This window comes from Centropristis striata, chromosome 13 (genome assembly GCF_030273125.1).
Source record: "Centropristis striata isolate RG_2023a ecotype Rhode Island chromosome 13, C.striata_1.0, whole genome shotgun sequence".
Classification (NCBI taxonomy): Eukaryota; Metazoa; Chordata; class Actinopteri; order Perciformes; family Serranidae; genus Centropristis; species Centropristis striata.
In genome coordinates, this window is record NC_081529.1 from 13,131,487 (window position 1) to 13,202,744 (window position 71,258).

The following is a 71,258-nucleotide window of genomic DNA, read 5'->3' on the forward strand; positions in this document are numbered from 1 at the left end:
AGATAGCAGTGTATGGGAGAGATGCAGGGTGACTGCCAGCAGCGACCTCAGCCCAGCCCCACACAGCTCAAACGTCAGTGCCATGTGTTATTCTTACACTTTACAGTTGGACTCGAGCATGGAAAGAATGTCATATCCATGTCATTCTATCTCTTCTCCTTCCCTTTTATTTCATGGTTTGGTTCATTGTTAAGATGCATTTAGTTTTTTACTCCAAGATGAATTCTTTCAAGTTCTGCCAGAATCAACAAACCTACCAGTAACATGGTCAGTCTTTTACAGATTCAAGATTATTCAGAGAGGTGTTCAGGTGAACAACAGCTCTTAAAGTCAGTGGGAAATGACGCCATTTCACTCTAATTCCTGTGCAGTTTATCTGCCTGGCCATGTTAATCATTCTAGGCTTTATCAACTAAATAAACTCCCTTTGAAGTAATTTTCAGTGGTAAAGTTTCTTGTTGACTGTGTCTAACATTGTTGCGATTAGTAAGAATTTTGCCAACAGCTGCAGTTCCTCTGAAAGGCACTGATGAAATGCAATTTAATATAAAGTAAAGTACAATTTGTAAAAATATGAAGCTTCTGCTTGGAAGGAATGTATCCTCACATGTTGGTGCAAATTATACAACACAAGATTTACCAAAAACATCTGTATTTGTGTTTAATCATTTCCTGCTCATTTGAAACTGTGTTTATGACCAGAACATACAAGATTGTGAAATGCTAAGAGCTCTTGTTTCCTGCTGTTTCTATGGTCTCTGTTCAGAATCAGATTTTTCCAATGTCTTATAACCTTCTAACTTCAGAAAGACCTATGTGGCTGCTGGCTATTGACTTGTCTTTAATAGCCTGCAGAGGGCCAAATAACACTCCAAAGTTAGGCACATTTTTGGCTAAACGAGAAGAGCCTTTTTCAATGAGTACCCACAAGTCTCTCCCTTACAGACATGCCAACTTTATGCTAATCTCATGCAGTTTGGGGCAAAAATCATGTAGGTTTTTGCATGAGGGCTATTTAAAAAAAATAGTGTATTTGAATATTTCTGCACACTGGGGTCCTTAAACGGTCTTGGAATGCATAAATTGGGTGCGACTTGAAAGCAGAAACAACTGTAGATGTTGCAATGAGTCCAATTGTATTCATGTGAGATGATGTTAGATCATTGAGATCATGTGAGATCACTGTGACTTCTAGGGCAAATCAAACTTGACTCTCCAACCACAAACTAGAGACAGCATTCAGGGGATGTTTAGCTTTCATATGTATATTAACAACTTCTGTCTAACAGAAACAGAAGTTAAACAGATAATATTTCAGCCTAACCTGGACAGCAAACTAAAGAATGGACAGTTTCTGACACAGAATAAAAATTATTTGTATAGAATCATTGAAAAACAAAGCACCAGAATAGTAAATGGTAAATGGACCTGCACTTGTAGAGCTTATATCGACATGTAGGCTGCGACAGTTGGGGATTGAACCACATCTTCAGTTGGGGGGCAACCCACTCTACCAACTGAGCCACAGCCACCCCCAGATTGATCAGAATGTGCTAATAGAGGACACAGAACAGATTTAAACCTGAAATTAACATGTCAACAGGACATTAAGAGGCTGATTAAACAGAAACCCTGAAACTAAGAAACAACAACTGTGATGAGGGCCTTTTCACTGAATTTACAGCAGACTGAGTTTTGCTAGGGTGTGGCTCGGTTGGTAGAGAAAAGCGCTATATAAATGCAGGTCCATTTACCATTACCATTTGTGAATGAAGCATAAAATCTCATAGGGATGCTATATTTGTACCAATTGTCCTTGTGACAGTTGACAGTTACCCAGGTACACCATTTAACAAAGTGACAAAATGTAAAACAGCTGCAAACAACTGTTTTTCACTATTGTTCAAGCATAATTTCCTAATGGTGGCACAGTTCAGTATTCCCCTGCCACATGTACAGTAGCAACCAAGCAGAGGTATTTCTGCTGCGCTCAGCCTTTTTTTCAACCGAGTATTTGTCATCCAGTATTGCATTTAGGAAAAAATGATATCCCTCATCTTTTTTCAACACATTTAGCCTCTGCCAAAATCAGCCCAGAGGAAAGGTTCATGGACGGGACAGAACTTGAATCTTTGTCAAGTCGCCAATGGGAGTATAACTGAAAACACATGTTTTGTAATTTCCAAGGAAGAAGTGAGGAATGAAGAGTTGGCAGAGGCTACTGCTGGTTGCCTTAAGCTGCAATAATAAACGGATCTTGTGAAATTCACTAGTATTTCCACATAATAACATACTTTATCCTCCCTGTTTTTTTCCTGCACAGGGTATGATCATTAAGAACATGTCCTTTAAGGTCGGGCAGACCATGACCCTTGTCGGAGTCCCCAAGCCTGATGCTACAGAGTAAGTTCAAATCACAACTAATAGAGAATGGTTGAGGCTATTTTTCTTCTTCTGCAGCTACTTTTCTACTTATTTCTGAACTCAACAAAAGGGCCGTTCTTGATATTCACACTAACTCAGAGTGGAATCTGTAATCAGTGACAGTCAGTGACTACATTGTAAATTTTAACAAGTTGAGTTTACTTAAAAATATTTCGGAAACCGATTACCCTAGGAAAAGTTAGTAAGCGAACTTAATTGTTTCAAGTTGTATGGATTGATTGTTTTTTTTAAATTAACATACGTTAGAGAGGTGAGCTCTGAACTCTCCTGTCACTTTAATTATGAAGAAGTCACATTGCAGACTTTATACCCACATGTAAGTGAAAACTCATAAGTGAAAAAAAATGTAATAGTCAGTTCACTAATGGTGCTCTCTGACTCATCCCTAAAACAACAACATGAACATAAATAACTAGACATTAACGTAACATGTGTAACAAACCTAACATGTCAATCTAACACTGAGATTGCTTCCAAACCCTTATTTACATGTAAAACACAGTGCTGCAAAGCATTCTGGGAAACTTGACAACAAGCTGACAGAACTCAAAAAGGGTTTGTCATTTAAATTTAATATATTTCACAAATACCAAGTAAATACTACTGAACGGAACAAGTATGGGGACATAAAGTAAGGACAACTCTAGGCGCGATGGGCAGTCCTTCCTCTTTCTTTGATTGGCAAAGTTAATTCAGTGAAGATGAACATTCTCCCTAAATTTCTTTATTTATTTCAATGTCTCCCCATTTTTATTACTCGTTCATTCTTTAAAACTATACAGCGACTTATTTCTGACTTTATCTGGGGGGGGTAAACCCCCATGCATTCGTAAAGAGTTCCTTGAGAGACCTAAGCGGCTTGGGGGCCTTTCTGCCCCTAATTTCCAGCTATACTACTGGGCGTCAAACTTGACCAACATGTCTTTCTGGCTTCTATCTTCTGACAGTTTAAACTGTCCGGCATGGGTCAATATTGAGGCCTCCCTCTGCCATCCATACTCTCTCTCCGCTCTCTTAGGGGCATCGCTCCCACTCTCAATTACGATCCCCAAACATAATGTTGTTTTGTGGCATTCTTTAAGAATTTTGAAACAATTCAAACTTTCATTTGGCCCCCAGAGCATCTCTCTCTTCTCCCTGCTCTCCTGCAATCCCCTATTCCCCCCCTCTAGCTACTCCCCTGTTTTCAAAATCTGGCATGCCAAGGGTATCAAAAAACGGAGGCACTTGTATATAGATGGTGTCTTCGCCAGTTTCACACAACTCCAAGCAAAATTCGATCTGCCACAGTCTTGGTTTTTTCAGTTTTTGCAGGTGAGAGATTTAGCAGCATTAGGAAGACATTCCCAGATTTTCCTTCTCTCACGCCTAAAACCCATCTAGATCATATTATAAACTTGCTTTTACACTCTGAAAGGGGGAGGCTGGCCAAGGTTTATGAATACATAATTTCAATTAATATGCCCTCTTTAACTATTATAAAACAGCACTGGGAAGAGGAGCTTGGTTTTTGCATCTTAGATGACTGTTGGGACGCAGCCTTGGATAGTGTACATTCCTCATCCATATGTGCATGTCATAATTTGATCCAGTTCAAGGTATTGCACCGTCTACATTACTGTAAGACCTCCCTGACAAAAATGTACCCACACATTGACCCCTTATGTGACAGATGCAAAATGCTTCCTGCGACTCTATATCATATGTTCTGGACTTGCCCTGAATTGGACCAATTCTGGTCATCTTTCTTTGATTTATTCTCTAAACTATTTAAAAAATATGTTACTCCCTGCCCCCTTATTGCCATTTTTGGTGTAACCTCAGAAAAAATATCTATGACTTCCTGTCAACACAAGGTTATGGCATTCTCCTCTTTATTAGCGCGGCGTTTGATCTTGTTGAATTGGAAGAATACTGCTCCACCCACCTACACACATCTCATCAGGAGTATTATGTGCAATCTTAAATTAGAAAAAATCAGGTTTACTGTTAATGGTGCTCTACAGAACTTTCACAAGACATGGGATGACTTTATTGGATTTGTAAAGCAACTTGATGGGCTTCATTTAGAGTGATAAACCTCCAGCTGATCCATTATTTCTGGTTGAGGACGACTGACTTCATGCGCAACTGGACCTTAACCCCCTGTGTCCCTCCCTCATCCCAACCCCTCCCTTCCCTCTTATGTTGTCTCTTTTTGTCTGTTTGTGTCTTATCTTCCTCTTATTCAATTTTTATTATTATTATTATTATGTATTTATGTATTTTTCTATTTTTTTCTGTTTTATAATTTTCTCTTATGTGGTTATCTTCATTCATTTATTTGTTTTTTTCTATTTGTTTTGTTTTTGTATATTTTGACTATAACTTTGGTGTTTTCATTCATTTTGTACTTGCCTAGTCTATGGATGTATTGGATAAACTGATGTGTGCTCTGACAGCTGATATAATTATGCATCCAAGGAAAATCCAATAAAAATAATTTTGAAAGAAAAAAAAGTAAGGACAACTAATTTTAAGGGATTAAAATCGAAAGACTAATATAAATTAAGTTGAACTCACTTTATAATTATAGTAAGTTCATTGTTTGCATTTACAGTGTACCTGTTAACTTCTCTTCAGTGAAGTTGGGGTGATGGAGATGATGCAACTGCTTTGGTTGTCTCTGTATTTTGTGCTCACTGTGTCCTCTTACATCCATCTGAAATATAAGCAGCCATATTAAAAATTAATGCATTATTTTGTTACTTTGTGCCACAGGTTTGCAGTGAATATTGGCCCAGATGAGCAGGAGATAACTATGCATTTCAACGCTCGTTTTAATGCCCACGGAGACGAGAATGCAGTGGTGTGCAACTCATATCAGGGAGGGACTTGGTGCGAGGAGGTACGAGACGGAGGCTTTCCCTTCCGCCAGGGAGAGGAGTTCAAGGTGAGAGGCTGTGTGTTTGCGCAGTGTGTGTGTGTGTGCCTTTTTTTGTCTACTAGTGACCTCTGCTGGAAAATGTGTGTCACTGTTCTTCTGATAACTTTAATCACTTTTATTCCAAGATATGCCCATGCAGATATCTGCGATAAATCCACGACAAATAAAGAATAAATTGTTATGTAGAAATTCTTAATTGGGTAAAAAGTGACTGAAGCAACAGGCAACAGTTTGTGAAGTTGGGTTGAGCATTGCTTGTGGCGTCCCCCAGGGGTCAGTGTTGGGTCTGCTGATGATAAAAAAAAAAAATTTCAGGGATACATCAAACCAACCTTTTGGAAGATATCGATTCAGAACTGAGCAAAATAAAAAAAAATATGGTTTGACAACATCAAATTACTATAAAATTAGAGCAAAACTAAAATAATACTATTTGGAAAATGTGTGTTTATGACATGGGTGCAGGTTCAGGTTGATGGGATATATATATATATGTGTGTGTATATTATATATATGTGTGTATATATATATATATATATATATATATATATATATATATATATATATATATATATATATATATATATATAACATGTGCAGAACTTCTAGTTCTGGACTGCTAAAGTTTTTTTTTTATTTTTACCTGTGCTCCAACGGATTTACGCTTTGCTTTAGGCATTCTGTTGCTGTTTCCTCTGTGTGGAGTCTACACACGGCCCTGCAGTCCTTTTTATGGGCCCTTTTATGGGCATTAATGGGCGGTAAGAAAGAATCTAAGAATCTTCTTAAGAATCTTCTTAGATTCTTTCTTAAGTCCTTCTTAAGAAGATTTTAAGAAGACCCTACGTCAGATTCATCAACGTGTTCTTAAGCCGCTGAATTGTTCGCAGCCATGTTCTTAAATTGATGAATGCCATCTCCTCGCATCTTGAGAGGGCGTGCCAGGTGAGTCTAATTAACATAGGATTAGCATAGCTAACCGCCCAGTAATGCCCATAAAAGGGCCCATAAAAAGGACTGCAGGGCCGTGTGTAGACGCCACACAGATGAAACAGCAACAGAATGCCTAAAGCAAAGCGTAAATCCGTTGGAGCACAGTTAAAAAGAAAAAAAAACTTTTCAGAACTAGAAGTTCTACTGCAGGAGATCACTCGGAGGAAGAAAATTAAATTTAGCAGCCTTACTGCAGGTTGCAACAACACAAACAATTTATTTTCTGGAATTATACCTTATATATATATATATATAACGTGTGCCCTGTAAGGCAGGAGTTTACCATAGTGTGTAAGCACAAAATATGTCTTTAGTATTGGACTGAGGGGTTGCAACCTTGGCTTGATTTTAGTTTTTTTTTTTTTTTTTTTATCACAGATGAAGTCCCTTGCAACAGAACTAGAACGGACAGAGCCCTCGGGCAGCAGCAATATATATGCCATTGTTTTGTAGGCCATGGATGGAGAAATGCCACCGATAAATAGGGTGGTATCAGTAATGGACGGCATGATTTCCAATTTACTTGATTCATGTTAAAGCGTTGGCACATTTAATTTAATTAAAATGAAAAATGTAAAAAAAAAAAATGAAATGAATAAATAAATACATAAATATGATGGAAATTTCACTGTAATGTATTTTATTGAACTTAACAAAAGAAGAAAACACAACCATGCCAACATGTCAGCACTGAAATGTGCTTAAGAGTACTCCTGAGTGTCCGTCGCATTTGTTCTTACCTAAGAAAAATCCTGGATCAGAAAAAAAATGAATGAATGCCACAATCTTCGTAAAATCTTCTTAAGTAGGACTTAAGAACAAATTTCTTCTTAAGAACGGTTCGTGAATGAGGCCCAATATTACTAAAATATATGGATCAGGTGGAATTTCAAACAGTAAAAGTAATGTTTTAAGCAAAAATTGATTTACTGCCAGCTTATGTACAAAGACTTTTCTGTGAATGAGAAAAGGGTTATAATTAGAGGGGAAAATTTAATTCAATAACTCACAGGGTGCGGACAACCATGAAAAGATTTTTTGTATTTCAATCTGTGGTGTTAAATTATGGAACAATTTAAAGATGGAACTAAAGCAATGTTCAAAAACATGATGCTAAAGAAGTGGTTTGACAATCCGCAGTTGTTTGCAGGGATTATTGCTATATATCTTTATTTTGCAGTTATTGTATATTTATATCCATAGAAATCTATATACGTAAATATATACAGCACTGTGCAAAAGTCTGAGGCAGATGTGAAAAAATGCCTAGAAGAATAGATGCTGGTTTGAAGGCAAAGAGTGGTCACACCAAATATTAATTTGATTTAGATTTTTCTTCTTGTCACTCACTTTGTTTATTGGGTTATAAAACTATTAACATTTCAAATTTTGAAAGCATTCTTATTTTATCTTATTAAATATACAGTCATGGAAAAAATATTAGACCATTGTTTTCTTCTGTTTCTTGATCATTTTAATGCCAGGTACAACTAAAGGTACATTTGTTTGGACAAATATAATGATAACAACAAAAATAGCTCATAAGAGGTTAATTTTAGAGCTGATATCTAGCCATTTTTTCTGGTTTTCTTGATAATAACCAAAATCATAATTAAGAAAAGCATGGAAAATGTCTAGATATCAGCTCTTAATTGAAACTCTTATGAGCTATTTTTGTTGTTATCATTATATTTGTCCAAACAAATGTACCATTAGTTGTACCAGGCATTAAAATAAACTGAAAGAAGAAAAAAAGAAACTTAAACTACAGAAACTGAAGAAAACAGAAAACAAGGGTGGTCTAAGAATTTTTTTCATAATAATAATAATAATAATAATAATAATATTTTTTCATAACTTTCCTATTTTCTGTTAACAATGTAATGTAAATATCTGAGGGACAAGAGGTGAGATTTATTATGTTTGAACTTCTTCCCCCTCTTATTTAAACTGATTTACACCACGTTTTATTATTTCCTTTATTGTACAGTTGTCATTGTTTGAAACTGTATCTTTTCCTTCATTTTATTTTTTTTTCTCCTTGTTGTTTGATGTTCGAAATAAAAATTTAACCCATAAGAACCCAGACCCAGTAATCCTTAAAGGAAAATGATGGGGGATATACCACAGAATAAGTTGACCACATAGAGCACATTTATGATGTGTTTTTTTTTTTTTAATCCTACCGCTAAATGTCAAAGATCTGTGATGTGACATATACGATACATTGGGCATTTATGTTTATCATATCTCTTATTTAAAAAAAAAAAAAACTAGACACATTTTCTGCTTACAGAAACACAAATTTGCCTTTTTCTTCGCATCTCCACAACATTTATGAAAATTGTGACATTAATAGTGGTGTTTAACAACAAATACTTTTGAAGACTTGTTTTTAAGTAAAAAAAAAAAAAAAATCAATAATAAATGAAAACAAATATCAATTTGCCTTTTTGTTTTCATCTCCATAACATGATTGAAAATTGTGACTGTAATTTGTTCAGGAAATACAGTCAGGTTAAATGCAATACAGGACAAACTATTAACTGATTAGAATTGTTAAATGGGTTTAAACTTAGCATCGTAACAAAAAATAAGCTTTTTGAAATTAGCTACTTTTTCACATTTCGATTTCCAGTCACAGCCACATTTTGGAGAAGTCTTGCTGAGGGATTTAATGAGTTAAGTTGAAGCATAAAGCTGAATATGGGAGATTCTAGAAGATTTAAAGTGTTTGTTACACGGGTGTCACCATGGGTTCTTATGGATTAAAATACCCAAATACCAAATATTTTGGCCTTAAATGGAGTAAAAGTTCAATATTTAACATTTGTCTGTATATTCTTTCTCGTCTGTCTACCATCCAGGTAGTCATTGAATTCACCCCTACAGATTTCATCGTGACTTTGTCAGACGGCTCTGCAATCAATTTCCCCAACCGCGTCGGTGCCGAGAAGTACACGCACATCAACTTTGACGGGGAGGTTCGCATCACAAGTTTCGAGATCAAATAAACCTCCACCCCATCAGAAAGTGTTGGATTGAAATTCTTTTTTTTTTTCCTTTTTCATTTATTGTAGCAGCAGGTCACATATAGCCACAGCTTTAAATTCCTGAATACCATGTGGTGTCAGTCTTGCCTTACATGTTAATGCTTATGCAAGAATTTAGCTTGTTGACATGTGCAGATACCAGACAAAAATATGCATAGATGAAATAGAAACATAGTCAATACTCAGATGGTCACACAGAAACAAATACAGTAAATAACTACCTGTCCTTCTTGCACACTTGACAGAATTTCAAGACTGAAAAGCAAAATAAATATAAAAACCTGTGTTATCGAACTGTTTGCTTTGCGGTTTGCAGTGATTAGTTGAAAAGTAGCACATAAATATGATCTATTATTCTTAAAGGTGCCATTTATGCTGCTTGCTCTCTTGTCCCCCCCCCCCCCCCCCCCCCCCCAGACATTCCAGATGTATAACTGAGTACAATGCTTGCCTTGACAACATGTATTAAAGCATGTCCTTGATAAACATCGACTTTGGTGAGTCATTAAACTTATTAAACCATTACCTGTCAAAAAGCACCTTTATTTACAGTTACTTCAATGGCATGGTATTTGAAAGTGTCATAATTGGTAGAATGCAGCAATGGTTTGAAATCATAGATTGTATACAAATAATGGATGTAGTCACCGTGAAATCACCCATTGGTTTGTGGCCCGTTGGAAGCACCGAGTTCAGCGTTACACTCGTCTCCATCTCGCGTCGCCATCTTGTTTCTGATACGGGGAGCTGATCTGGACTGTTGTGGAGGAGCGAGAGGGATCTGATCACTGACTACAGCCTCTCTACACCTCAACCTGACTGAGAGAAGCCGCTGCTAATTCATGTTAGCATTAATTGGAGATTAACTGGGATGTTAGTTTTGGCTAGCAAAAAACAAAAACAAAATATATGTCACTGACCTCAGAAAACTGAGCAGCGACTCCTTGGAGTGTCTGTTAGTCCAAGCAAACGCTGAACAAGACATTTTTACTGAACAAAACGTTCAAATAAACTGTCATTAAGTGAAAATACAGTGAAAGGGTCAAAGTTATGAGACCATATCGGTAAACGTCCTCTTTTCTATATAACGTTATATATAACTTTATTGACACGTTACCATGGATACACATTGCTCTGCTTCTCTCCTGATGACGGCTCGCCTTGTTAGCCATCTGTCAATCAAAGGTAGCCACGCCCCAAATGATACGATTCTTTATCTTCTATTTTCTTCTAAATGGGGCCATTATTAGAATTATTGACATCAAATTGTCTTGAAGAAGATTTTTTACTAGCGATTGAGACCATAGTGTTGTCCTGAAATTTTTTTCTGAGGTAATAAATTAAGTGAGAAGTTTTCAAATTTTGCACTGAAATGAATGGGCTGATTTTTTGGGTAGAATGCAGCTTAAGGCACTTCCTGGTTGGCATCCATGCTCAGACACGTTACATAATAACATAAAGTCTTTAGTAAATCTAGGAGTTTTACTGGAGTCACGGCGCTCCCGTCATCTCCATGGTTAAGTTTAAGGTAGTAATCTGCTCTGTTTCATATCAGTCTTTTCCTAGTCTTGGGTTTGCGATTATATCAAATATGTTTGATTTTATCCAGGCGGCAATCTCCGTGCCTGAGCATGGAAGCCACCAGGAAGTGCATAAAGCCTGCAATTCACCGAAAATTCCAATAGGGGGTGCTAAGTTTGGCTGCAAAAGAAATCTGCCCATTCATTTCAGTGCTAAATTTGAAAACTTCTCACTTGATTTATTACCTCAGAAACATTTTTCAGGGACAACATTATGGTCTCAATCGCTAGTAAAAAATCTTCTTCAAGACAATTTGATGTCAATAGTTCTAATAATGGCCCCATTTAGAAGAAAATAGAAGATAAAGAATCATATGATTTGGGGCGTTTCTAGCTTTGATTGACAGGTCACTGACAAGGCGAGCCGTCACCAGGAGAGAAGTAGAGCGTATCCACGGCAACGTGTCAATAAAGTTATATATAACGTTATATAGATAGAAAAGAGGACGTTTAGCGGTTTGGTCTCATAACTTTGACCCTTTCACACTATATTTTCACTTAATGACAGTTTATTTGAAAGTTTTGTTCAGTAAAATGTCTTGTTCAGCGTGTGGTTGGACTAACAGACACTCCAAGGAGTCGCTGCTCAGTTTTCTGAGGTAAGAAAGATACATTTTGTTTTGGTTTTTTTGCTAGCCATAACTAACATCCCAGTTAATGCTCCAGTTAATGCTAACGTGAATTAGCAGCGGCTTCTCTCAGTCGGGTTGCCGGTGTAGAGAGGCTGTAGTCAGTGTCGTCAGATCCCTCGCGCTCTGCCACAGTCCAATTATGGTCTGCTCCGCGTATCGGAAACATGATGGCGACGCAAGATGGCGACGAGTGTAACGCTGAACTCGAGGCTTCCAACGGGCAGTCCACAAACCAATGGGTGACGTCACGGTGACTACGTCCATTATTTATATACAGTCTATGATTTTATCGCAAGTCGCAGTGACGTAACACATTCACCAACCAATAGATGAGCGGGGAAAAGGTCCCCGGTTCCAGACCGGCCAGTAAAACCACTTCCACAGGAAAAAGGAACATCACAATAATGATAGTAAGCTCAGTCCTAAATTACGGAGCCCCCCAGGGGACACGGGGAAAAAAAAAAGATGGGTGAAAAAAAAAAAAAATGATGGGTGAAAAAAAAAAATGATGGGTGAAAAAAAAAAGGACGGACTTTTGCGAGATCCTACGGAAGCCCTGAACCGCAAGTGAAGAAAATTTTTTTTGAGATGTTATCTCGTTATTTCGAGATAGTATCTCGTAATAACGAGATAAAATCTCGTTATTTCGAGATAAAATCTCGTTATTTCGAGATAAAATCTCGTTATTTCGAGATAAAATCTCGTTATTTCGAGATAAAATCTCGTTATTTCGAGATAACACACTTATGTAAAAAAAAAAAAAAAAAAAAAAAAAAAAAAATTTAATTTTTTACTGTCAGATATTATCTCGTTATTTCGAGATACTAAGTCGTTATTTCGAGATACTTTCTCGTTATTTCGAGATACTAAGTCGTTATTTCGAGATAACACACCTATGTAAAAAAATAAAAAATAAATATTTTTTTTATTTTTTACTGTCAGATACTATCTCGTTATTTCGAGATACTAAGTCGTTATTTCGAGATAACACTTAGGCCTATGCCTTGTAAGTGTATGGACCGGGCTGTCCAGTCCAAGTCCCGGCTTCCTCGTGAGGAGATCCACCGCCTCGTCACGCTCGCGTCACCACACATCCAGAGGGCAACCCGCTGCAATTTTGCCCTCAGCCCGGAGGTGCAGCTCCTGGCCGCGCTGCGTTTTTACGCAGTGGGGAGCTTCCTGGAGGTGGTGGGGGACGGCACCGGCCTCAGCAAGGCACCGGTTTCACGGAGTGTGGCAGCCGTGACACCGATCCTCCTGCGCCATGCCCGGAGACACATCAGGATGCCCACCACGCGGGACGAGGTCCGCCAGTGGGGTATATATGCGTTAATGGCTTGATTACTACTCGGATACACCTGTTAGCTGTGATCACACACACACACACACACACACACACACACACACACACACACACACACACGTAGCCTTATTGCACAGGTGTGTGGGGTGACTAAAGCGCTGATAAAGTGGTGGGTGATCGATTTGCCTGGCATCGATTGATTTATATTTCAGCACCACGGCGGTGGACAGCTCCCACTAAGAGCTTCTTAAGAAGCTTCTTTGGCGGGATCTTAAGAAGGCAGTTAAGAACGCATCTGGGAAACACCCCTATCTTAGCGCTCCTTCTAAGCCGAACCCTTCTTAAGAGCCTTCTTAAGTCCTTAAGAACGAGCGAATCTGGGAAACGCGAATTAATTCGAGATCTTGAGAAAACAAAACAATAGTGTAGTCCAGACGCATAGCCAGTAATGTAATGTATTTGTAACCCGGCCCGTGTGGGATGAGCCTCTCCACACCCTGGGACTCTGCGTTGTGTTGTTTATGATGATGGAGGGCGGAGGAGGGACCAGTCGGACACGGGTGGTCGTTATATTGCGGCTCAGACCGCGTCGTGCTTTATTTCTCACAACGGCTGGCAGCTCAACCTTAAACAGTACAAGTAAACACTGGCGTGAGGCAACAGAAAGATTAAAGGCTTGTGTTGTGTCCTTACTGATTTCCACACTAACTGGTTGCCGGAGATCTGCGCAGTTTCTGTTACGCGTGAGCTGTCCGTGGTACTGAAACAGCAATCGCCCTTAATGTGATAATTTTCTGTCTGATGCAGGTCTATGTTATGCTGTACGTTAACACTTTATCGAGCCTACTGATTGGGTTCATCTGTAGTCGGCACTTTGTGCAATAAAATGATTTATTGTGCCGTGCGATAGAGCCGATACGCATGTTTTGTCTTTACTGTTGTAAACTGTGTTGTAACAGAGCTTTATAAAGCTCTGTTGGGAGAGCTTGTGTTAGAGGCAGTGTTTTGCTGTCATTTCCTTTGTAATGCATAATGTTGCAAAGTAAAATAGTCACTATTTTTCCAGTTTGTCTATATTTGTCATTTTTATAGTTCTACATTTTTACGAGTCCTTTTTCTGGGAAAAGATGGCCCATCCACTTTTGTACTGGCCCACCCGAAATATTATTTCTGCCTTCGCCACCGGGTGTCTCCATGGATACCAGATGATGACTGAGAGATGCAGATCAGCAGGATTGCGGGTCACTAGAAACTTTGTGTGTGTAGTGCAATCCGTTTTGGACCCAGAGGGAATACTACCAGTGGCGAAGGCAGAAATAATATTTCACACAAGCTCTCCCAACAGAGCTTTATAAAGGCTGTACACAATACAACAGTAAAGACAAAACATGCGTATCGGCTCTATCGCACGGCACAATAAATCATTTTATTGCACAAAGTGCCGACTACAGATGAACCCAATCAGTAGGCTCGATAAAGTGTTAACGTACAGCATAACATAGACCTGCATCAGACAGAAAATTATCACATTAAGGGCGATTGCTGTTTCAGTACCACGGACAGCTCACGCGTAACAGAAACTGCGCAGATCTCCGGCAACCAGTTAGTGTGGAAATCAGTAAGGACACAACACAAGCCTTTAATCTTTCTGTTGCCTCACGCCAGTGTTTACTTGTACTGTTTAAGGTTGAGCTGCCAGCCGTTGTGAGAAATAAAGCACGACGCGGTCCGAGCCGCAATATAACGACCACCCGTGTCCGACTGGTCCCTCCTCCGCCCTTCATCATCATAAACAACACAACGCAGAGTCCCAGGGTGTGGAGAGGCTCATCCCACACGGGCCGGGTTACAAATACATTACATTACTGGCTATGCGTCTGGACCACACGATTGTTTTGTTTTCTCAAGATCTCGAATTAATTCGCGTTTCCCAGATTCGCTCGTTCTTAAGGTTCTTAAGAAGGCTCTTAAGAAGGGTTCGGCTTAGAAGGAGCGCTAAGATAGGGGTGTTTCCCAGATGCGTTCTTAACTGCCTTCTTAAGATCCCGCCAAAGAAGCTTCTTAAGAAGCTCTTAGTGGGAGCTGTCCACCGCCGTGGTGCTGAAATATAAATCAATCGATGCCAGGCAAATCGATCACCCACCACTTTATCAGCGCTTTAGTCACCCCACACACCTGTGCAATAAGGCTACGTGTGTGTGTGTGTGTGTGTGTGTGTGTGTGTGTGTGATCACAGCTAACAGGTGTATCCGAGTAGTAATCAAGCCATTAACGCATATATACCCCACTGGCGGACCTCGTCCCGCGTGGTGGGCATCCTGATGTGTCTCCGGGCATGGCGCAGGAGGGTCGGTGTCACGGCTGCCACACTCCGTGAAACCGGTGCCTTGCTGAGGCCGGTGCCGCCCCCCACCACCTCCAGGAAGCTCCCCACTGCGTAAAAACGCAGCGCGGCCAGGAGCTGCACCTCCGGGCTGAGGGCAAAATTGCAGCGGGTTGCCCTCTGGATGTGTGGTGACACGAGCGTGACGAGGCGGTGGATCTCCTCACGAGGAAGCCGGGACTTGGACTGGACAGCCCGGTCCGTTCACTGAGACAGCATAGGCCTAAGTGTTATCTCGAAATAACGACTTAGTATCTCGAAATAACGAGATAGTATCTCGAAATAACGACTTAGTATCTCGAAATAACGAGATAGTATCTCGAAATAACGACTTAGTATCTCGAAATAACGAGATTATATCTGACAGTAAAAAATAAAAAAAAAAAATATATATATATATATTTTTTTTTACATAGGTGTGTTATCTCGAAATAACGACTTAGTATCTCGAAATAACGAGCTAGTATCTCGAAATAACGAGCTAGTATCTCGAAATAACGACTTAGTATCTCGAAATAACGAGATAATATCTGACAGTAAAAAATTAAAAACATTTTTTTTTTTTTTTTTTTTTTACATAAGTGTGTTATCTCGAAATAACGAGATTTTATCTCGAAATAACGAGATTTTATCTCGTTATTACGAGATACTATCTCGAAATAACGAGATAACATCTCAAAAATGTTTTTCTTCACTTGCGGTTCAGGGCTTCCGTAAGATCCTGAGATACTTTTGCGAGATCCCGAGATAGTTTTGCGAGATCCCGAGATAGTTTTGCGAGATCCTGAGATACTTTTGCGAGATCCCGAGATACTTTTGCGAGATCCTGAGATACTTTTGCGAGATCCCGAGATACTGACGAAAGAAGAGGAGCAATGGAGGAGCGATATTCGCCTATTTTCCGGCGTTCTAACTGGAATAGCGTCACGAAAACCGCACCAATTTCCCCCAGGATGGTTTTATTTTGTACAGAAAACTAAGACTGACATTTCACAGGCTTGATCAACTCCCCAAAATCAGCGAGTCTGGCGAAAGATTAAAGTAACCGGGCCGAATATACGTCCTAGTGCCCAACGGCAGCCAGAGTGCTTAGGGACCGTCGCAAAAGTGCAACGTCTTTCTTTTCTATTTTTAATAACTCACTGGAAATTCATCTAATAAACACCAAACGACTTCTGATGTGTTCATGAACTCACTGTGGACTTCCCACACCCTTTATTTTCAATACACACCTTTTCAATTCCTTTTATTCAGTGTGTACAATATTTAAGCCTTTTATTTTGTAATAGCTCTCTTGTTTTTATAGATATCAACACCAAACCACTTCTGATGTGTTCATGAATTCATTGTGGATTCCCCACATCCTTTATTGTCGTAAAACAAACACTTTAAATTTCAGATACCATTCCTTCCAGTGTGTCACCAATCATAAGACATCTGTAAGACAATGAATAAAAATGTAATTTATGTATTTAATTACTGTGCAGCCCAATTTATATATGACTATGTTCAACAAAAGACAAAGACTGCTCTTAGTATTTTAACTCCTCACTATTGCTTGTTATAATTGTTCTCGATTTTCTGTTTTGGAAAGCATCACGAGCTGATGGTCAAGTACAGATGCATACTTGTGGCTGTAGTAATCATATTTTTGTTTATTCACTTTGCTTTAACAGCTTGCAATTAATGCTAAACTACCTGAAAGGTTGCATGTGTCATGCTTGAATGACAATTTGCATGCTTGACCTGAATTAACAGCAGAAATTTTGAAGAAAAAGAACAGTGAAGTCAAAATAAAAAATGAGAAATGTAAAGAAATGAATGATGTCTAAGAATCTTGTAAGGGTTTTAAAGGAAAGCAAGAAGCTGTGGAAACTTCATAGTGAGTTCATGAACACATCAGAAGTGTTTTGAAGTCGATATGTAGAAAAACAAGTGAGTTATTAAAAAATAAAAGCCTTAAGTATGAATAGAATATACACGTATATATTGCTCCTTATATCTAAACAACTTGTAAAGGTTTTGCTTGAAACTAAAGGGTTGTGACTGATTCAAACAGCTATCAAATAAGAAAGGCCTTATATATGAAAGAACTATACACACACATTACTTGTGCCTTTAAAAAAAGGGGGTTTATTGAAAATAAAGGGTTGTGGGAAATCCACAATGAGTTCATGAACACATCAGAAGTGGTTTAGTGTTGATATCTATAAAAACAAGAGAGCTATTACAAAATAAAAGGCTTAAATATTGTACACACTGAATAAAAGGAATTGAAAAGGTGTGTATTGAAAATAAAGGGTGTGGGAAGTCCACAATGAGTTCATGAACACATCAGAAGTGGTTTAGTGTTGATATCTATAAAAACAAGAGAGCTATTACAAAATAAAAGGCTTAAATATTGTACACACTGAATAAAAGGAATTGAAAAGGTGTGTATTGAAAATAAAGGGTGTGGGAAGTCCACAGTGAGTTCATGAACACATCAGAAGTCGTTTGGTGTTTATTAGATGAATTTCCAGTAGGGTTGCCAACTCCCCGAAAAATAAATAAGGGACACTTCATTGGCAGGGCCGGCCGACCCGATTGCCTTCACCCATCCTGGTGTGGTGAAATTTTTTAGCCCCTTTTTAAGTAAAATGATTTTTTAACAATTTGACTCGAACCTGAATTGAATTAGATGCATATTTTTGTGTGACATGAATACATGGAAAACAAATGATTATCCAGCAATTCACTTTAACACAAAATAACAATTAGGCCCTGTTCTTCAAAGATGTAGTGGAGTTTGCTGATAACAATTTGATTCACTCCTTTTGTTGGCTTTTAAAATGCAGCATGTAAGCAAATTGAATGGCCATTTTGGAAGATTATAGCATTCCATAATTCCAAATTGGTTCAGTAAAAAGGCATTAAATTCATGGCATGAACACATGGGGACCTGGTCTTCAAGAATGACCTGGAGTTTGCTAATAACAAATTGATGTATTTATTTTATTGGAGCAGCATGAATACAATTGAATGGCTATTTTGGAGTCATGCAGTACTGGAAGCATGTTGTTTCAGATCAGTCAGTCCACCATGGACTAAGGAAAAAGAGCGCCGGCACAACGTGCAGTGTGCTTTATAGATGTTATCACGCACTTTTTCCACCCAGGTGCTTCCTTTTTCCCAATCTTCAGTATTTTTGCATCCTTTTCTGTTTTTTTCTCGGAGGGGTACGAGACACATTGCTGCTCGAAGGTGTAGCGCCCCGTAAAGCAGTGTCGGCGTCTGTGTCACTGTCCCCTACTCATGTTGCTTTGTTGTCTTCTGCTATCTTCTCCTCAACCAATGGGATGAGCGTATTCTGTATCGTCATACTCGTGTGTGAATATGCTGTCTGTTCATTGGTCACAGAGCAGGACTGCCTGGGAACAAGTTTACCGTAAGTTTACATATAAAGCGCCCTGTAATTACATTTTCATTGGCATTTACTGACTATTTTTTGACTGTCACAATAATACGGGACAAAGTGCGTCCCTTTTCACCTCAATACGGGACGGGTTCTTTTGTTTCTAAATACGGGACGATTCCGTTTTTCAAGGGATGGTTGGCAACCCTAATTTCCAGTGAGTTATTAAAAATAGAAAAGAAAGACGTTGCACTTTTGCGACGGTCCCTAAGCACTCTGGCTGCCGTTGGGCACTAGGACGTATATTCGGCCCGGTTACTTTAATCTTTCGCCAGACTCGCTGATTTTGGGGAGTTGATCAAGCCTGTGAAATGTCAGTCTTAGTTTTCTGTACAAAATAAAACCATCCTGGGGGAAATTGGTGCGGTTTTCGTGACGCTATTCCAGTTAGAACGCCGGAAAATAAGCGAATATCGCCCCTCCATTGCTCCTCTTCTTTCGTCAGTATCTCGGGATCTCGCAAAAGTATCTCAGGATCTCGCAAAAGTATCTCGGGATCTCGCAAAAGTATCTCGGGATCTCGCAAAAGTATCTCAGGATCTCGCAAAACTATCTCGGGATCTCGCAAAACTATCTCGGGATCTCGCAAAAGTATCTCAGGATCTAGCAAAAGTCCGTCCTTTTTTTTTTTCACCCATCATTTTTTTTTTTTTCAGCCATCTTTTTTTTCCCCCGTGTCCCCTGGGGGGCTCCGTACTAAATACAAATAGAGAGTTGTAATATATTTACGGCCACAAGCGGGATTTTGGGGGCGCTGTTTCTTAGTAAAGAGAACAGTAGGAGACCCAGTTAAAATGTATAAATAAATATAGGCCTATACATAAATAAGTAATAAATAATCGATAATTAATGGATGATTAACTAAATGAGAGTTGAAAGAGCTGATAAATATAACTATTCAATTAAACACATAATTAAATAGGGTATAAATGTATATCATGAATTAATTTATACATTTTCCTTTCCTTTATTCTTCCTTATATCTATTTTGTTTACTGTAAAATAGTCAACTTTTCATGTCAGAAAAACAGAAACCCTTTTTCAGCTTTGTGAGGGGGCATTTTGTGGCGTCTATTCTTTTTATTTTTGTTTTTTTTTCAACACAAACCACTGCACACACTAGAGCAGCTGTAGCCAAAAGCTGCTTCTCCTCCATTTTGTAAGTTTTTACTTAGAGCATGATGAGAGAAAAAAATGCATGGTACGTAAAAAATGCTAAAAGAATCTAGTTGTAGTCTTGAAAATAGTGACCTTGAAAGATTGACAGTCTTTGTAGAATCTCAGTGTGAGACTAGGCTGTGACTAAAAACTCTAAACACTTGTCTTTAGATGTGAGCAGGTGTGAGCTGATAGGTCTTTCCTAATCTTTTTAAAGTCTTCCGGTGTATAGGTAGCATTAGGTATATGTCGAAAGCCAATCCCAGCTTTTATTGAGCAGGAGGCAGGGTACACCCCGGACAGGTATTCAGACTATCACAGAGCAGACGCATAGAGACAGACAACCATTCACAGTCTCAGTCACACCGACTGACAATCACCAATAGAGTCACCAATTAAATCTAAGCTGCACATTTTTGGACAGCGGAAAGAAGCCAGACATTGTAAACTCAACACAGAAGAGCCGCAGGCCGGAGTCGAACCAGTAGTGCTTAGCAAGAGTGCTAAGCACTACCACTGTCTAGCCCTCTTGCACACAGTTCAGCAGCGGTACTCTCCGGGTCCTCTGACTTCCTCCCACAGTCCAAAAACATGCAGCTTAGGAAATTAATTTATAATTAGGAAATGAATTGGTGACTCTAAATTGCCTGTAGAAGTGAATGAGTGTCTCTGTGTCAGCCCTGATTTTTGAAGTTAGATTACCACTACAAGACAGTAAGTTTTCGTGGCACTTTTGTTTGAGTTTGAATTGGATGAGCTGGGTATGAAATGACACATGATTACAATCCTGGATGGATTACTGAAAAGGCCTACGGAGCACAGGCCCAGGGGTCAAAGGTGTCACAGGCTCCTTTTGGTCTTCACCTGCAAAATGTCATTTGAAATGCCCACAAAGAGACATAGATCAACTACAGAGAAACTGGGACAAACTAAAAGGAGACACAAATCAACTAAAATAGCCTTGAAATGACTCCAAAGAGACACAGATCAACTACAAAGAGACAGAACTATTGCATAGAGACACAAAGTTGGGTAACACTTTCTATGAAGACTACAGTGCATTATGAGCGCATTCATAGTGAATTATAATGCTCATTATAATCAATCATAATGCATTATGACTGCACTCATAAACACATATAAAGCTTCATGATGCACTATATCAACAGTTATAAATATAGCTTATAATGACTTATAAATCCAAGTGTCTTATGAGTGCTCTTGACTGGTTATAAACTACAGACTGACTGATGAGGCTTATAATACATTACAACTACTCATACCCCTCTATACACACACCTCAACAATCAATTGTTATAAGCACGCATAGGATGCCTGTAGGGGGCAATCCACGTGCATATTTTGTCCACAAAATGTATATTTTTAAGATTCACAGATTTGGAGCTCAATCAATCACCAACAATACTTAATACGTAGATATAAGGGTTTACATATGAAAACTTTGGTTTTGGGATTTAATTACAGTTTATGCGCTCATAATGCACTATAGATGTAGTCTTCATAGAAAGTGTTACCCAAAGTTTTAATGAAATGAATTAAAAAGTGACACAAAAACAGAAGCGTAACTGCTCCAAAGAGACACATAACAACAAAAAGAGGCTAAACAACTATAAAGTGTTTTTTTTCCCCCTGCGTATGAGAGGTGGTGGAGCCATTGGCCTATCTGAAAAACCTCAATGACCCAGCTAGGCTTAATCTTGGTTCCTTTTCTTCAAATACTATCAGTTTATTTACCTCACACATGTAAAAAGCCATGTTAGCCAATAGATGTCGCCATTGCTTCATTAATGCAATTTACCTGAGGATGTTGGGAAAAATATTTCAGGTCACATGTTGGTTACAACATTTAGGTATGAACCCACGTTTGTGAGTTTCTCCTGTGGAATTGATTGTGTATGCAGAAATTGTCAGAATTTATGAACCCCTATTGATCAAACATCCATGTCTCGACAGACTAGAAATTATGACAATAAAGGAAACCAACAGTTTTCTTGTGATTGTGTAAAAGATGATCCAACTCAAAAACGTTTCAACCTGACACCATTTTTTTTTACTTGTGTATATGTGTGAGAGTGAATTATAAGGACGATAAGACAAAAGGCTGAAAAAAATAACAAGATTTTTATTATTTGTTGTAGTATATATAATTCAAGACAATATATAACTAAATCTTATATGCCATGCCTAACTCTCCAAGTGCCATTCAAAACATCATTCCGCACATCATAAGCCCTAGGTAATGATGAAACTAAACTGATTATAATGGAAAACAGAAATACTGACTGTAACTACAGAATGGTTAGTGTTCTGTCATCAAGTCAACCACCACACGGCCTGCATTGATGCGTATTTCCTGTTACCTCCATGACACAAAGTGACCAAAAAGGACACAAAATGACCAAAAAAAGACACACAGTTACCAAAAAAGACACAAAATGACCAAAACAGGACACAAAACGACCAAAAAAGGACACAAAATGACTAAAAAAACCCAACACAAAATGACCAAGAAAAGACATTAAATGACCAAAAAGACTAAAACACATTAACACATGAAGACTTTAACACAGTGGAGACAGAGCTGACTTCCAAAATAATAAAAATCTACAATTATGGGTAACAACAATCTACTATGTTTTCCACACTTCCCAAAATAGGTACTTAACTTAACTCAGTTATATGTACTAACACGATCATGACCCACATAACTATAACTATAAGAGAGAATTACCTCAATTCATACACCCACTCCGCACGTCCTTTGATGAGAGAAAGGATGACGAGGATGCAGCTCAGTTCACAGTTTATCTCTACTTTCTTGATTACAATGAGTCAGAAATTTGCAACAGAGTCTCTGGGTTCTCGGGGCTGATGGGGAGAACATGCAAACTCCACACAGAAGAGCCGCAGGCGGGAGGCGAAGCAGCGACCCTCTAGCTGTGAGGCGAGAGCACTAACCACTACACCACCGTGTAGCCTGACCTGAGAACAGTGAGAAGTAATTTTTTTCACATGGATTTTTAGTATACCATTGAATAATGACTAAATACATAAGCTTAAGCAACAAAATATTCTTTATTTTTGTTCAAGTCCAACAGACCAGTGCAATTTTTGCCATTAAGTGTAGCAATAGCATATTTAGAAATATAGTACATTTCAGAAATTCAGGTAGCCTATAGGTAGGTAGACCTTCTGTAAACTATAATACTTTGTTTTTTGAAGTAAAACACAATCCACGCTAGCTACCACACTAGCCGCTAGCTGCTATATGTTTTGCATTATCGACACTTGAGGCTCGATGTGCTGCGGTGATATGTGAATTCCTTGTTGCATAGCAACACAACCATGCTCTTATCGACGCTTCCATCCGTTGTTTTTTTGTAACAAAATGTCCCATCATCCACGGGGCCAACCAAAGCGGTCTCATCAGCTTCTTCATTCATGTTCACTGTGTTTTGTTGTTGTCTGAACTCATGAACGCTAGTTGGTGCTCCAGTACAATCGGTCCGCCTGAAACTCATCCAGTGAGAAACTTTCCACGGTGCAAAAATAAGTGCGATTAAAATGCGGCAATTTTTTTAACGCGTTAATTAAGATTGATTAATTATACAAAAATTAACGCGTTAAAGTTCTGGCCCTAATATAAATGTCACATAACTTCTGTGGATAATGTTTTTGCATAAGCAACATAACTATGTCACTTCCAGTGGTTACGTTCATTTACATGCATGTATTTTGGTTTATGAATAAGAGGCTCCTTGCCATCACACCTTTTTAACAACAGATTTGGGTTGGATAAAACCAATAACTGTTGTAGTCTTTGTTACTTTATCAATTAATTACATAATTTTGTAAAATCTGACAAGCATGACCACTTCATATAGAGATTTGACACCTCGCACACTCTCCTTATCATTCTTCACACATCTTTACTTTCATTTTACTTCACTTCACTTGTAATTTTCTCACTACACAATAAACCTTAATATAATTTAAAATTAAAATATTATGGACATGTATTGAAACACAAGTATTGAAACATTTTTCATGGTACAGGTTCTTCAGTTTACATTTTTATTGTACAGCCTCATAACACAATTAACATCACCCAATAGAGCCAGAACGCATTACACACACCATTACACTGCAAAAACCAACTTACAAAAAATTAGAATTAAATAACTAGAATTAAACAAATACATGCTTGAAACAAATAAAATTATCTGCCAGTGCAGTAAGTATTTTTTTCTCTGTAAGAATTCTTTAAGTAAGTAAAAATATCTAGGCACTGGAAAAGTGATGATGTTTTAAAATAAGTCCAAAATTACTTATTTTGAGCAATTATGGCTTGAAAAGCCCAACTGTTTCTCATTTCAGTAACTGTGGGTAGATACTGGTGGTAGAAAATACTTTTGAAATAGCATTTAAACTACATGCCACTAAAATTCTCAATTGGAACCAATACTTGGGGGAACAACACACCATATTAAACAGTTGAATAGATTGAAAAGCATGAAAAAAGCTCACAATACTAATCCTAAAGAGAAGACTTTAAACAAGACTGAAATCCCTGTGAAGGGTAATTCACTCATTTTTTTTTTTTTAGGTTTTACTAACTATACAAGACAAAAAAAGACACATTCTCAAAATAAGCACATAAAGCTATGGTCAGTAGGTAAATTATACTCAAACAAGATAATTAAGATACTATCTCTAGATATAAGAAGAAAATACTTGGTAAGCTTCATGTTTTTTTGCAGTGTACAGCTGGAATCATACAGTGCAATCAATAAAATATATATATATATTTTAAATGACACCCAGATTGTGCTCTTCTACAGTTCTATATAAAGAGTAATATGGTTAAACAAATAAGCCATCTTAAGCTTGAATCCCAATGCTCAGAACAAATTCATCAGAATTACACTGTTATTATTTATTATAAAATGCAAAGAAAATGGAGTAAATGCACAAATGTTCCAGAGTGTCAGAGTGTCACACAGTTCCAGTGTTGTTGTACATCTGATCATAAATTCAAATTGAGGTCCGAGGGCCAGCTCCAGCTCGTGGTGCCTAGAACGAGACTTAAAACAAGGAGGGGACAGGGCTTTCTCTGTGGTCGGCCCCAGACTTTGGAACGCCCTCCCCTCCATGTCCGAACAGTGTTTTTTAAGTCTCGTCTTAAGACCCATTTTTATTCCTTGGCTTTTTAACTTTGCGTGAGTTTTGTGGTCCTCTGTGTCTTTTATTTCTTTTATTACTTTTAACTACGTCTTTTATTTATTTTACTATGTTTATCTGTTTGATTGTATTGTTTTATTTATAGCATCATTTTAGATACACTTATTATTTATTGCTGATTGTTATATGGAAATGTTTGTTTTATTGTTGATTCTATGTACAGCACTTTGGAGATGTTTTTGTTGTTTAAATGTGCTATACAAATAAAGTGGTTTGGATAAAGATCATAGTTACACTCGTTGCTCTTTCCAAAGATTCCCACTGCATACCACATTGACTACAACATGAAATCATAGGGCAAAGAATACATGACAGCTATCTTTTCAGTGCTCTACTTAGAGCAGAGGCTACAGCCGTCTATTCACTCCAATAATAACCCGACCACGGCCCTACATGACGCTGCGAGCGACAATCTGATTGGAGAACCGAGGACCCTGTGCACGAAAGTATTTTTCTCACTATTTTAAAGATTTCTTTTAATGACATCGTCAACATTTCTCAACACAAACACATCAAAGTCTCACTGATAATTCAACAATGAAATAGCTTCATGTTGTGGCTCTCAGTATCATTTTTTTCTCCTTCGATTCTGAGAAATACTTTTACTTTTATTCATTTGTTTTGGATAGCGGAAAGGCCTACATTACCCATAATCCTCAACAACAGTTGCTACGGCAATCCGCTTTGCGCTACCCGTTATTAATTTATTTATTCTAAAATAATCACCAGTCAGAATTATCGTCATAATAAGATAGTAAATGTGGCCCAGTGTTTTATGATATGATTGCAATATTTATCTACAGCCCGCCTTTAGCGATACATCAACAGATCTTATGCAAGGTGATTGGATGGTTTTTAACTGCAATGCGTCTTGGGACTCATAATAAAGATCACGGTCACGAGTTGTGACACATGCGACAAACCCTTTTATTTTTTTAATTATAACTTTGTTTCACAAACATAAAAAACATACAATTCCTTACAAAAAGCATTTCATATGTATATTCTACGTCTGGGGGGGAAGAGCTTACAGTAATATATTTAATAGTTCACAAATATCAACTTTTTAAATTGTTTTCTGGTTGTTGGAGGATTTAATAGAAGTGATGTACTGCCTGAGCTCATTGTAAAAGGCAACAAAAGATGGTTTTCTTCGAGCAAATTTACATTTATGCATATGATATTTCGCCATCAGTATGATGAGGTTCACTGGCGTAGCCAGAAAAAAGACATTGGGTGTGCACCAGCAATGCTGGGTGTGGCAAATTTATTTTCAACAGAGTATTACACCTCCACAAACATTCAAAAGAATGTGTTTCTGGAAAACAACATTATTAACACAACAACAACATATCCACACATTCTCTTCAGTAATAGTCAACATGCTCTCAAATAAATCGATAATGCTACAGTCCAGAAGACTTTGAAAAGATTTGGAAAAGACTCCTGGAAGACTATCAGCTCACACCTGCTCACATCTAAAGACAAGTGTTTAGAGTATTTAGTCACAGCCTAGTCTCACACTGAGATTCTACAAAGACTGTCAATCTTTCAGGGACACTTTTTTCAAGACTACAACTAGATTCTTTTAGCATTTTTTACGTACCATGCATTTTTTTCCCCACATCATGCTCTAAGTAAAAATTGACTAAATGGAGGAGAAACAGCTTTTGGCTCCAGCTGCTCTAGTGTGTGCAGTGGTTTGTGTTGAAAAAAACAAAAACAATAAAAAGAAGAATAGATGCCACAAAATGTCCCTCACAAAGCTGAAAAAAGGTTTCTGTTTTTCATGATATACAGTTATGCCCTATTTAATTATGTGTTTAATTGAATATTTATATTTATCAGCTCTTTCAATTCTCATTTAGTTAATCATATATTAATTATCGATTATTTATTACTTATTTATGTAAAGGCCTTATTTATACATTTTTACTGGGTCTCCTTACTGTTCTCTTTACTAAGAAACAGCGCCCCCAAAATCCCGCTTGTGGCCGTAAATATATGACATCACTATATTTGTATTTAGGACTGAGCTGACTATCATTATTGTGATGTTCCTTTATCCTGTGGAAGTGGTTTTACTATCCGGTCTGGAACCGGGGACCTTTTCCCCGCTCATATATTGGTTGTTGATTGTGTTACATCACTGAGACTTGCGATCATATCAAACACGTTTGATATGATCCAAACCCAAGACTAGGAAAAGACTGATATGAAACAGAGCAGATTACTACCTTAAACTTAACGATGGAGATGACGGGAGCGCCGTGACTCCAGTAAAACTCCTAGATTTACTAAAGACTTTCAGTTTTTAGTCTGGGACTGTGGAAATCGTTTGGTGTCAGCCCAGCATAACAAAATAATAGAAAAAGCACATCGCAAAAACACAACACACACACAGACATTGCGTGCCCAATGAGATGAACATAGTGAAATATAACATTCATGCACGTACTCATGCACGGAGCTAGCCTGGCTAACACCAGACCAAATGTCATTGGAGATTAGGTCTGGACACCTGCTGTTTTTTTCTCCGTAGAGGAGGTGTGGTTTACGATCCTCCAGAGCCGTTTATTGGACGCTTAGAATGTCTATTAAAGCGTCTGTAGGTAGCTCTTAGCCAATCAGATCAGTTATAACAGATGACGTAGTAGAGCAACAGAGATGGATGTTTGTTGTGTGTGTGTCTGTGAGAGAGTGTTGTTTGCTGCTTTGCTTCTCCAGTTCTCGCTTTCTGCAAGATTATTTATTTTCACGCTTTATTCCCCCTCATGTCATTCTGCCACACACATCCACTGATTTTATGGGCAATAAACAAGCTGCTGCGGCCCTCTCGGCAGCTCCGCTGTCCGCGGTAGCGGGGCTATTTGCCACTAGCGACGCTAATAGCTATTAGCCGCTAATAGCCGTCTGCAGCAGCCATGTTGGATCCGGAAAGCTTCCAAGTGCCGAGTAGTACGCGTCATCGTCTAACCGTCCCTCCCCGCTCTGTGATTGGATCCCTAAAACAGGGCTACGAAACTGGCTTAGTTGCCAGACCGTCTGGAGGTTCGAAATTAGATTTGAGCGCGCAAGGCAGTCTGGGTATACCCAGGCTAGCACGGAGCCATAACGTATCCACATTACGTGTGATCAAAAACACTATCATCTGAAAACATTGGGCTTAGCAGCAGAGTAAAGGACACAACGATATTGCGATCACCTGTGCGCACTGCGCAGCTCTGAATTTACAGGGCGAGGCGGCGTGGCTTGGCCTTGAACACATTTATTATTTCATCAGAGTCCAGTTTCTCTGCAAGCTCTTTTCCAAACATCAGCAACGAAATGCTGTTAAGTCTCTCTGTGAGCATTGTAGCTCTGCTGGTGGATTTAACCCTGTTCACAACCGAAAACAGGCGCTCACAGGCAGTGACAACAGAATACACAGTAAACCGTTCATGTTGGGAAAAACATCTTTGTCACATAAATCCAAGACTTCAATAAGGGACGAGAACTGATGTCCCCCGTCAACTTCACGCCTGATGAGTTGCCCAAACACAGTGGCTCTTATTTATCAAGCGAGCGTAGAAACCAGCGCAGATCTGAGTGTATATTTCGTCTTACGACAGGGTTCACATGGGATTTATCAAACGATCGTATCTCTCCAAATACAGCATAAAAATGATCGGCTGTTGATAAATGTGGCGGCTCGAAACGAGCGTCATTTAAACGTCACGCCCTAATATATACCCGATTCAGAAGACTGGCCTTCAGAGTTTACGACACCGAAGGACGCAATACGGCCAAAAAGAGGATCCCCCCCCAATCTTCCTGCGTTTTTAATATGGGAGCCAATGAGGCTGTTGGTGTGTGTTGGTGGCGCGTCTGTGCGTCCTTCGCCCAAACTATAACTGACAGTTTTACAAGAGGATTGTGAGTGAGAAGACAAATTTTCCTACATTTCTATGTATAAATTATTTCTGAAGAGTGGAATTTGCACCCTTGAGCGCAGTTTTCAAATTTATTTTTTGACAATTTTTTCTCTCCCTCTACATTTTTGCGATGATGTCACACACTGTGACACGAACACACTAGGAAAAACTAGGAAACAAATTGAGAAAAAAGTCTAGAAATATCTAGAAAAGCTTTAGAAAAATTTAGAGAAGGATCTAGAACAACCTAGGTGATATTGGAAAAAAAATCTAGAGATCTAGAGCTTTTCTAGATTTTTCTTGATTATTTTCTAGATTTTTCTTAATCTTTCTCTAGAAAGCATTTCTAGATATTTCTAGATCTTTTTATGGATTTTCTAGATATTTGTTTTCTAGATCATATTCTAGATTTTTTTAAAATCTTTTTCTGGATTTTTTTCCTAGTTTTTACAAGAGCATTTCTAGATCATTTTCTAGATTTTTCTAGATCCTTTTAATTTTTCGAAATCTTTTCTAGATTTTTCTTAATCCTTCTCTAGAGTTTTCGAAAGCATTTCTAGATATTTCTAGACATTTTTTCAATTTATTTCCTAGTTTGTCCTAGAGCTTTTCTAGATTTTTCTAGATTATTTTCTAGATTTTTCTTGATCCTTCTCTAGATTTTTCTAAAGCATTTCTAGATCCTAGAAAAAAAATCTAGAAAATCCAGAAAAAGATCTAGAAATATCTAGAAATGCTTTAAAAAAATCTAGAGAAGGATCAAGAAAAATCTAGAAAATAATCAAGAAAAATCTAGAAAAGCTCTAGGAAAAACTAGGAAATAAATTGAAAAAATGTCTAGAAATATCTAGAAAAGCTTTCGAAAAACTTAGGAGGATATAGAAAACTCTACAAAGTGAGATTGGAAAAAACCCAGAGTTCTAGAGCTTTTCTAGATTTTTCTTGATTATTTTCTAGATTTTTATTAATCCTTCTCTAGATTTTTCGAAAGCATTTCTAGATATTTCTAGATCTTTTTTTGGATTTTCTAGATATTTGTTTTCTAGATCATATTCTCGATTTTTTAAAATCTTTTTCTGGATTTTTTTCTAGTTTTTACAAGAGTATTTCTAGATCATTTTCTAGATGTTTCTAGGTCCTTTTCATTTTTCTAATTCTTTCTAGATATTTCTAGATTATTTTCTAGATTTTTCTTGATCTTTCTCTAGATTTTTCTAAAGCATTTCTAGATTCTAGAAAAAAAATCTAGAAAATCCAGAAAAAGATCTAGAAATATCTAGAAATGCTTTAAAAAAATCTAGAGAAGGATCAAGAAAAATCTAGAAAATAATCAAGAAAAATCTAGAAAAGCTCTAGGAAAAACTAGGAAACAAATTGAAAAAAAAGTCTAGAAATATCTAGAAAAGCTTTAGAAAAACTTAGAGGAGGATCTAGAAAACTCTACAAAGTGAGATTGGAAAAAATCTAGAGATCTAGAGCTTTTCTAGATTTTTCTTGATTATTTTCTAGATTTTTATTAATCCTTCTCTAGATTTTTCGAAAGCATTTCTAGATATTTCTAGATCTTTTTCTGGATTTTCTAGATATTTGTTTTCTAGATCATATTCTCGATTTTTTTCATCTTTTTCTGGATTTTTTTCTAGTTTTTACAAGAGCATTTCTAGATCATTTTCTAAATTTTTCTAGATCCTTTTAATTTTTCTAATTCTTTCTAGATATTTCTAGATTATTTTCTAGATTTTTCTTGATCCTTCTCTAGATTTTTCTAAAGCATTTCTAGATTCTAGAAAAAACATCTAGAAAATCCAGAAAAAGATCTCGAAATATCTAGAAATGCTTTTAAAAAATCTAGAGAAGGATCAAGAAAAATCTAGAAAATAATCTAGAAAAATCTAGAAAAGCTCTAGGAAAAACTAGGAAATAAATTGAAAAAATGTCTAGAAATATCTAGAAGGGACGCACTTTGTCCCGTATTATTGTGACAGTCAAAAAATAGTCAGTAAATGCCAATGAAAATTTAATAACAGGGCGCTGTATATGTAAACTTACGGTAAACTTGTTCCAAGGCCCCGTCCTGCTCTGTGACCAATGAGCTGACAGCATATTCACACACGAGTATGACGATACAGAATACGCTCATCCCGTTGGTCGAGGAGAAGATAGCAGAAGACAACAAAGCAGCATGCGTAGATGACAGTGACACAGACGCCGGCCCGACACTGCTTTACGGGGCGATACACCTTCGAGCAGCAATGTGTCTAGTACCCCTCCGAGAAAAAAACAGAAAAGGATGCAAAAATACGGAAGAATGGGTAAAAGGAAGCACCTGGGTGGAAAAAGTGCGTGATAACATCTATAAAGCACACTGCACGTTGTGCCGGCGCTCTTTTTCCTTAGTCCATGGTGGACTGACTGATCTGAAACAACATGCTTCCAGTACTGCGGTCACGCCATCTGCACTTTAAATTTTAGTGCGCAATTACATTGCACTTTACGGCCCGTTTGTCAGCTGCATGACTCCAAAATAGCCATTCAATTGTATTCATGCTGCTCCAATAAAATAAATACATCAATTTGTTATCAGCAAACTCCAGTGCATTCTTGAAGACCAGGTCCCCATGTGTTCATGACATGAATTTAATGCCTTTTTACTGAACCAATTTGGAATTATGGAATGCTATAATCTTCCAAAATGGCCATTCAATTGCATACATGCTGCATTTTAAAAGCCAACAAAAGGAGTGAATCAAATTGTTATCAGCAAACTCCACTACATCTTTGAAGAACAGAGCCTAATTGTTATTTTGTGTTAAAGTGAATTGCTGGATAATCACTTGTTTTCCATGTATTCATGTCACACAAAAATATGCATCTAATTCAATTCAGGTTCGACTCAAATTGTTAAAAAAATCATTTTACTTACAAAAAAGGGGCTAAAAAATTTCCCCACGCCAGGATGGGTGAAGGCAATCGGGTCGGCCGGCCCTGCCAATGAAGTGTCCCTTATTTATCTTTCGGGGAGTTGGCAACCCTACCTGTGGAATAGGTAGTTTACTAAGAAAAGAATCCACCTGAGTGGTATCCACAACGGAATCTGAAGCATATAAATGAGAATATTATTGTTTAAATGCGGTGTTTATTTCCCTTGGGTCTAAGGTGGTGTCTCCGTCGCTGGTTTTAATTTCAGTTATCATCTTAGAGGCAGCTGATTGTCGTATCTGCAAAGCCAAAAGTTTCCCTGGTTTTTCACCATATTCATATAATCTATGACGGGAGCGCAGCAATTGCTGTGCGGTGTCTCTTGTAGAGAGAAGGTCGAACTCAGTTTTGAGTGTGAGCCTTTGCTCAGCGAGATCTGGGCTGGGCCTAGTTGAATAGCGGCTGTCAAGTTCAATAATTTGGTCTGTAATCTTAGAAATGCTCTCCCGTCTACGTTTATTATCCGTAGCAGAATAATAAATTATCTGGCCACGTATGAAACATTTTAAACTTTCCCACAGTACACTTCTTGACACTTCCCCCACGTCATTAGTCAACATAAAATATTCTATTTGTGTCTTAATAAACTCAGAAAATGATTTATCTGATAACAGGAGATTATTAAAGCACCAAGTTCTGGTTCTATTAGGATTGGTGAACATCATCTTCATCACATGGGGAGCATGATCTGAGATGACGATAGCCTCATATTTGCATTCCCGAATTATGGGAAGCAATTTACAGTCAACCAAAAAGTAATCTATACGACTAAATGACTGGTGAACTGGGGAAAAAAAAGAGTAGGTTCGATCAGAGGGGTTTTTTAACCACCAAGGGTCCGTAATGTTATAAGTGGAGAGGAATGCATTAATGCACAAAATCCACGCGCGTAAAAACATGATCAGCGCGCATAAAGACCACTCTCAGCGCGCTCTCAGCGCGCTCGTGGTCTCTGTTTATACGCTCGTTGTCACTTTCTGCGCGCTCGCGGTCACTCTCTGCGCGCTCGCGTCCCAAGATGGCGGCCACGTTGACGTGCCTGACAAGCCCGAATGCGCCATCTATGTGTATACATCTATGCGTATATATCTATGTGTATACATCTATGTGTATATATCTATGTGTATACATCTATGTGTATATATCTATGTGTATACATCTATGTGTATATGGGTCAAAGACGAATAAGGATTTAAAATGTGAAAATATATGACAGTGTCTAAAAATGCCTATTTAAGCTCTTTCTATGTTTATTAGACTGTTCTGTATACAACTCAACAACAGAGAATAACTTTAAGAATTAAATTTGCGTATTTTTTGTGGATTGTATGCAAAATGTATGAAAAATGTCCTTCCTGGGTAACGGGAATGGATTTTAAAATAATTCAAATTTCTACCATTGTTAGCTTATAAAAGTTAATAGATATCAATTTTTAGAGTTAAACAAACAATTACTGCTCAGAAAAACATAGTTTTATCAAAAATGTTTGCGATATATTTGGTTAGTTATACTGGAATGGGCTTATTAGGTGCTCTTGATCGTATAATCTTTCATGCCAAAAAGAGAAAAAAACTGGAAAATGTATTAGAATACTTTACAGTAAAGGCAAAAATATTTGTTATTGTATCCTCAACTCAAGAAAACCTGATTGTGTAAGATAATATTACATTTTAGGTTAGATTACTTCACTGCATCACTGTTACCCGGAATGACATGTTGTTATCCAGGAATGACGTACTGCAAGATTTCAAAGTTTTTCACGACTCATGAATATATCTTTTCAACAGTCATACATAGTACAAAGGGAGAGACACAGAGAACTGTTAAATATTTGAAAAATAATTTTTCAATCTTAATTTCAAAAACAGAACTGACCGTTTAACAGAAGACAAGTCAGGTTGAGAAAGAAAGAAAGAAGGGAATAGAGAAAGAAAGAAAGAAAGAAAGAGATGGAGTCAACTTGACCCTTGAGGACGGTATGAGGGTTAAATGTAGGCATTTCATAAATTAATTTTGCTGGCATTTCGTAAATTGTGTGTGGGGGGTTAACGACTCTGCCTTTTGAATGATCACAAATGAGGCCTAACATTAATTTTAATGACAGGCTCCAAACAAATCTTCATAACTCAAAACTGAGGATCTCACTATGTAAATTCATAAATTTTCAGAAAGAGTAGGACCTGATGTATGTAGGGATGTACTGTATAAAGTGTTCATGTAGTATGAAATATGTGGACATGTTCATAGTTCAAACTTGGAAGAAGAAGGAAATCTTAACTGTTTCTATCATGAATTGAAGAAAAAATACAACTAAACATCATAAAATATCAGACACACATAAGTCTATTATTAATATAATATTACAATATCAACTTGATGCTTAAAAACTGACAAAATACGAAATAAAATACTATATTCATCAACATGTCCATTGTGGATAACAGAGGACATGTCCTGGGTAACAGAAGATCTTCGTTATCCAGGGAGGACATATTGTTATCCAGGGAGGACAAATAAGCTATTTTCCCGCCAAAACTTGGCCAAACAATGGCCTAGATAACTAAAACATAACGTAGTCTTCATCACATCAATGATAGATTTCACATGGAAAAGCCATTTTTTAAATAATAAAACCAGCATATGTTTTATAAGCGTTATCCAGAAAGACACATGATTTTAGGACATCATACACCAGTGACCAAAAAGGTCCAAATATCAGCATTTAAAGAGAGACTTATTGACCTTTCAAGAAGTTGTCTGGGTGCATCAGAGTCTTCTTGATTATGATGTAGCTGGTCAAATGACTACAGAAATGCTTTATGGGTAATGGTGGAATTTCAATGTCTGTTACCCAGTGAGGACATTAGGGAAATCCAAAAGTGCGGACAAAAGTATTACTTGTGTAAAAATGTAAAAAAGCCTTGGGTTGTTACTGTATTAGTAGGTATTATTGCAAACAACACCACAATTATGCCCAAGTAGATTATGTATACATTTCTTAATTTTTTTTGCCATTTTGTCAAATTTTTGTAGTTAGATTTAAGCCCGGACGTTACTCAGGAAGGACATTTTGGTACTTTTGAGCACCATAGCTCCTTAAATGTTTATTTCTTACAATAGGTAATGATATAAGTAAGTAAAGAGGAGTGAGTTGGAGAACATAATGTAGTGTTTTAAAATGTTTATTTATTTATTACATAATAAATATGCTTCGGACCCTGAAATTGAGACGTCTCGTCTTTGACCCATATATCTATGTGTATACATTTGTGTGTATACATCTATGTGTATACATCTATGTGTATATATCTATGATGGTAGGCCCATTCATATAATAATGTTACTCCATGTGGTCTGTTATGATAGGGAGAGTTGAAAGATACTGCACAGCGGCTGGTGTCCTTGCTGCAGAGTGCCCTGTCTGGGACAGCACCTAGAAACAGTGAGGATTGTTGTTATTATCGCCTTAATATTGTCTATTAGCATGTTTAAATGCATTTCATGATGAATTAACACAATATTACCAGTGGGAGCTAAATCGGTATCATTTATAGCACTTGATTATTCAAAAGATAGTCCTTGTAAGAATGACAAATTATTATAAAATTATGAAAATTCTGCAGATTTGGAAAACCAACATCAGAGTGGTGGACAGGGAGCCCCACAGCGGGCCAGTAGCTCAGTAGAGCAGAACATGGCCAGGTTTGTCATATGCAGGCAGTAAAGTTTGACAGTTTTTTTGACAGTTCATCATTAATCATTTAAAATATATATATGTTGTATGTAGTTTGAAGTACTTAACATTGTTTATCTTATCATGTTTTCTCATGGTGTCTTTTTGTCTTATTTTACTCTTTTATAGATCCTTCCCAGCACTATTTGAAAAAAAAAACACAGGGAAAAAGAGACCAAGTTATTTTAGAGGGCACAATACAAAGTCTTTTCCTATACAGTTTTACCTGGTCAACAGATATATGGAGAAGACTCCAAAAGCTGATGATGAGTTGAAACTGTTACAGGCAGGGATGGGTCGGAGGACCATCAGTGTAACGGAAGACGCTGATCATTTATGGGTAAGTTGTGTAACACGTTTAATTGCAGTGGTCACTCACCCACATATTGAAATGTGAATAATCTTCCTTGATAGAAATGATGATGCCATTAAAGCTTAGTATATAACCTCTGACAGATAGAGTGATAATAAAAGTTATGTAATTAAGGAATGTGCATTATACACAGGCTTCTCTTTAACAAAAGATTTACATTATATAAATTGTACACAGTTGTCCAGAAAACTGGAGGAGACCTTCAGCAAAATGGCCACTTTGAAAGGGGCTTGGCTGTTGTACAAGGCTGTTGGTAAGATATTCAAGCTTTCTGGCTTTATTTACTGTATTATGTATGTTGTCCAATGGCAAATTTGATTGACTTCAGGTTGTGTACATACATTAAACAAATTTTCCTGTAGGTGGATCTGGTCAGAGAAAGCTGTGCATTGTGCCACCTGAGGCAGAGGGCTACACCGGTCCCTACCTTAATACAGTTGCGCGTGGGACATCGGCACTGTACATTGTACCGGTCCAAGGAAGTCTAGACACGACCCCTCTTCCCTACTCTGCAAGGGAGTTTGAAAGAATGCCGAAAGCAACATGCCACACGTGTTCAGTAAACATGCCAGTGCAGTTACTGGCTGCACATGTGGCATGTTGCTCAGAGGTCACCAACAAACAGGCAAGAATATTTTACTCACAATGATAGATAAGTAAATTAGACTTACTTTTGTCCTCTGGCTAATTTGTTTCTTTGTTCCTTCTACAGACTACGGAAAACAGTCATACCATCCAGGAAAACGATATTGACATGTCTCTGACGGTAAGTCTGTGAAAGATGCAAATATAAAGTCAGTTATGTTTGCTGTTACTCACATTTACACGTTTACACTCTAACACATTTTTGCCATTAATCTTACATGTAAAGGACTCCACAGATCTTCCATCGCCTTCCAATGTTCCTAATGTGAAAGTAAGAACAAACTGTCCAATATTGTTTTAATTAAGTTATTCATTAACAAATGTTTGGTGTTTACAGTATGTAACCATTGCCCTCAGGCAATTTTGTGTGAATACAGTATTAATATATTTACTAATGCTGTGGTACATTCTAGACAGCCTGTCCTATTTGTCAGGAGTTGTATCCAAACGAATATGTTGAGGTTCACGCCAGCTCCTGTGGTGAAAGGTATTTCTCCGTTTTTCCCATGAATTTTCTAAAGCAAAATTTCAAATGTTGGACAGTTCTTTTTGTATCTGTATCTCAGATCTCAGTATGACTAAACCTTGTCACATGTGTTCCTACAGAGCTTCCAAGGCCATCAATTTAGTGTCAGACGATGAGGACACCGATGGGACAGACACACACCCAAAACGACGCAGACACCAGGAGAGTAAAAGGTAGGTACCTCAAAAAAACCCTTCTAAAAGTTCAAGTAATTGTTAATTGTTAATAAACTGTTGAATGATGCGAATCCTGCAGAGTTAAATCATGCAGACAACATCAGTCACATACTCTCCTCATCTGATTAGGGTGGGATATTTAAACCCCCGGCTTACCTGTTCATGACTACTACTACTCTGCTGTCACTGCCACTCTGCTGCTGCGATCACTGCGGCTCTGTTGCCACTACTGCTCCTGCTCATTGCAGCTGCTCTGGCTTCCCATGAGGTGTTTTAATCTCAACACCTCCCCAGTAGCTCTGTTTCTAAAATTCCCTACTGCTATTCATTCCCTACAATCATTGTGATCATTTTTCAGGAAATTAATAACTTGAGACAGAGCCACATGCCAAACCTGCTTCAGCCATGCTAGAATTATTTATGCTCTGCTTCAGCTATGCAAAATGTTTAAATGTTTTCTATGATATTCTAATTTATTGAGATGCACCTGTATGTTAGACACAGTCTTTGTTTTTATTTTCCATTAGTACCAATATTTGTCTCCCTTTTAGAAGAGCGGAAGATTTTGAGTTGGATGAGACCACGTGTGCCATGAGCCAGGACAATGGAGTACAGCAGTCCAAAAGGTAAATATTTTGTTGAAAGATGTACATTTATTCATCCTACGAGGACCATCATTCTAGTTTGAGTTTTTGTATTCAACATTAGTAGTTTACATCCATTACTGTATGTGTTTCATTTGGCAGTGTTGATGATGTATTGGATACCATTTCTCAAAGAGTGGACACCGAGAAATGGTTCAACATCCAAATATCTTGACAAAATATTCTGGAAAGAGGCCTTCTGCAGTGGCAGAGGCAAAAGAAAAGTTCACCCTCTGCCACTCTGAAAGTGACTTTCTTTGGAGAGGCAGGGGTGGATACAGGTGCTCTGTGCAAGGAATTCCTCACAGGTAAAATGAAAACAAATGTAAACATAACAACATAATAAACATACATAAATACTATAAAGTGTGTGAAAAATCAGTCCACTGAAACATTTTAGATTTCAGCTTATTATGTATGTAATACTATGGTAAAACTGCACAATAAGACAGGACACAGACCATGACAGCTAACCCAAAATTCATTCATTCATTTTTACATTTTTACCTGTATTCTACTTACCAAAGGATCTGTTTTTCCATAATTTAAATAGAAAAACTGAATATAACCCCATCAATTTAGAGTAGTGGCAATCTTCTAAACAATCCAAATTATATGGCGACACAGACATGGTCAGACAATTTTACATTTATATTTGAACATGATTCATTCTACTTTTTTATTATTTCATGCATTGCACTATACCAGCATTTTCCACTCTACTCCATTTCTGTGGAACTTCCAATTACACTGTTTTGGTCTTAAATAATTGGCCAGTATATCAGTTTGGTGCTGTCACACATTAAAAGACCACAATATCATAATAAAATACTACTTGACCATGAAGGCCCTTGAGCAGCACAGTAAATGCTGTTTGTATTTATGTGTGCAGAAATGGTGGCAGGAATTGAGTTGCGCTTCTTTGAGGGACCAAAGAATCACAAGAGTCCCCGATACTCGCTGACAGATTTTGAGAGTGGCCTCTACAGGTGTGTTTATTTCTATGCACTTATTGTTTTGTTTAATGTTTTCTAACATAAGTAATACATTAATAATCTATTTGTGTAAATAGGACCGTTGGAGAGATTTTGGCTGTTAGTTTGGCACAGCCAAAATCCCCAGCCCCAGCCTTTTTCAGCCCATGGACTTACAGTTACCTCTGTAGTGGGCAGATGAACCCAGCGGATCTCAACAGTGATGCAGTAGCTAATGTCCACTTGCGTGAGTTAATTGATCAGGTATGACCTCCACATGATGGAAATGCTGGGTTAATGAAAAAAGTATTCCTTGTCAAATTATATCAGAATCAGACTCAGAAATACTTTAATAATCCCAGGGTAAATATAACTATATATAACTATATATATATATATATATACAGTCATGGACGAAAATATTGGTACACACATGTATATTTCCTTTAAGTGCATTGGAACAACACAAAAAAGTGGAAGAAAAAAACAAATTTGACATAATTTTTTGGTATTAAAAGCACTGGAGAAGAACATGACTCTCACAGTGCTCGCCGGCTTGTCCAGATGATATTTTCATGTGTTTACCTGTAATATGGTACAGAGATGTTCTCCTTGAATAATTTATCATTTGTATAATTATAATTTTTTTCCAGGTCAGGATGTCGACTGAACAGTCAATTCATGACCTAACGGATGAAATCATAAACTGTGGATACACTGGACCTGTCACAGTTGAAAAGAAGGAGTCCATTATTCGTTATGCTAGGATGTGTATTACTGTTTTTGTAATAAAATGCATGGGTAAGGTTTTGCAGGATTTCCCCCCCTTACTTCTCTTGTAGGGCCATCACACTGCATTCAGTGCTCAAGTTACAGCCTATCTTACAACAACTGATGGAAGGCCTGCAGCTGTATGGCCTTCTTTCACTTATCAGGCAATATCAAGAAATCTGCCGGCCCCTGTTTGTTCCAGGAGAAGATGCTAAGGTGATTATGATGTGACCATTTATTATTCTTAACAAGAAACTGTTACCTGCTATGGTATTTAACAATGAAAGGGGTGATCTAATTTACATCTGGATTTTATGTCATCATAGGTCAACGCAGAATTTGTAATGTCAGTCATTCGGCCTCAAATGAGTGAGAAAGGGACAACCAGGCATCATGTTGAGCTGGACATTCTCAACTTTGTTCAGGACTTCCTTTATGAAGTTGAAGGTATGTAGATTTTTATTTCTTGCAAATCTGATTTCAGAAAATGTCAAATATGAGTGTTTGGTGACAAAAGATTGAAGTTTATGACTGATTTTGGTCTTAAGAAAATAGCCAGGTCTCACCTGTAGCTACACTGATGTTAAATATGTTACGGTTTTATTTTCCCTGACAAATCTTGATCGTTATAGGTTTTAAAATCAGAGGCCAGCTCTTTCTTTTATTTTTTGAGCAAGGCCATAATCAGGAAGCATACATATATAAAAAAAATAGACAAAGATCAATCATCTTCATTCTATGTGAAAGGACTTGCTGGTAATAAAACAACTCCAAATACCATCTGTAAGTACTGTATTTAGATGAGAGTTCATACACACGTTTTCTGATCAGCTGTGCCTTAGTGGCTCAAAGTATCGCTGTCTAGTTCACTAAATTCAGGAACCGCACTGCAGTAACGTAAAAATAAATTGTCTCATAACACTTTTTTAAAAATGTATTTATTTTCTTCATAGCTGATGATAAAGATGATGAAGATGACAAAGATGAGCCGAAGATCACACCTGCAGGACTTTTGCAGTGGATCACGGGCCAAGGACACATTCCACTTCTTCCCTCAGAGAAGAAGGATTTCGCAGTAACAGTCAAGTTCAATCACGACTGCAATGCTAGTTTTGGGTACCACCAGGTCTGTTACCCTGTGGTTTCAGCATGTGCCAAGACTATTGAACTACCAGTTACGCACATGAGGTCCTATGGCCAGTTCAGAGATGTGTTGAAGGAGGCTTTCCTTCTTGGCCAAGAATTCAGCAACATTTAATCTGCTTTCAAGGTTAAAATGCAACATAAACATACTACAGTTGCTACTATTTTTCAGTTTTGGTAATCTGTTCTGATTAAAGAAACACAGTAGTACTTTATTTGTGTTTAAAGATTATTTTTTATAGGGAACAACAAATAAACTAAACACAAATACAAATACACAAATAAACTAAACACAAATACAAATACACAAATAAACTAAACACAAATACAAATACACAAACTAAACACAAATAAACTAAACATATAACATATAACAACACAACATATAACTATAACATATCACTATGATGGTTAAGTTTGTGTCCGCAATCGTTTTATATGTTCATAGCAGACAATGTATAGCTGTTCATCAGTAAAATTTGGGTCAGTAGGATCAATTAAAGTTTGGAGTTCATCCATCTCCTCCTCTGTCAAAGGGCACTCGTATTCAGGCACAACAACTCCAGTTTCAGAGTCATTGCCATTGTAGTCAACCGCAGCCTCCCAATCAATGTCTGGCTCTTGAAGGTCCGATAAATGTATCAAAACAAAGTATTTCAGTTTACATAAGATCATTACATATGTGGTTATGTTATTTATTGTACATTCAAGGTATCTTTGCCTATTAAACGTGCATTCAGTCCTTGTGTTTTGGGTGTTTTTTTTCCCAGAAACGTACTGTAGAGAAAATACTTACTGCAAGGTTCTCAGAATGGACATTGCTGTTTAGCATCTGTCCAGTTTCCCACATCTGTATCGGACTCTGGTTTCCCGCAGTGCGGAGTGGATGGTGGTTCCAGCCTTCAGTGAAGATCTCCAAGTCTTTTTTGAGTCTTTGAAGAAATGCGTAATGGACACAGAATATGTCGTCCGTACATGAGATGTCCAGGAGGCCATTTTCTTCAAGAGAGTGTAGAAGGTTGTAATATTTTGATGATACAGAGATCCACACATCTCGCCACAACCGCTCTATCCTATGGAGGGTCACAACAACAACAAAAAAATTGCATTTCCATGAAGGAATGGAACCAAGATATTGTGTTAATATGTGAAAGACGAGTGATTGTACCTTTGATTGTGGACACTTTTTCCCGAGATGAAACTTCCCCGATCGTTGCCACGGACAGTGAACATAAACCGGGCAATGTCCACATTCTCCACTCCCTGGTCAGCTCGTACTCTGAAATCACAGTTATGGAGGAATTAACAGAACGATTGATTTTTCTTTGTAAGGCTTTTAAGGTTTTGTAACCTATTACACTACACTACTACTAAGTATTGTCAATATTGATAAATGTGCCCAATAATCTAATTTTGTGTTGATGTCTTTAAAGTCCCCTGAAGAATGTCTGTGAAGTGTGTCTGTATGGAGAAATGGCATAAAATATGTTCCATCTTTTCACTTTTCATCAACTTTTATAGGAAAACACTCAATGCTGTTATTCTGGCAAAGGACATGTACACAGTATTCTATGTAAATTTGACAATATATGTTGCTTTGTAATAATCTGAATCACACTACCTTGAGGGTAAACCATGCTGCTGAGTGGCCTCCAGGAAGAAGTGAAATGCTGTTGAAGCACAGTTGTTTGTCGCTGCATTCAAGTACAGTATCTACAAAAGTCAAATCAAATGTAAACCAGTTAAAAGGCATGTTATGTTAAAGGTCAAAGTCCAGGTCAAGTTAAATGTTTGACCTGGGGGTGGCACTGGTACTAGATTCAAGATTCAAGATCCAAGATTTCTTTGTCATTTCACAGCACTGTAAAACGAAATTACGAGCAAATTAAAAACCCCACAGAATAAATTAAATAAGATAATAATAATAAATAGATAAATGAATAAGTCTGATAAGTTTGAGAATTAATGGGATTAGTTTGATTCTGATTTCAGTCATCTGAAGGCAGTGGGGTAGAAGCTATTTTGAAACCTCACAGTCTTGGTCAGCAGACTGCAGTACCTCCTGCCAGAGGGGAGAAGGGAGAACAGACTGTGGCCGGGGTGGGTGGGGTTTTTGATGATGTCTTTAGCTTTAGATATTAATCTTCTGTGGGCCAACTCCTGAATTGTAGGAAGAGGGAGAGGTGTACCTATAGTCCATCCAGCCAACCTCACCACTCTCCTCAGCGCCTTTCTCTCCGCAGCGCTGCAGCTTTTAAACCAGAGAGAGATGTTGCTGGTCAGAACAGTCTCTATGGTGCCCCTGTAGAAAGTGGTGAGGATGGATGGATGGACCGAGGTGGGCCCTCTTCAACCGCCACAGGAAGTGCCGACGCTGGTGTGCCTTTTTGACAAGTACTGTACTTGTACTAGTACTCTAAAGGCACTATTATAACCTCAAAAAATAAAATGTTGAAACAAACCACAGAATATTCTAATACACGTATATTCTAATGTCATTTTCTGGATGGTAATGGTTAATCAAAGCTTCTAAGTGTTACAGACTACACAATGTTTATCAAGACACAGGTCTATGCTAGTATAGCCAGTAGAGGAAATCTGATAACAGTCAAGTTACCTTTCTGGAAAAACCATCGATTCCTCCAAATATGACAATGTTGTATCTGGGAAGCAAACATATGACTTAGACTTTACTGTCATTTAGGATTTGTGTCTGTTCAGCACCTCATGGAGTGGGTGGGAGTCACTGTCCAAGATAGCCCACACCTTAGACAGCATCCTCCTTTCCAACACCACAGTCAGCGAGTCAATCTGCACCCCCACAACATCACCGGCCTTACGGACAAGTCTATTAATCCTGTTGGCGTTGGCTACCTTCAAACCACTGCCCCAGCACACAACAGTAAAGAAGATAGCGCTGGCCACCACCAACTCATAGAACATCCTCAGCGTCATCCCACAGATGTTAAAGGATGTGCAGTGCAAAAGTACTAAGAAAAACAATTAATACAATAAAAATATGCTATGTATTTCATTATGTAAAATGAAATACCACATCACCTTTACCTCCATGACTGATAGTGATTGTACAAATGAGAACTGGTTGTCAATTGACTTGCCAGGTTAAATTTAAAAAATAAAATCTTCACTACAAACCTGATCAACTTGTGATTTGTGTCCACATGTACCAGGGACAAGGGCCCTGGTACAGAGTAGACTCTGCGTACAGCCAAGACTTGACAGTCTTAAGATGATGCCCATGGAATCAACTCTGTGCATGCAGGCTGCAACTCGTCTCCACTGAACTCTGTGTCCCAGAGATTCCAATCTGCCTTTCACCATCCTGTAGCCTGCATTTGGTAAGTCATTCTTGATGGAAGAAACCAAATTGTCAAGTTCAGCATCAGTGATGGGACTATACATTTCCCTGACAGAGAGCTCATTCTCTTTCATTCGGCGATATATTGTCCTTCTTGACACACCCATCAGTGTGGCTATGCAAGGCACAGGAAGGTGGAGATCAAGCATTTCCTTTAAACGCCGTTCGTCAACCAAAATTTTGGGCCGTCCTTGGGTGCCTGTGATCTCCACTGTGACACATGGGGCTGGATGTTCCAGTTGTGCTCTCACAAGTTCAAAGAGTTCCTGCAAAGCCTGGGTGATAGCAGTTGGTACTTGTATGTGGTTGGATAGGGCCTGCAGAAGATACAGCTCCTGGCGACAAACAAATTCCAAGTAATCCAAATTTAGTGGGGTTGCGGTGAATGCCAATTGTATTTTATCCAGAAGTCTCTCCAGAAGTTGATGTCTCAGCTGTTAAGAAAACATAGTATAGTTAATGAAGTGTCAAGATCAATGTATCTCTTGTGATACACATACAACCAGTCAACAGAAGTCAGTCAATCATGCAAATTAAATCTTTTAAATATTTTTTCTTTCTATTTTTTAAAAACGTTTTATTTATTTATTAAAAAGTTGTATATGTAAATATAGAATGTATGCAGCACAAGAGTAGACCCACCTGAACCCGCTTCTGTATGCTTACTTCATATCAGGACTGCAGGATTATCATGTGGGCCTAATTGTTGATGTTATAATTGCAAGTATAATTTCAATTTAGTAGAACTATAATTAATGACAGAATATCAATGGAATTAATTAATAGGATTTTAATATGATTTAAAAGAACAGATTTACGTGAACAATCCAGATTAAAGTAAATTAAGGGTTGACCAGACGTCCCAGTTTATCTGGCACAGCCCCATCATGAGTGTGTCAGGGTTGTAGTTAGGGGACGCCGTCTGCCCACTTTTAACTGCAATTTTGCTGTCAAGGGGGGCTTGCGGTGAGTTTGTTATCTCTTCCTGAGAAGGACACACTCTCTCGGCGTTTCACCCACTTAGGTTACAAACGTATTATTATTATCTTCAGCATGCAGGGTATAAACAAAATCTCTGTCTCGTCACTCAGGTGGTGTCACACTCAAAAATGTCCGTGTGAAAACCGAAGCTAAACAAGGGTTCCCAACAAAAGTTCCTATTGTTACAACTTATGTGAAACTCATAAACATACCTCCCACTAAAAAAAATCCTACTACCCCACTGGTCCCGGCATAAAATCAAATGATATATAAATGAAATCTGAGAGATAGGCTAACTGTGTGACTTACTTGCTCAGCCATGATAGCCCCATGAAAATGTTTTTTTTTCCCTCAGGAAACTGCCAGGTCTCCTCCACTGTGATCAGACCACTATAACAGAAGGTTATGAGAATGTTATGTATTGGGTCAGCAATTTTTCGTAGCAACTTTAAACGTAGCCACTGCTGTTATAGGCTAGCACTGTATATCTGTCTGAATATTAAGGCGATAATAACAACAATCCTCACTGTTTCTAGGTGCTGGCCCAGACAGGGCATATATATATGTATATATATATATATATATATATATATATATATATATATATATACCTCTGGTGGTACCCGCCATGACAATTTTGAATATGCGTGTGTGTTTTTGTGTATACAGTATGGTCTTTCCAACTCATGTATATGAAAATGTAATTGTAATAATTTTCTCGAACACCATACGTGATAATTCTCTCCAAGACTTTCTAGTATAACAAATACATATGTTATCAACATATTGTCACTATGAACACCAATATTCTTATACACTTATATACTTCTTAAGAGCATACCTGATAACCTCCCTGAGGTGGTTAGCAACACCATTGTACAAAACTCTATGTCACAGTAGTAGGTTGATGTGTCATATGCTATGCACTACAAAGTCAGGAAAGCAGTGTCATGAAAGAATTTAAGTTATTAGCTATCTGGATTTATACTCCAGTCATTAATGTACAATGTAAAAAAGGACTAAAGATCTCATACTATCCCAGTGGGCACTTGTATTGATTGATTTGTGTCAGTGAGGGTGTCAGATGACTTATTTGATGCCAATATTTACAAGTTGTAACTTTGGTAAAACCTAACTCAAGATATCCAAATAATTTCTTATTATGTGTTTATGTGTAATGTACATTTTTCCTCCTCTTCCTCTCTGCTTCCTCCTGCAGCCTCCTCTCTGTTTCCACTTCCTCCTGCAACCTCCTCTTCATCTCCACTTCCTCCTGCATCCTCCTCTTCATCTCTGCTTCCTCCTGCAGCCTCCTCTCTGTTTCCACTTCCTCCTGCATCCTCCTCTTCATCTCCACTTCCTCCTGCATCCTCCTCCTCATCTCTGCTTCCTCCTGCATCCTCCTCTTCATCTCTGCTTCCTCCTGCAGCCTCCTCTCTGTCTCCACTTCCTCCTGCATCCTCCTCTTCATCTCCACTTCCTCCTGCATCCTCGTCTTCATCTCTGCTTCCTCCTGCATCCTCCTCTTCATCTCTGCTTCCTCCTGCAGCCTCCTCTCTGTTTCCACTTCCTCCTCCATCTTCCTCTTCATCTCCACTTCCTCCTGCATCCTCCTCCTCATCTCTGCTTCCTCCTGCATCCTCCTCTTCATCTCTGCTTCCTCCTGCAGCCTCCTCTCTGTTTCCACTTCCTCCTGCATCCTCCTCTTCATCTCCACTTCCTCCTGCATCCTCGTCTTCATCTCTGCTTCCTCCTGCAGCCTCCCCTCTGTCTCCACTTCCTCCTGCATCCTCCTCTTCATCTCTGCTGCCTCCTGCATCCTCATCTTCATTTCTGCTTCCTCCTGCAGCCTCCCCTCTGTCTCAACTTCCTCCTGCATCCTCCTCTTCATCTCTACTTCCTCCTGCAGCCTCCTCTCTGTCTCCACTTCCTCCTGCATCCTCCTCTTCACCTCTTCTTCCTCCTGCAGCCTCCTCTCTGTCTCCACTTCCTCCTGCAGCCTCCTCTTCATCTCTGATTCTTCCTGCAGCCTCCTCTTCATCTCTGTTTCCTCCTCCATCTTTCTCTACATCTCCACTTCCTGCACCTCCCTCAATTTCTACCTCAGATGTCCCAACAAAAAAACGGATAATGAAAGGTTAGATTTACGTTATGGTACTGTAAATTTGAAAAATAGACAGGAATGCATAAAACACCGCTCTCAGAAAGTGTTTCAATATGAAGAGATTGTTGACAGGAGAGTTGTAAATGTAAGTCATTTAGCCTTTTCCTGTGTGGTTTTGTTTGCTTCTTTTGACTTCCCGGTTTTGAACTGTGCCTGCCTGACTATCCATAAGCTTTTGTACTTGGTTGATCTACACTAATTCAGACAAGAGTCTGCATTTGGCTCCAACTCCTCCTGTTCCTGACAAATAGAAACATACGTGATACTACCTGGTCTTGCTGCCTTCCTGATGTTTAAGTCCTCCTGACATCATGCTCAGAAAGAGTGATAGATGGTCAGGTGCTGCCTCCCATCCAGTAACATCTGCTTCAGCTAGATTTGCTTGCTAGCCACTAATGGCATCAAAGCATGTATAAATGAGCCTGAGCTCACTTGCACTCTATGCTGACGGTACAAGTATTGTAGTGGTTGTTACGTTTTTGTAAACTACTTGTATAATACATTGAGCTATTCCATAGTACACAAATGTTTAACAGCACCTTTATGTATGCAACTTGTGTGTCTTTCTGAATTAATTGTCTGTTTAATCATGTCTTTCAGGGCAAAGAAGAAGTGAAAGTGAAGTGTTGAAGTGTTGAAGCCCTGTCAACATGGTAGGTAGTAACAATTGTGTTGGACGGGAAACCCTCTCTCTCTCTCTTTTATATGTCACAACCTAAGTTATCCTGTTAACCTATATTGTGTCTGTGTGTGTGTGTTGCTGTTGTTGTTGTTGTTGTTGTTTTCTTTTCCTGACAGTGGCAAAGTGTTGGATGACACATGGGAACCTGCCAAAGGTTATAGTAAGAATTGTCAACTGACCCCCTCGACCCCGGCGTGGATTCTGTTGTTGTTTTTTTCCTACAAACTTATTTATACAAAGTTCATTATATTGTTCAAAATAAAATATTCAATACACATTTCAGTCAGTGTCAGTCTCTGTTTCACTCTATAACTGTAGCTTAAGTACATAAAACATCCAGTGTATCATTTGAAAAATTGTGACTTTTTTCTTTCTATTTTTCTGGTTTGTTTGCACATGGTTATTGTTGTGTTCATATTGCATATGTAACATTATTATTATTATTATTATTAGATATAAAAGATACCATTTGATTGAGGGTTTTACTGTCATGATTTCAAAAGAAATGCCATTACACACATACACAATAGGATCAAAATAGGAGAATTAGATATTTGGTGTTCTTAGGGTGGTAAAACATAATTTAAGAAGTCTGTTGAACAAATATTGATCCTAGAAAAAGTAAAGAGGAACATAGAGATGAGATAATCTGAATAGTAATAGTAGCATGATGATGGAGGCTTGAATGGATTATTTACTCTCAGTCGATAGGTTCATATCTATGACAATAATTTGATTTGTGTTTGCGCTTTAACAGGTTGGTTTAGGCCTGGCAATACAGCAAATATTTACAACCCCCTTTTTTCTAGAAGAAGAATGTTTATCTTTTTTGGTATGAAGCTATCTGGCAACATGACACAGGCTTTCAACCTCATCTTCCTGTTCTTTTTGTGGCTATGGTACAGATTCAATGTGATGCATGTGCAGGTTACATTTGGGGAATGGCAGTTTGTTGTGGATTGATTTGGCATGTTCAACTACTGATAGCCCAAAGTCTCTCTCATGTATAACATGATAAAGCCCAATTTTATGGAATTTTCTATCCTTTTGGGTACACTGGGGAGAGGTAACATGTTAGCGCTGTACATGTTAAAAATTCTGCTCAATATGAATTTCATTGCTTTATAAAATGCAGTAAATTATATGGTTTTACAGCTGTTAGTGTTAAGAATATATGTTATGAAAAGACTATGTTAATGTGGAGTTACCAATTTATTTTAATCAAACTGTTTTTGCCAGAAGCAGTCATGTTTTAACACTGTAAGACCCAAATATCATTTTGACTCTTTTCTTGTGATTTCAACTCATTTCAAGAAGGAAACATGCATTTTGACTGATATTCAATCCCTGTAGTGATTTATTGATTCATCATCATTAGTATGAATGATTGGCTTGAATTGTTCTTCTCTCGCCGAAATAAGGCTGTTTTTGCCACAAGCAGTCATGTTTTAACACTGTAAGACCCAAATATCATTTTGACTCTTTTCTTGTGATTTCAACTCATTAAAAGCAGGAAACATGCATTTTGACTGATATTCAATCCCTCTAGTGATTTATTGATTCATCATCATTAGTTTGAATGATTGGCTTGAATTGTTCTTCTCTCGCCGAAATAAGGCTGTTTTTGCCACAAGCAGTCATGTTTTAACACTCTAAGACCCAAATATCATTTTGACTCTTTTCTTGTGATTTCAACTCATTTCAAGAAGGAAACATGCATTTTGACTGATATTCAATCCCTGTAGTGATTTATTGATTCATCATCATTAGTATGAATGATTGGCTTGAATTGTTCTTCTCTCGCCGAAATAAGGCTGTTTTTGCCAGAAGCAGTCATGTTTTAACACTGTAAGACCCAAATATCATTTTGACTCTTTTCTTGTGATTTCAACTCATTAAAAGCAGGAAACATGCATTTTGACTGATATTCAATCCCTGTAGTGATTTATTGATTCATCATCATTAGTTTGAATGATTGGCTTGAATTGTTCTTCTCTCGCCGAAATAAGGCTGTTTTTGCCAAAAGCAGTCATGTTTTAACACTGTAAGACCCAAATATCATTTTGACTCTTTTCTTGTGATTTCAACTCATTTCAAGCAGGAAACATGCATTTTGACTGATATTCAATCCCTGTAGTGATTTATTGATTCATCATCATTAGTTTGAATGATTGACTTGAATTGTTCTTCTCTCGCCGAAATAAGGCTGTTTTTGCCAGAAGCAGTCATGTTTTAGCACTGTAAGACCCAAATATCATTTTGACTGTTTTCTTGTGATTTCAACTCATTAAAAGCAGGAAACATGCATTTTGACTGATATTCAATCCCTGTAGTGATTTATTGATTCATCATCATTAGTATGAATGATTGGCTTGAATTGTTCTTCTCTCGCCGAAATAAGGCTGTTTTTGCCAGAAACAGTCATGTTTTAACACTGTAAGACCCAAATATCATTTTGACTCTTTTCTTGTGATTTCAACTCATTAAAAGCAGGAAAAATGCATTTTGACTGATATTCAATCCCTGTAGTGATTTATTGATTCATCATCATTAGTTTGAATGATTGGCTTGAATTGTTCTTCTCTCGCCGAAATAAGGCTGTTTTTGCCAGAAGCAGTCATGTTTTAACACTCTAAGACCCAAATATCATTTTGACTCTTTTCTTGTGATTTCAACTCATTAAAAGCAGGAAAAATGCATTTTGACTGATATTCAATCCCTGTAGTGATTTATTGATTCATCATCATTAGTTTGAATGATTGACTTGAATTGTTCTTCTCTCGCCGAAATAAGGCTGTTTTTGCCACAAGCAGTCATGTTTTAACACTGTAAGACCCAAATATCATTTTGACTCTTTTCTTGTGATTTCTACTCATTTCAAGCATGAAACACGCATTTTGACTGATATTCAATCCCTGTAGTGATTTATTGATTCATCATCATTAGTTTGAATGATTGACTTGAATTGTTCTTCTCTCGCCGAAATAAGGCTGTTTTTGCCAGAAGCAGTCATGTTTTAACACTGTAAGACCCAAATATCATTTTGACTATTTTCTTGTGATTTCAACTCATTTCAAGCAGGAAACACGCATTTTGACTGATATTCAATCCCTGTAGTGATTTATTGATTCATCATCATTAGTTTGAATGATTGACTTGAATTGTTCTTCTCTCGCCGAAATAAGGCTGTTTTTGCCAGAAGCAGTCATGTTTTAACAATGTAAGACCCAAATATCATTTTGACTTTTTTCTTGTGATTTCAACTCATTAAAAGCAGGAAACATGCATTTTGACTAATATTCAATCCCTGTAGTGATTTATTGATTCATCATCATTAGTTTGAATGATTGACTTGAATTGTTCTTCTCTCGCCGAAATAAGGCTGTTTTTGCCACAAGCAGTCATGTTTTAACACTGTAAGACCCAAATATCATTTTGACTATTTTCTTGTGATTTCAACTCATTTCAAGCAGGAAACATGCATTTTGACTGATATTCAATCCCTGTAGTAAATTATTGATTCATCATCATTAGTTTGAATGATTGACTTGAATTGTTCTTCTCTCGCCGAAATAAGGCTGTTTTTGCCAGAAGCAGTCATGTTTTAACACTGTAAGACCCAAATATCATTTTGACTGTTTTCTTGTGATTTCAACTCATTAAAAGCAGGAAACATGCATTTTGACTGATATTCAATCCCTGTAGTGATTTATTGATTCATCATCATTAGTTTGAATGATTGACTTGAATTGTTCTTCTCTCGCCGAAATAAGGCTGTTTTTGCCAGAAGCAGTCATGTTTTAACACTGTAAGACCCAAATATCATTTTGACTATTTTCTTGTGATTTCAACTCATTTCAAGCAGGAAACACGCATTTTGACTGATATTCAATCCCGGTAGTGATTTATTGATTCATCATCATTAGTTTGAATGATTGACTTGAATTGTTCTTCTCTCGCCGAAATAAGGCTGTTTTTGCCAGAAGCAGTCATGTTTTAACACTGTAAGACCCAAATATCATTTTGACTGTTTTCTTGTGATTTCAACTCATTAAAAGCAGGAAACATGCATTTTGACTGATATTCAATCCCTGTAGTGATTTATTGATTCATCATCATTAGTTTGAATGATTGACTTGAATTGTTCTTCTCTCGCCGAAATAAGGCTGTTTTTGCCAGAAGCAGTCATGTTTTAACACTGTAAGACCCAAATATCATTTTGACTATTTTCTTGTGATTTCAACTCATTTCAAGCAGGAAACATGCATTTTGACTGATATTCAATCCCTGTAGTGAATTATTGATTCATCATCATTAGTTTGAATGATTGACTTGAATTGTTCTTCTCTCGCCGAAATAAGGCTGTTTTTGCCAGAAGCAGTCATGTTTTAACACTGTAAGACCCAAATATCATTTTAACTATTTTCTTGTGATTTCAACTCATTTCAAGCAGGAAACACGCATTTTGACTGATATTCAATCCCTGTAGTGATTTATTGATTCATCATGATTAGTTTCAATGATTGACTTGAATTGTTCTTCTCTCGCCGAAATAAGGCTGTTTTTGCCAGAAGCAGTCATGTTTTAGCACTGTAAGACCCAAATATCATTTTGACTCTTTTCTTGTGATTTCAACTCATTAAAAGCAGGAAAAATGCATTTTGACTGATATTCAATCCCTGTAGTGATTTATTGATTCATCATCATTAGTTTGAATGATTGACTTGAATTGTTCTTCTCTCGCCGAAATAAGGCTGTTTTTGCCACAAGCAGTCATGTTTTAACACTGTAAGACCCAAATATCATTTTGACTCTTTTCTTGTGATTTCTACTCATTTCAAGCATGAAACACGCATTTTGACTGATATTCAATCCCTGTAGTGATTTATTGATTCATCATCATTAGTTTGAATGATTGACTTGAATTGTTCTTCTCTCGCCGAAATAAGGCTGTTTTTGCCAGAAGCAGTCATGTTTTAACACTGTAAGACGCAAATATCATTTTGACTATTTTCTTGTGATTTCAACTCATTAAAAACAGGAAACATGCATTTTGACTGATAATCAATCCCTGTAGTGATTTATTGATTCATCATCATTACTTTGAATGATTGACTTGAATTGTTCTTCTCTCGCCGAAATAAGGCTGTTTTTGCCACAAGCAGTCATGTTTTAACACTGTAAGACCCAAATATCATTTTGACTGTTTTCTTGTGATTTCAACTCATTAAAAGCAGGAAACGTGCATTTTGACTGATATTCAATCCCTGTAGTGATTTATTGATTCATCATCATTAGTTTGAATGATTGACTTGAATTGTTCTTCTCTCGCCGAAATAAGGCTGTTTTTGCCAGAAGCAGTCATGTTTTAACACTGTAAGACCCAAATATCATTTTGACTATTTTCTTGTGATTTCAACTCATTTCAAGCATGAAACACGCATTTTGACTGATATTCAATCCCTGTAGTGATTTATTGATTCATCATCATTAGTTTGAATGATTGACTTGAATTGTTCTTCTCTCGCCGAAATAAGGCTGTTTTTGCCACAAGCAGTCATGTTTTAACACTGAAAGACCCAAATATCATTTTGACTGTTTTCTTGTGATTTCAACTCATTTCAAGCAGGAAACATGCATTTTGACTGATATTCAATCCCTGTAGTAAATTATTGATTCATCATCATTAGTTTGAATGATTGACTTGAATTGTTCTTCTCTCGCCGAAATAAGGCTGTTTTTGCCAGAAGCAGTCATGTTTTAACACTGTAAGACCCAAATATCATTTTGACTGTTTTCTTGTGATTTCAACTCATTAAAAGCAGGAAACATGCATTTTGACTGATATTCAATCCCTGTAGTGATTTATTGATTCATCATCATTAGTTTGAATGATTGACTTGAATTATTCTTCTCTCGCCGAAATAAGGCTGTTTTTGCCAGAAGCAGTCATGTTTTAACACTGTAAGACCCAAATATCATTTTGACTATTTTCTTGTGATTTCAACTCATTTCAAGCAGGAAACATGCATTTTGACTGATATTCAATCCCTGTAGTGAATTATTGATTCATCATCATTAGTTTGAATGATTGACTTGAATTGTTCTTCTCTCGCCGAAATAAGGCTGTTTTTGCCAGAAGCAGTCATGTTTTAACACTGTAAGACCCAAATATCATTTTGACTATTTTCTTGTGATTTCAACTCATTTCAAGCAGGAAACACGCATTTTGACTGATATTAAATCCCTGTAGTGATTTATTGATTCATCATCATTAGTTTGAATGATTGACTTGAATTGTTCTTCTCTCGCCGAAATAATGCTGTTTTTGCCACAAGCAGTCATGTTTTAACACTGTAAGACCCAAATATCATTTTGACTGTTTTCTTGTGATTTCAAATCATTGAAAGCAGGAAACGTGCATTTTGACTGATATTCAATCCCTGTAGTGATTTATTGATTCATCATCATTAGTTTGAATGATTGACTTGAATTGTTCTTCTCTTGCCGAAATAAGGCTGTTTTTGCCAGAAGCAGTCATGTTTTAACACTGTAAGACCCAAATATCATTTTGACTATTTTCTTGTGATTTCAGCTCATTTCAAGCAGGAAACACGCATTTTGACTGATATTCAATCCCTGTAGTGATTTATTGATTCATCATCATTAGTTTGAATGATTGACTTGAATAGTTCTTCTCTCGCCGAAATAAGGCTGTTTTTGCCAGAAGCAGTCATGTTTTAACACTGTAAGACCCAAATATCATTTTGACTATTTTCTTGTGATTTCAACTCATTTCAAGCAGGAAACACGCATTTTGACTGATATTCACTCCCTGTAGTGATTTATTGATTCATCATCATTACTTTGAATGATTGACTTGAATAGTTCTTCTCTCGCCGAAATAAGGCTGTTTTTGCCACAAGCAGTCATGTTTTAAAACTGTAAGACCCAAATATCATTTTGACTGTTTTCTTGTGATTTCAACTCATTAAAAGCAGGAAACGTGCATTTTGACTGATATTCAATCCCTGTAGTGATTTATTGATTCATCATCATTAGTTTGAATGATTGACTTGAATTGTTCTTCTCTCGCCGAAATAAGGCTGTTTTTGCCAGAAGCAGTCATGTTTTAACACTGTAAGACCCAAATATCATTTTGACTATTTTCTTGTGATTTCAACTCATTAAAAGCAGGAAACATGCATTTTGACTGATATTCAATCCCTGTAGTGATTTATTGATTCATCATCATTAGTTTGAATGATTGACTTGAATTGTTCTTCTCTCGCCGAAATAAGGCTGTTTTTGCCACAAGCAGTCATGTTTTAACACTGTAAGACCCAAATATCATTTTGACTATTTTCTTGTGATTTCAACTCATTTCAAGCAGGAAACACGCATTTTGACTGATATTAAATCCCTGTAGTGATTTATTGATTCATCATCATTAGTTTGAATGATTGACTTGAATTGTTCTTCTCTCGCCGAAATAAGGCTGTTTTTGCCACAAGCAGTCATGTTTTAACACTGTAAGACCCAAATATCATTTTGACTGTTTTCTTGTGATTTCAACTCATTAAAAGCAGGAAACGTGCATTTTGACTGATATTCAATCCCTGTAGTGATTTATTGATTCATCATCATTAGTTTGAATGATTGACTTGAATTGTTCTTCTCTCGCCGAAATAAGGCTGTTTTTGCCAGAAGCAGTCATGTTTTAACACTGTAAGACCCAAATATCATTTTGACTGTTTTCTTGTGATTTCAACTCATTTCAAGCAGGAAACACGCATTTTGACTGATATTCAATCCCTGTAGTGATTTATTGATTCATCATCATTAGTTTGAATGATTGACTTGAATTGTTCTTCTCTCGCCGAAATAAGGCTGTTTTTGCCAGAAGCAGTCATGTTTTAACACTGTAAGACCCAAATATCATTTTGACTGTTTTCTTGTGATTTCAACTCATTGAAAGCAGGAAACGTGCATTTTGACTGATATTCAATCCCTGTAGTGATTTATTGATTCATCATCATTAGTTTGAATGATTGACTTGAATTGTTCTTCTCTCGCCGAAATAAGGCTGTTTTTGCCAGAAGCAGTCATGTTTTAACACTGTAAGACCCAAATATCATTTTGACTATTTTCTTGTGATTTCAGCTCATTTCAAGCAGGAAACACGCATTTTGACTGATATTCAATCCCTGTAGTGATTTATTGATTCATCATCATTAGTTTGAATGATTGACTTGAATTGTTCTTCTCTCGCCGAAATAAGGCTGTTTTTGCCAGAAGCAGTCATGTTTTAACACTGTAAGACCCAAATATCATTTTGACTGTTTTCTTGTGATTTCAACTCATTTCAAGCAGGAAACACGCATTTTGACTGATATTCAATCCCTGTAGTGATTTATTGATTCATCATCATTAGTTTGAATGATTGACTTGAATTGTTCTTCTCTCGCCGAAATAAGGCTGTTTTTGCCACAAGCAGTCATGTTTTAACACTGTAAGACCCAAATATCATTTTGACTGTTTTCTTGTGATTTCAACTCATTAAAAGCAGGAAACGTGCATTTTGACTGATATTCAATCCCTGTAGTGATTTATTGATTCATCATCATTAGTTTGAATGATTGACTTGAATTGTTCTTCTCTCGCCGAAATAATGCTGTTTTTGCCACAAGCAGTCATGTTTTAACACTGTAAGACCCAAATATCATTTTGACTGTTTTCTTGTGATTTCAAATCATTGAAAGCAGGAAACGTGCATTTTGACTGATATTCAATCCCTGTAGTGATTTATTGATTCATCATCATTAGTTTGAATGATTGACTTGAATAGTTCTTCTCTCGCCGAAATAAGGCTGTTTTTGCCAGAAGCAGTCATGTTTTAACACTGTAAGACCCAAATATCATTTTGACTATTTTCTTGTGATTTCAACTCATTTCAAGCAGGAAACACGCATTTTGACTGATATTCAATCCCTCTAGTGATTTATTGATTCATGATCATTAGTTTGAATGATTGACTTGAATTGTTCTTCTCTCGCCGAAATAAGGCTGTTTTTGCCACAAGCAGTCATGTTTTAACACTGTAAGACCCAAATATCATTTTGACTGTTTTCTTGTGATTTCAACTCATTAAAAACAGGAAACATGTATTTTGACTGATATTCAATCCCTGTAGTGATTTATTGATTCATCATCATTACTTTGAATGATTGACTTGAATTGTTCTTCTCTCGCCGAAATAAGGCTGTTTTTGCCAGAAGCAGTCATGTTTTAACACTGTAAGACCCAAATATCATTTTGACTCTTTTCTTGTGATTTCAACTCATTTCAAGCATGAAACACGCATTTTGACTGATATTCAATCCCTGTAGTGATTTATTGATTCATCATCATTAGTTTGAATGATTGACTTGAATTGTTCTTCTCTCGCTGAAATAAGGCTGTTTTTGCCAGAAGCAGTCATGTTTTAACACTGTAAGACCCAAATATCATTTTGACTATTTTCTTGTGATTTCAACTCATTAAAAGCAGGAAACGTGCATTTTGACTGATATTCAATCCCTGTAGTGATTTATTGATTCATCATCATTAGTTTGAATGATTGACTTGAATTGTTCTTCTCTCGCCGAAATAAGGCTGTTTTTGCCAGAAGCAGTCATGTTTTAACACTGTAAGACCCAAATATCATTTTGACTGTTTTCTTGTGATTTCAACTCATTGAAAGCAGGAAACGTGCATTTTGACTGATATTCAATCCCTGTAGTGATTTATTGATTCATCATCATTAGTTTGAATGATTGACTTGAATTGTTCTTCTCTCGCCGAAATAAGGCTGTTTTTGCCAGAAGCAGTCATGTTTTAACACTGTAAGACCCAAATATCATTTTGACTATTTTCTTGTGATTTCAGCTCATTTCAAGCAGGAAACACGCATTTTGACTGATATTCAATCCCTGTAGTGATTTATTGATTCATCATCATTAGTTTGAATGATTGACTTGAATTGTTCTTCTCTCGCCGAAATAAGGCTGTTTTTGCCAGAAGCAGTCATGTTTTAACACTGTAAGACCCAAATATCATTTTGACTGTTTTCTTGTGATTTCAACTCATTTCAAGCAGGAAACACGCATTTTGACTGATATTCAATCCCTGTAGTGATTTATTGATTCATCATCATTAGTTTGAATGATTGACTTGAATTGTTCTTCTCTCGCCGAAATAAGGCTGTTTTTGCCAGAAGCAGTCATGTTTTAACACTGTAAGACCCAAATATCATTTTGACTATTTTCTTGTGATTTCAGCTCATTTCAAGCAGGAAACATGCATTTTGACTGATATTCAATCCCCGTAGTGATTTATTGATTCATCATCATTACTTTGAATGATTGACTTGAATTGTTCTTCTCTCGCCGAAATAAGGCTGTTTTTGCCAGAAGCAGTCATGTTTTAACACTGTAAGACCCAAATATCATTTTGACTATTTTCTTGTGATTTCAACTCATTAAAAGCAGGAAACATGCATTTTGACTGATATTCAATCCCTGTAGTGATTTATTGATTCATCATCATTAGTTTGAATGATTGACTTGAATTGTTCTTCTCTCGCCGAAATAAGGCTGTTTTTGCCACAAGCAGTCATGTTTTAACACTGTAAGACCCAAATATCATTTTGACTATTTTCTTGTGATTTCAACTCATTTCAAGCAGGAAACATGCATTTTGACTGATATTCAATCCCTGTAGTAAATTATTGATTCATCATCATTAGTTTGAATCATTGACTTGAATTGTTCTTCTCTCGCCGAAATAAGGCTGTTTTTGCCAGAAGCAGTCATGTTTTAACACTGTAAGACCCAAATATCATTTTGACTATTTTCTTGTGATTTCAACTCATTTCAAGCAGGAAACACGCATTTTGACTGATATTCAATCCCTGTAGTGATTTATTGATTCATCATCATTAGTTTGAATGATTGACTTGAATTGTTCTTCTCTCGCCGAAATAAGGCTGTTTTTGCCACAAGCAGTCATGTTTTAACACTGTAAGACCCAAATATCATTTTGACTGTTTTCTTGTGATTTCAACTCATTAAAAGCAGGAAACGTGCATTTTGACTGATATTCAATCCCTGTAGTGATTTATTGATTCATCATCATTAGTTTGAATGATTGACTTGAATTGTTCTTCTCTCGCCGAAATAATGCTGTTTTTGCCACAAGCAGTCATGTTTTAACACTGTAAGACCCAAATATCATTTTGACTGTTTTCTTGTGATTTCAAATCATTGAAAGCAGGAAACGTGCATTTTGACTGATATTCAATCCCTGTAGTGATTTATTGATTCATCATCATTAGTTTGAATGATTGACTTGAATTGTTCTTCTCTTGCCGAAATAAGGCTGTTTTTGCCAGAAGCAGTCATGTTTTAACACTGTAAGACCCAAATATCATTTTGACTATTTTCTTGTGATTTCAGCTCATTTCAAGCAGGAAACACGCATTTTGATTGATATTCAATCCCTGTAGTGATTTATTGATTCATCATCATTAGTTTGAATGATTGACTTGAATAGTTCTTCTCTCGCCGAAATAAGGCTGTTTTTGCCAGAAGCAGTCATGTTTTAACACTGTAAGACCCAAATATCATTTTGACTATTTTCTTGTGATTTCAACTCATTTCAAGCAGGAAACACGCATTTTGACTGATATTCAATCCCTCTAGTGATTTATTGATTCATGATCATTAGTTTGAATGATTGACTTGAATTGTTCTTCTCTCGCCGAAATAAGGCTGTTTTTGCCACAAGCAGTCATGTTTTAACACTGTAAGACCCAAATATCATTTTGACTCTTTTCTTGTGATTTCAACTCATTTCAAGCAGGAAACACGCATTTTGACTGATATTCAATCCCTGTAGTGATTTATTGATTCATCATCATTACTTTGAATGATTGACTTGAATTGTTCTTCTCTCGCCGAAATAAGGCTGTTTTTGCCAGAAGCAGTCATGTTTTAACACTGTAAGACACCCAAATATCATTTTGACTCTTTTCTTGTGATTTCAACTCATTTCAAGCATGAAACACGCATTTTGACTGATATTCAATCCCTGTAGTGATTTATTGATTCATCATCATTAGTTTGAATGATTGACTTGAATTGTTCTTCTCTCGCTGAAATAAGGCTGTTTTTGCCAGAAGCAGTCATGTTTTAACACTGTAAGACCCAAATATCATTTTGACTATTTTCTTGTGATTTCAACTCATTAAAAGCAGGAAACGTGCATTTTGACTGATATTCAATCCCTGTAGTGATTTATTGATTCATCATCATTAGTTTGAATGATTGACTTGAATTGTTCTTCTCTCGCCGAAATAAGGCTGTTTTTGCCAGAAGCAGTCATGTTTTAACACTGTAAGACCCAAATATCATTTTGACTGTTTTCTTGTGATTTCAACTCATTGAAAGCAGGAAACGTGCATTTTGACTGATATTCAATCCCTGTAGTGATTTATTGATTCATCATGATTAGTTTGAATGATTGACTTGAATTGTTCTTCTCTCGCCGAAATAAGGCTGTTTTTGCCAGAAGCAGTCATGTTTTAACACTGTAAGACCCAAATATCATTTTGACTGTTTTCTTGTGATTTCAACTCATTGAAAGCAGGAAACGTGCATTTTGACTGATATTCAATCCCTGTAGTGATTTATTGATTCATCATCATTAGTTTGAATGATTGACTTGAATTGTTCTTCTCTCGCCGAAATAAGGCTGTTTTTGCCAGAAGCAGTCATGTTTTAACACTGTAAGACCCAAATATCATTTTGACTATTTTCTTGTGATTTCAGCTCATTTCAAGCAGGAAACACGCATTTTGACTGATATTCAATCCCTGTAGTGATTTATTGATTCATCATCATTAGTTTGAATGATTGACTTGAATTGTTCTTCTCTCGCCGAAATAAGGCTGTTTTTGCCAGAAGCAGTCATGTTTTAACACTGTAAGACCCAAATATCATTTTGACTATTTTCTTGTGATTTCAACTCATTTCAAGCAGGAAACGTGCATTTTGACTGATATTCAATCCCTGTAGTGATTTATTGATTCATCATCATTAGTTTGAATGATTGACTTGAATTGTTCTTCTCTCGCCGAAATAAGGCTGTTTTTGCCAGAAGCAGTCATGTTTTAACACTGTAAGACCCAAATATCATTTTGACTGTTTTCTTGTGATTTCAACTCATTGAAAGCAGGAAACGTGCATTTTGACTGATATTCAATCCCTGTAGTGATTTATTGATTCATCATCATTAGTTTGAATGATTGACTTGAATTGTTCTTCTCTCGCCGAAATAAGGCTGTTTTTGCCAGAAGCAGTCATGTTTTAACACTGTAAGACCCAAATATCATTTTGACTATTTTCTTGTGATTTCAACTCATTTCAAGCATGAAACACGCATTTTGACTGATATTCAATCCCTGTATTGATTTATTGATTCATCATCATTAGTTTGAATGATTGACTTGAATTGTTCTTCCTCTCGCCGAAATAAGGCTGTTTTTGCCAGAAGCAGTCATGTTTTAACACTGTAAGACCCAAATATCATTTTGACTATTTTCTTGTGATTTCAACTCATTTCAAGCAGGAAACACGCATTTTGACTGATATTCAATACTGTAGTGATTTATTGATTCATCATCATTAGTTTGAATGATTGACTTGAATTGTTCTTCTCTCGCTGAAATAAGGCTGTTTTTGCCAGAAGCAGTCATTGTTTTAACACTGTAAGACCCAAATATCATTTTGACTATTTTCTTGTGATTTCAACTCATTTCAAGCAGGAAACACGCATTTTGACTGATATTCAATACTGTAGTGATTTATTGATTCATCATCATTAGTTTGAATGATTGACTTGAATTGTTCTTCTCTCGCTGAAATAAGGCTGTTTTTGCCAGAAGCAGTCATGTTTTAACACTGTAAGACCCAAATATCATTTTGACTATTTTCTTGTGATTTCAACTCATTTCAAGCATGAAACACGCATTTTGACTGATATTCAATCCCTGTAGTGATTTATTGATTCATCATCATTAGTTTGAATGATTGACTTGAATTGTTCTTCTCTCGCTGAAATAAGGCTGTTTTTGCCAGAAGCAGTCATGTTTTAACACTGTAAGACCAAAATATCATTTTGACTATTTTCTTGTGATTTCAACTCATTAAAAGCAGGAAACACGCATTTTGACCTGATATTCAATACTGTAGTGATTTATTGATTCATCATCATTAGTTTGAATGATTGACTTGAATTTGTTCTTCTCTCGCTGAAATAAGGCTGTTTTTGCCAGAAGCAGTCATGTTTTAACACTGTAAGACCCAAAATATCATTTTGACTATTTTCTTGTGATTTCAACTCATTTCAAGCATGAAACACGCATTTTGACTGATATTCAATCCCTGTAGTGATTTATTGATTCATCATCATTAGTTTTGAATGATTGACTTGAATTGTTCTTCTCTCGCTGAAATAAGGCTGTTTTTGCCAGAAGCAGTCATGTTTTTAACACTGTAAGACCAAAATATCATTTTGACTATTTTCTTGTGATTTCAACTCATTAAAAGCAGGAAACATGCATTTTGACTGATATTCAATCCCTGTAGTGATTTATTGATTCATCATCATTAGTTTGAATGATTGACTTGAATTGTTCTTCCTCTCGCTGAAATAAGGCTGTTTTTGCCAGAAGCACTCATGTTTTAACACTGTAAGACCAAAATATCATTTTGACTATTTTCTTGTGATTTCAACTCATTTCAAGCAGGAAACACGCATTTTGACTGATATTCAATACTGTAGTGATTTATTGATTCATCATCATTAGTTTGAATGATTGACTTGAATTGTTCTTCTCTCGCTGAAATAAGGCTGTTTTTGCCAGAAGCAGTCATGTTTTAACACTGTAAGACCCAAATATCATTTTGACTATTTTCTTGTGTGATTTCAACTCATTTCAAGCAGGAAACACGCATTTTGACTGATATTCAATACTGTAGTGATTTATTGATTCATCATCATTAGTTTGAATGATTGACTTGAATTGTTCTTCTCTCGCTGAAATAAGGCTGTTTTTGCCAGAAGCAGTCATGTTTTAACACTGTAAGACCAAAATATCATTTTGACTATTTTCTTGTGATTTCAACTCATTAAAAGCAGGAAACATGCATTTTGACTGATATTCAATCCCTGTAGTGATTTATTGATTCATCATCATTAGTTTGAATGATTGACTTGAATTGTTCTTCTCTCGCTGAAAATAAGGCTGTTTTTGCCAGAAGCAGTCATGTTTTAACACTGTAAGACCCAAATATCATTTTGACTATTTTCTTGTGATTTCAACTCATTTCAAGCATGAACAACGCATTTTGACTGATATTCAATCCCTGTAGTGATTTATTGATTCATCATCATAAGTTTGAATGATTGACTTGAATTGTTCTTCTCTCGCTGAAATAAGGCTGTTTTTGCCAGAAGCAGTCATGTTTTAACACTGTAAGACCCCAAATATCATTTTGACTATTTTCTTGTGATTTCAACTCATTTCAAGCAGGAAACACGCATTTTGACTGATATTCAATACTGTAGTGATTTATTGATTCATCATCATCATTAGTTTGAATGATTGACTTGAATTGTTCTTCTCTCGCTGAAATAAGGCTGTTTTTGCCAGAAGCAGTCATGTTTTAACACTGTAAGACCCAAATATCATTTTGACTATTTTCTTGTGATTTCAACTCATTTCAAGCAGGAAACACGCATTTTGACTGATATTCAATACTGTAGTGATTTATTGATTCATCATCATTAGTTTGAATGATTGACTTGAATTGTTCTTCTCTCGCTGAAATAAGGCTGTTTTTGCCAGAAGCAGTCATGTTTTAACACTGTAAGACCAAAATATCATTTTGACTATTTTCTTGTGATTTCAACTCATTAAAAGCAGGAAACATGCATTTTGACTGATATTCAATCCCTGTAGTGATTTATTGATTCATCATCATTAGTTTGAATGATTGACTTGAATTGTTCTTCTCTCGCTGAAATAAGGCTGTTTTTGCCAGAAGCAGTCATGTTTTAACACTGTAAGACCCAAATATCATTTTGACTATTTTCTTGTGATTTCAACTCATTTCAAGCATGAAACACGCATTTTGACTGATATTCAATCCCTGTAGTGATTTATTGATTCATCATCATAAGTTTGAATGATTGACTTGAATTGTTCTTCTCTCGCTGAAATAAGGCTGTTTTTGCCAGAAGCAGTCATGTTTTAACACTGTAAGACCCAAATATCATTTTGACTATTTTCTTGTGATTTCAACTCATTTCAAGCAGGAAACACGCATTTTGACTGATATTCAATACTGTAGTGATTTATTGATTCATCATCATTAGTTTGAATGATTGACTTGAATTGTTCTTCTCTCGCTGAAATAAGGCTGTTTTTGCCAGAAGCAGTCATGTTTTAACACTGTAAGACCCAAATATCATTTTGACTATTTTCTTGTGATTTCAACTCATTTCAAGCAGGAAACACGCATTTTGACTGATATTCAATACTGTAGTGATTTATTGATTCATCATCATTAGTTTGAATGATTGACTTGAATTGTTCTTCTCTCGCTGAAATAAGGCTGTTTTTGCCAGAAGCAGTCATGTTTTAACACTGTAAGACCCAAATATCATTTTGACTATTTTCTTGTGATTTCAACTCATTTCAAGCATGAAACACGCATTTTGACTGATATTCAATCCCTGTAGTGATTTATTGATTCATCATCATTAGTTTGAATGATTGACTTGAATTGTTCTTCTCTCGCTGAAATAAGGCTGTTTTTGCCAGAAGCAGTCATGTTTTAACACTGTAAGACCAAAATATCATTTTGACTATTTTCTTGTGATTTCAACTCATTAAAAGCATGAAACACGCATTTTGACTGATATTCAATCCCTGTAGTGATTTATTGATTCATCATCATTAGTTTGAATGATTGACTTGAATTGTTCTTCTCTCGCTGAAATAAGGCTGTTTTTGCCAGAAGCAGTCATGTTTTAACACTGTAAGACCCAAATATCATTTTGACTATTTTCTTGTGATTTCAACTCATTTCAAGCATGAAACACGCATTTTGACTGATATTCAATCCCTGTAGTGATTTATTGATTCATCATCATTAGTTTGAATGATTGACTTGAATTGTTCTTCTCTCGCTGAAATAAGGCTGTTTTTGCCAGAAGCAGTCATGTTTTAACACTGTAAGACCAAAATATCATTTTGACTATTTTCTTGTGATTTCAACTCATTTCAAGCAGGAAACACGCATTTTGACTGATATTCAATACTGTAGTGATTTATTGATTCATCATCATTAGTTTGAATGATTGACTTGAATTGTTCTTCTCTCGCTGAAATAAGGCTGTTTTTGCCAGAAGCAGTCATGTTTTAACACTGTAAGACCCAAATATCATTTTGACTATTTTCTTGTGATTTCAACTCATTTCAAGCAGGAAACACGCATTTTGACTGATATTCAATACTGTAGTGATTTATTGATTCATCATCATTAGTTTGAATGATTGACTTGAATTGTTCTTCTCTCGCTGAAATAAGGCTGTTTTTGCCAGAAGCAGTCATGTTTTAACACTGTAAGACCAAAATATCATTTTGACTATTTTCTTGTGATTTCAACTCATTAAAAGCAGGAAACATGCATTTTGACTGATATTCAATCCCTGTAGTGATTTATTGATTCATCATCATTAGTTTGAATGATTGACTTGAATTGTTCTTCTCTCGCTGAAATAAGGCTGTTTTTGCCAGAAGCACTCATGTTTTAACACTGTAAGACCAAAATATCATTTTGACTATTTTCTTGTGATTTCAACTCATTTCAAGCAGGAAACACGCATTTTGACTGATATTCAATACTGTAGTGATTTATTGATTCATCATCATTAGTTTGAATGATTGACTTGAATTGTTCTTCTCTCGCTGAAATAAGGCTGTTTTTGCCAGAAGCAGTCATGTTTTAACACTGTAAGACCCAAATATCATTTTGACTATTTTCTTGTGATTTCAACTCATTTCAAGCATGAAACACGCATTTTGACTGATATTCAATCCCTGTAGTGATTTATTGATTCATCATCATTAGTTTGAATGATTGACTTGAATTGTTCTTCTCTCGCTGAAATAAGGCTGTTTTTGCCAGAAGCAGTCATGTTTTAACACTGTAAGACCAAAATATCATTTTGACTATTTTCTTGTGATTTCAACTCATTAAAAGCAGGAAACATGCATTTTGACTGATATTCAATCCCTGTAGTGATTTATTGATTCATCATCATTAGTTTGAATGATTGACTTGAATTGTTCTTCTCTCGCTGAAATAAGGCTGTTTTTGCCAGAAGCAGTCATGTTTTAACACTGTAAGACCCAAATATCATTTTGACTATTTTCTTGTGATTTCAACTCATTTCAAGCATGAAACACGCATTTTGACTGATATTCAATCCCTGTAGTGATTTATTGATTCATCATCATTAGTTTGAATGATTGACTTGAATTGTTCTTCTCTCACCGAAATAAGGCTGTTTTTGCCAGAAGCAGTCATGTTTTAACACTGTAAGACCCAAATATCATTTTCACTATTTTCTTGTGATTTCAACTCATTTCAAGCATGAAACACGCATTTTGACTGATATTCAATCCCTGTAGTGATTTATTGATTCATCATCATAAGTTTGAATGATTGACTTGAATTGTTCTTCTCTCGCTGAAATAAGGCTGTTTTTGCCAGAAGCAGTCATGTTTTAACACTGTAAGACCAAAATATCATTTTGACTATTTTCTTGTGATTTCAACTCATTAAAAGCAGGAAACATGCATTTTGACTGATATTCAATCCCTGTAGTGATTTATTGATTCATCATCATTAGTTTGAATGATTGACTTGAATTGTTCTTCTCTCGCTGAAATAAGGCTGTTTTTGCCAGAAGCAGTCATGTTTTAACACTGTAAGACCCAAATATCATTTTGACTATTTTCTTGTGATTTCAACTCATTTCAAGCAGGAAACACGCATTTTGACTGATATTCAATACTGTAGTGATTTATTGATTCATCATCATTAGTTTGAATGATTGACTTGAATTGTTCTTCTCTCGCTGAAATAAGGCTGTTTTTGCCAGAAGCAGTCATGTTTTAACACTGTAAGACCAAAATATCATTTTGACTATTTTCTTGTGATTTCAACTCATTAAAAGCAGGAAACATGCATTTTGACTGATATTCAATCCCTGTAGTGATTTATTGATTCATCATCATTAGTTTGAATGATTGACTTGAATTGTTCTTCTCTCGCTGAAATAAGGCTGTTTTTGCCAGAAGCAGTCATGTTTTAACACTGTAAGACCCAAATATCATTTTGACTATTTTCTTGTGATTTCAACTCATTTCAAGCATGAAACACGCATTTTGACTGATATTCAATCCCTGTAGTGATTTATTGATTCATCATCATAAGTTTGAATGATTGACTTGAATTGTTCTTCTCTCGCTGAAATAAGGCTGTTTTTGCCAGAAGCAGTCATGTTTTAACACTGTAAGACCCAAATATCATTTTGACTATTTTCTTGTGATTTCAACTCATTTCAAGCAGGAAACACGCATTTTGACTGATATTCAATACTGTAGTGATTTATTGATTCATCATCATTAGTTTGAATGATTGACTTGAATTGTTCTTCTCTCGCTGAAATAAGGCTGTTTTTGCCAGAAGCAGTCATGTTTTAACACTGTAAGACCCAAATATCATTTTGACTATTTTCTTGTGATTTCAACTCATTTCAAGCAGGAAACACGCATTTTGACTGATATTCAATACTGTAGTGATTTATTGATTCATCATCATTAGTTTGAATGATTGACTTGAATTGTTCTTCTCTCGCTGAAATAAGGCTGTTTTTGCCAGAAGCAGTCATGTTTTAACACTGTAAGACCCAAATATCATTTTGACTATTTTCTTGTGATTTCAACTCATTTCAAGCATGAAACACGCATTTTGACTGATATTCAATCCCTGTAGTGATTTATTGATTCATCATCATTAGTTTGAATGATTGACTTGAATTGTTCTTCTCTCGCTGAAATAAGGCTGTTTTTGCCAGAAGCAGTCATGTTTTAACACTGTAAGACCAAAATATCATTTTGACTATTTTCTTGTGATTTCAACTCATTAAAAGCATGAAACACGCATTTTGACTGATATTCAATCCCTGTAGTGATTTATTGATTCATCATCATTAGTTTGAATGATTGACTTGAATTGTTCTTCTCTCGCTGAAATAAGGCTGTTTTTGCCAGAAGCAGTCATGTTTTAACACTGTAAGACCCAAATATCATTTTGACTATTTTCTTGTGATTTCAACTCATTTCAAGCATGAAACACGCATTTTGACTGATATTCAATCCCTGTAGTGATTTATTGATTCATCATCATTAGTTTGAATGATTGACTTGAATTGTTCTTCTCTCGCTGAAATAAGGCTGTTTTTGCCAGAAGCAGTCATGTTTTAACACTGTAAGACCAAAATATCATTTTGACTATTTTCTTGTGATTTCAACTCATTTCAAGCAGGAAACACGCATTTTGACTGATATTCAATACTGTAGTGATTTATTGATTCATCATCATTAGTTTGAATGATTGACTTGAATTGTTCTTCTCTCGCTGAAATAAGGCTGTTTTTGCCAGAAGCAGTCATGTTTTAACACTGTAAGACCCAAATATCATTTTGACTATTTTCTTGTGATTTCAACTCATTTCAAGCAGGAAACACGCATTTTGACTGATATTCAATACTGTAGTGATTTATTGATTCATCATCATTAGTTTGAATGATTGACTTGAATTGTTCTTCTCTCGCTGAAATAAGGCTGTTTTTGCCAGAAGCAGTCATGTTTTAACACTGTAAGACCAAAATATCATTTTGACTATTTTCTTGTGATTTCAACTCATTAAAAGCAGGAAACATGCATTTTGACTGATATTCAATCCCTGTAGTGATTTATTGATTCATCATCATTAGTTTGAATGATTGACTTGAATTGTTCTTCTCTCGCTGAAATAAGGCTGTTTTTGCCAGAAGCACTCATGTTTTAACACTGTAAGACCAAAATATCATTTTGACTATTTTCTTGTGATTTCAACTCATTTCAAGCAGGAAACACGCATTTTGACTGATATTCAATACTGTAGTGATTTATTGATTCATCATCATTAGTTTGAATGATTGACTTGAATTGTTCTTCTCTCGCTGAAATAAGGCTGTTTTTGCCAGAAGCAGTCATGTTTTAACACTGTAAGACCCAAATATCATTTTGACTATTTTCTTGTGATTTCAACTCATTTCAAGCATGAAACACGCATTTTGACTGATATTCAATCCCTGTAGTGATTTATTGATTCATCATCATTAGTTTGAATGATTGACTTGAATTGTTCTTCTCTCGCTGAAATAAGGCTGTTTTTGCCAGAAGCAGTCATGTTTTAACACTGTAAGACCAAAATATCATTTTGACTATTTTCTTGTGATTTCAACTCATTAAAAGCAGGAAACATGCATTTTGACTGATATTCAATCCCTGTAGTGATTTATTGATTCATCATCATTAGTTTGAATGATTGACTTGAATTGTTCTTCTCTCGCTGAAATAAGGCTGTTTTTGCCAGAAGCAGTCATGTTTTAACACTGTAAGACCCAAATATCATTTTGACTATTTTCTTGTGATTTCAACTCATTTCAAGCATGAAACACGCATTTTGACTGATATTCAATCCCTGTAGTGATTTATTGATTCATCATCATTAGTTTGAATGATTGACTTGAATTGTTCTTCTCTCACCGAAATAAGGCTGTTTTTGCCAGAAGCAGTCATGTTTTAACACTGTAAGACCCAAATATCATTTTCACTATTTTCTTGTGATTTCAACTCATTTCAAGCATGAAACACGCATTTTGACTGATATTCAATCCCTGTAGTGATTTATTGATTCATCATCATAAGTTTGAATGATTGACTTGAATTGTTCTTCTCTCGCTGAAATAAGGCTGTTTTTGCCAGAAGCAGTCATGTTTTAACACTGTAAGACCAAAATATCATTTTGACTATTTTCTTGTGATTTCAACTCATTAAAAGCAGGAAACATGCATTTTGACTGATATTCAATCCCTGTAGTGATTTATTGATTCATCATCATTAGTTTGAATGATTGACTTGAATTGTTCTTCTCTCGCTGAAATAAGGCTGTTTTTGCCAGAAGCAGTCATGTTTTAACACTGTAAGACCCAAATATCATTTTGACTATTTTCTTGTGATTTCAACTCATTTCAAGCAGGAAACACGCATTTTGACTGATATTCAATACTGTAGTGATTTATTGATTCATCATCATTAGTTTGAATGATTGACTTGAATTGTTCTTCTCTCGCTGAAATAAGGCTGTTTTTGCCAGAAGCAGTCATGTTTTAACACTGTAAGACCAAAATATCATTTTGACTATTTTCTTGTGATTTCAACTCATTAAAAGCAGGAAACATGCATTTTGACTGATATTCAATCCCTGTAGTGATTTATTGATTCATCATCATTAGTTTGAATGATTGACTTGAATTGTTCTTCTCTCGCTGAAATAAGGCTGTTTTTGCCAGAAGCACTCATGTTTTAACACTGTAAGACCAAAATATCATTTTGACTATTTTCTTGTGATTTCAACTCATTTCAAGCAGGAAACACGCATTTTGACTGATATTCAATACTGTAGTGATTTATTGATTCATCATCATTAGTTTGAATGATTGACTTGAATTGTTCTTCTCTCGCTGAAATAAGGCTGTT

General features: G+C 36.6%; 1 protein-coding gene and 2 long non-coding RNA genes across 4 annotated transcripts in view; all 3 read left to right on the forward strand.

Moving 5' to 3' along the window:
• LOC131983814 (beta-galactoside-binding lectin-like) overlaps window positions 1-9,701 on the forward strand; it is an 11,870-nt gene extending 2,169 nt beyond the window's left edge. For both annotated transcript variants that reach the window (XM_059348626.1, XM_059348625.1), the window contains 3 exons: window positions 2,324-2,403; window positions 5,206-5,377; window positions 9,232-9,701. In XM_059348626.1, the coding sequence (XP_059204609.1) occupies window positions 2,324-2,403; window positions 5,206-5,377; window positions 9,232-9,378 (399 nt within the window). In that variant the 3' untranslated portion in view covers window positions 9,379-9,701. The remainder of the gene's footprint in view (window positions 1-2,323; window positions 2,404-5,205; window positions 5,378-9,231) is intronic.
• A 1,489-nt stretch (window positions 9,702-11,190) lies between these two features.
• On the forward strand, window positions 11,191-35,734 carry LOC131983816 (uncharacterized). The gene is made up of 3 exons (XR_009395497.1): window positions 11,191-11,596; window positions 35,450-35,525; window positions 35,707-35,734. It is a non-coding gene; the product is annotated as an uncharacterized LOC131983816 (long non-coding RNA).
• Window positions 35,735-36,904: 1,170 nt separating this feature from the next.
• Window positions 36,905-37,533, forward strand: LOC131982822 (uncharacterized). Its single transcript, XR_009395424.1, has 4 exons — window positions 36,905-36,955; window positions 37,061-37,105; window positions 37,248-37,321; window positions 37,441-37,533. It is a non-coding gene; the product is annotated as an uncharacterized LOC131982822 (long non-coding RNA).
• Window positions 37,534-71,258: the final 33,725 nt, after the last annotated feature.